This window comes from Papaver somniferum, chromosome 7 (genome assembly GCF_003573695.1).
Source record: "Papaver somniferum cultivar HN1 chromosome 7, ASM357369v1, whole genome shotgun sequence".
Lineage (NCBI taxonomy): Eukaryota > Viridiplantae > Streptophyta > Magnoliopsida > Ranunculales > Papaveraceae > Papaver > Papaver somniferum.
Genome location: NC_039364.1, coordinates 212,559,850 through 212,631,938, shown reverse-complemented (window position 1 = coordinate 212,631,938; position 72,089 = coordinate 212,559,850). Strand labels below are relative to the sequence as shown.

The 72,089-nt window shown below is 36.6% G+C and overlaps 1 protein-coding gene, 7 long non-coding RNA genes and 1 other non-coding gene across 18 annotated transcripts; 3 read left to right on the top strand and 6 right to left on the bottom strand.

Moving 5' to 3' along the window:
* The first annotated feature begins 21,374 nt into the window (after positions 1 to 21,374).
* Positions 21,375 to 22,521, top strand: LOC113295904 (cytochrome P450 71A9-like). The gene is made up of 2 exons (XM_026544237.1): positions 21,375 to 22,283; positions 22,384 to 22,521. The coding sequence occupies exons 1-2, from the start codon at positions 21,375 to 21,377 to the stop codon at positions 22,519 to 22,521; spliced, it is 1,047 nt and encodes a 348-aa protein (XP_026400022.1).
* A 4,217-nt stretch (positions 22,522 to 26,738) lies between these two features.
* Positions 26,739 to 29,044, bottom strand: LOC113293332. Its single transcript, XR_003332225.1, has 3 exons — positions 28,784 to 29,044; positions 28,470 to 28,547; positions 26,739 to 27,568 (listed from the first exon to the last, which is right to left on the bottom strand). It is a non-coding gene; the product is annotated as an uncharacterized LOC113293332 (long non-coding RNA).
* Positions 29,045 to 31,142: 2,098 nt separating this feature from the next.
* On the bottom strand, positions 31,143 to 32,005 carry LOC113296947. Its single transcript, XR_003333213.1, has 3 exons — positions 31,753 to 32,005; positions 31,504 to 31,563; positions 31,143 to 31,283 (listed from the first exon to the last, which is right to left on the bottom strand). It is a non-coding gene; the product is annotated as an uncharacterized LOC113296947 (long non-coding RNA).
* A 392-nt stretch (positions 32,006 to 32,397) lies between these two features.
* On the bottom strand, positions 32,398 to 32,470 carry TRNAE-CUC. The gene has a single exon. It is a non-coding gene; the product is annotated as a tRNA-Glu (tRNA).
* A 422-nt stretch (positions 32,471 to 32,892) lies between these two features.
* On the bottom strand, positions 32,893 to 34,677 carry LOC113293857. The gene is made up of 3 exons (XR_003332620.1): positions 34,316 to 34,677; positions 33,576 to 33,662; positions 32,893 to 32,954 (listed from the first exon to the last, which is right to left on the bottom strand). It is a non-coding gene; the product is annotated as an uncharacterized LOC113293857 (long non-coding RNA).
* A 1,983-nt stretch (positions 34,678 to 36,660) lies between these two features.
* LOC113293331 lies at positions 36,661 to 37,892 on the bottom strand. Its single transcript, XR_003332224.1, has 4 exons — positions 37,775 to 37,892; positions 37,436 to 37,541; positions 37,153 to 37,217; positions 36,661 to 37,042 (listed from the first exon to the last, which is right to left on the bottom strand). It is a non-coding gene; the product is annotated as an uncharacterized LOC113293331 (long non-coding RNA).
* Positions 37,893 to 38,151: 259 nt separating this feature from the next.
* On the top strand, positions 38,152 to 40,483 carry LOC113293330. 2 transcript variants are annotated; one of them, XR_003332223.1, is made up of 4 exons: positions 38,152 to 38,177; positions 38,280 to 38,394; positions 38,791 to 38,895; positions 40,230 to 40,483. It is a non-coding gene; the product is annotated as an uncharacterized LOC113293330 (long non-coding RNA). The 2 variants fall into 2 exon arrangements; XR_003332222.1 differs by having other exon boundaries at positions 40,217 to 40,483.
* Positions 40,484 to 44,733: 4,250 nt separating this feature from the next.
* Positions 44,734 to 46,600, bottom strand: LOC113293758. Its single transcript, XR_003332534.1, has 4 exons — positions 46,413 to 46,600; positions 45,578 to 45,651; positions 45,069 to 45,186; positions 44,734 to 44,803 (listed from the first exon to the last, which is right to left on the bottom strand). It is a non-coding gene; the product is annotated as an uncharacterized LOC113293758 (long non-coding RNA).
* A 152-nt stretch (positions 46,601 to 46,752) lies between these two features.
* Positions 46,753 to 53,246, top strand: LOC113299505. 9 transcript variants are annotated; one of them, XR_003335085.1, is made up of 9 exons: positions 46,753 to 47,803; positions 48,221 to 48,301; positions 49,180 to 49,702; positions 49,853 to 49,949; positions 50,048 to 50,575; positions 51,031 to 51,142; positions 51,540 to 52,333; positions 52,653 to 52,806; positions 52,881 to 53,246. It is a non-coding gene; the product is annotated as an uncharacterized LOC113299505 (long non-coding RNA). The 9 variants fall into 9 exon arrangements; XR_003335079.1 differs by having other exon boundaries at positions 46,754 to 47,803; positions 49,180 to 49,412; positions 49,596 to 49,702; positions 51,540 to 52,806; XR_003335081.1 differs by having other exon boundaries at positions 46,754 to 47,803; positions 50,048 to 50,178; positions 50,292 to 50,575; positions 51,540 to 52,806.
* The last annotated feature ends 18,843 nt before the right edge of the window (positions 53,247 to 72,089 follow it).

Here is a 72,089-nt window from a genome sequence, read left to right as displayed (position 1 = left end):
TTTTTTCACTGCGGTACTGTAGGCATGAATTTTGTTAAGGATTTTTACACAGATTTAATCTATGACATCAGAAGGACGACGGGCTTTGCGGTTTGTCTATGTAATAAATTGAAGATACTGATTTTCTTATCCCACCAGGTTAAGGTTTAAGAGCAGCATTTTCCCCATAATTTCTTTTACAGTGTTTTTTTTTCTTTTATTTTACAATATTAATAGGTCCATTCATGACAAGCTAAAATGTGGATGAGTCCAGGGGAAGTTATGTCAACCTAAAATGCATATTTAAGCAAATGTGAAAGTGCAAGGCATTTTTCATCGCTCATGTCCCTTGCAGACTTCCAGATCACAAACGTTCCGGTGGCAGCTAAAATAAAGTGATAAAGTGAGAGAGAATCAAAAGTCTGTGTTGGAGGTAAACTTTGTACAAGAGGATACGTGGGAAGAAAGCAAAAGTGACGGAGGAAGTTGTGCCGGTAATAACTGGACCAGCAGGAGCTCCATCAGATTTGAATGATTCTAAAGTGGCAGTACTGAGGAGATAGAGCACAAGGGGGCACAATAATTATAAAATTCAAGTTTGATTTTATTTTAGAGAATTTTTTTTTTAATTTTTGGATTTGATAGATGAGTAAAAGGCTAAAGCTTCTTATGCTATTTGAATTTATTGTGTAGTTGAGCATATAGAGATTTAGAAATTCAATCATAGATGTGGGCGAGTAATGTGATTGGGATTGGGTGGAGCACGAATATTTATCATGGATTTGACTGTATTTTAGCTAATATATTGGCGAATTGGCGAGTCTTGAGAAAGACAAATGATTTATTTCTTAGTCCATATTTCATGTATTTCATCTCATATCTATGCAACTTTTAATTTATTGATCAAAAAAATAAAAAATGTTGTCAGTTGGATATTTTTGTTGTTATGCATCTGTGTCTATGGTATCATCCGGTTTAGCAGCACTTTCCTTTGCATATTTCGTTCTGAACATTCTTATACCCTTTCCCATTGTCAAATGCTGTAACATAATGGACAATTCTTTTTTACCTCGGCTGATTTGCAGATGCAGCTTTCTAGGACGGGTTCACTCTACAATTTCCGTTAAAGCGTTCACTCTAAACTTCATTCATATAGAGTTTTTAAGAGTTTCAAGTGCATGAATTCGTTGGATGTCATTGGCATGTAAAAGAGCTGGCTGCCTGGCCTTCCCATTCAAGTGTTACAAGTTCTTTTGGTAGTTATACGACTAAATTAGCTTTCGATGTTATAGAAGAACTCAAGAGACATGCAAGAAATATATGTTCATTCATTGCATTAACATTTACTTGGTATTCAACTAATTTGTTAATTCTTCTATGTTTATGTTTCTTTCTTCGTACACACTATATATTTAGAAGAAGTTTAAGACGCCCGCTGTATGAGTGGTTCTTTCAATGTTCGGTGTTGATACATGGTAGTCACTTTGCCTGCTTTTAGAACTTACCTAGGTATTTTTCTACACCTTAGATTTATAATAAAAAATTCTCCATGTCGGTTTCCCATATTACTAGGTGATTTTATATTGTAGGTGACGAAAGGGTTTGACTCATTATAAGCTATTAGTTGTAGCTCTTTGAAAGGGAAGGTGGTCTACTACTCTGTAACTCATGGAGATATTATTTATCATCGTGAATTGATTCATTAATTAAATAAAGTTTGATGAAAGAAGAACCAAAACAAAGAGATGTAGAGAGAGACAACTCTCGTAGGACCCATTTCAGAAAACAACGTTGTTAGTAGACAGCCCCAGGGAGCCTAAAGCGTCACTCACCCCAATGTGATATGTGATTGCGGCTGCATTGGAGTTTCCAGTATTACACGATTCGATGATTGCTCATGGTGGTTTAGTAGAGGAGCTCATGTAGAGTTTATATTATTTGTCCTTCTTTTCATAAATTTTGTAATGGTAATAGATTTTAGGAAAACGATCTAAGAATTTTGCCAAATCTCTAAGGCTGTGTGCTATGGTCATTCAAGATTCAAGATGGTGCCACGTCACTGTAAACCACCTCCCACCCTTACGGTGGTTCAACATTCCCTCTAAAAGCGACTAATCATTGGGCGTTTCTGACAGAGCCAAATCATTGAGCGCTTGACCAAGTCAACTCGGTCAAAGTGCCAAATGTAGATGTATGAAAGAAATGATGTAATGTGATCTGATTTTATAAGAGGAGTAGTGGATATTAATATTAATAATAATGCGTTGATAAGGATAGTGACATTTCTATTTCCAACGACTAATTCGTCCACAATGGTACCAAAACTAGGAAAGTATTCTTGCCACGGCGAAGATAAATATTCCTTTGCTGTGTAACCTGTTGAAACTTGATTATGCCTAGATACAGAAGAAAAGACAGTCATCGCTTGGCAACGAGGTGATTAAACTTTTTATGAAGGATGAAGAGATCATGGAAGGAAAGACTAACAGTGATACTGAGAAAGAGCACGACGCATTACGCACCAAAAGAAAGAGCAAACACTTCTTGCAGGACTTATGTGGGTCCTTAATCGAGTGCAAGATATTCGGATACTGAAGACGAATTAGAGAACTTCTTGCAGTATCTAAAGCAACAAAACAACAATGATTAAAACCAAATAATAAACTGAAATAAGATTGAAATGGTATTACATTTTTTAAGTTTTTGATGTTGCATGATCATGACCAGCTTAAGAACAACATTAAGTGTCATTACAGCAGTAAAATCGACTATCATATGATAATAAGATGCTTGAGATTTAATTAAGGAATGAAGAGTTCATTGATGATAAGGATGACAAGCACGGTAAAGCACTCAAGTAAATCGACAAGGACGCAGTTACATTTTTAGGAGATCAAGTCATTGAAAATGTGTGTAAACAACGAGCATGCATCGGTCTTTTCCCACGTGTAAATATGAATAAAAAATTTACAGGTAGACATCAGTCCACGAAATAATGGAAAAGTGAAAAACAAAGCAGAAACACGGGCTAAGACAATTCAAACAATGTGTAGAATGGATATTCAAAACTGGCATAGACAAAATCTAGGCTAAAAAATGAATACAACTATGCAAGAATTACGGAATGCCAAAGAGAGAAGCTTGCAATTCATGCATGTGTCTAAGGCATAAATATTCACTTTTGCTAGGTTGCGTGGATACTTATACTAAGTGGATAGGATTCAAGTTTCACCGATGGTCACTTTAATTATCTTGGAATCAATAAATAAAAAAGCCACCAAGGAAAAAAAATTAAGAAACAATCATAAGTGATGCCTGAATATTGACAAAAAGATATTAATGATATTTTTAAAATATTTTCACGGAACATGGCAAGTTAAAAACCCTGAATTATATACCAAAGACTTTGTGACGCATAACTCTAATAACAGGTTGAGCCGGGGCCGTAAGGGTCATTTTCTAACATAACATAGCATACCATCTTCCTGCTCAGTTCTAAACTCAGGTGCGTACTTCTGTTAGTCTTGCATCCCCTTCATGGCCTCGTTGCTACAACGGCCGCGACATAACATAACTGCATTTAGTTAGTGTGCTTTTGTTTAATATTGTTGCCTTTGAGGCTTTTAAGATTAGACAACTACATACTAACCCAATTTCGTTATTATTTTATGAGTATTTCGCATTGCCATAATAATCCAAGCTTCCACGTGAATCTGAAAGACGAAATATTTTCCTGGATGCGATTACACTATCGTGGTTTGCAGAAAGAGCATGTATATGCAAAGGTCAGGCTACTGCGTAAAAGAGTAAAATTATAAATTGCATGATGATTCTTAATACTTGATATTATATTGACTTTTGATGCTTTTGCTGGATGTCTCAATGATCTGTGGCTGCAGTTGCAATTTATAATTTATACTTGGTAGGGGTTTGGTATAGCTTATATCCTACTTCGATGCAATCAGTGTTTATTCATCTTCTTCATTCAATTTTTCTTTTCTTATTGTTTCCCATTATTTTGATGAAACCCTTCCCCTTATAACTATGAATAGTTTTAGCAACTGCTTTATGTATCACAGTGGCACATTGTACCGAGCCTTGCTTATCAGTTTAGTAGTAGTGGTTACAGGCCAGGTTACTTGATTGTGTATTGGGGTGCATAATTTTAGTAATTTTGTAGGTTACCTGTCATGTGCTATGATGTATGGATTGAAAAGAATATTCAAATGAGTAGAACATTTGTGACGTCTGTTAATGCTACTGCAATTGTTACCTATTGACATTTATAGTAGCAAAATTTACCACAGAACTTTATAGGTTTTTATTGCGTTCAAAATTATGGAAGAAAAAGGACTGTGGAAGAAAAGTTGCTTGAGTATTTCTAAAATGGGTTGCTTCGAAGGGTGTATCAATCAAAAGCCTTAAGAACCATTTGTTTCCGTGAAATTAGACCTTTATTCGTAGATGATGTTCCAAAAGGTTCGATTTAAACCTAGGGTGGGTAATTTTTATAATTTTCTTTGTTAATTTTATTGTGTTTACTGTTTTCAGAATTTCAAGATTACTCAACATGGTTATTTGTATAATTGCATTATGTCATTTTTATGGGATTGTTAGATCTTAAGAGTGGATGACATTATACTTTCAAAAACTGTTTGTAGAACTTTCATCCTGCTAATCATTGTTAGTATCTCACTGTTAGAACATAATCATAAATGGGATAATTTCAATGGTGCTTCCTACATAGAATTCTTTTACATTAAAGGTAAAATACTTAATAACGAGTTTTATTTACACGCAATTTGTGGGTTGATTGTGAAGAAATTTTATATTACTATTCATTATTCAATCTGTGTGTCATAGTGAACTCATTTACAGTAGCAAGAAAATTATGTCAAGAACCACAAGGGCATGTTATGGTAAAAAATGGAACATTCGGAGAAGCAGTTAGTTTTTGATTAATTTGATCAATTGTTTATGACTACTTTAAAATGTATTAACCAAAAATTAAAGTTTGATAAGAAAAAGTTAAACATACCTAAATGTGTGCCGCTTCGAATAAATGGCAAAAAGTTGAACATTCACCTGCGAGGCGATGATACAAGGCTTGGTTGAGAACAAAAAGTGGTATTATAGTGCATGCAACAGATGTAGTAAAAAGGTTGAGTACGACGAAGATGAGGAACCTTGGTATAACAAGTGCAAAAATAATTTTGAAGAGGATGGTAAAAATGAATAATGTATATATATATATATGGATGGAAACTACATCAAGACTTACTAATGACTTAGAATATATATAGGTACAAATTGAATTTGACTGTAAAAGATGACAAAGATATTGCAGTACTCACAATGATGGGAAAGACAACAGAAAAGTTGATGAAATGAACTACGAAAGAACATGTAGATAACCTGGAACAATGCAATGGGGTAACGACATATTAGTATGGAAAATTAACTCGATAGATGTGCTGTGAATACATGCTCACCACATTATTTATTTCCAAATTCAGATTAACAAGGAAGAAGAGGCACACGGGTGGTTCAACCGAATCAAGGACCACACCTCTGTTTTCAAATTCGTAATATATAAGTACAATATAATTAACCAGTCTGAAAATTTTACTGTCCAAAAAGTGTTCAAGTCAGAAGGAGAGTCAGAGGATTCAGGATGCGGATACAGAATACCATGTAGCTTTGCAAGCGTTTGTTACTAAAACACTTTTTTTTCAAATATGAAAGATCTCTTTCTCTGTAGGGACCCCTATTACATGTAAAGTTCGCTTTCTTTATAGGGTTCACGACACGAAAGGAATGTTACACATACTACCAAAGATAATGACAAGGAGACATCTAAGACGGATAGAAAACGTGCATTAAGTAATGACAAAGAAGCAATCAAGCAAAACAACCAAAACACACCAGCCAAAAATACTCGGCACATACTGAAAAAGAAAGTAAACTCTGATGATGAAGAGTAGGCGGCCAATAAATTTTTGAAAACTAATCTGGAAAAATAATGGATTGGTTTAGATATAACTATTTCTTATAAAAGTATTACTCTTAGAAGATTTTATTAATCTTTCCAGTACTAGCTTCTACATTAAGATAACAATTGCACTGTTTTAGAGTTGTTTAAAAATTAAGATGTTTTGGGTTATAGTTCTATTGGAAAACTCAATAGATTGTAAATCTATGTTTCTCTTTTTTAAGGATTATTGATGTTATTCCCCGGGACCCTGAAGTGCAGTATTTACAATAATGATGTTTATGAAAAATCACGCATCTTTTTTGTTTTTGTTTTTTGGGTGTTGATTATTACAAATTGCTGGGACAATCAGTTTATTGACAATTTAGTTAGGATAGGAAAATATTCAGATGCTTACCATAGTGTTCGTAGTTCGAACAGAGCTTAGACCACACTGTGGCAGAGTCTTTTGCTTAACAACTACGTCACATTAGTTCAGGTGTGATCCCAAAACTTTGTCTGGATACTCCATATTATATCACATATAATATAAGGTAGGGTTGCAAAGTTAATATCTCAAATTGTTGACGAACTTGGGATGTAGCAAGATATTCATCTCAATTTGCATGAGTGAGATCAAGTTACAGAGTCAATACTTCCAATAACAAATCATACTTACTGAGGTGGAAAAGCAATTTTCACAACAATCGGGTATAGTTTCTCAAGATGCTAGGAAATAGAAGATATGTGGTTGCATTAACCTAAATTCAACCAGGAACATGTGGAAAATCAACAACGAAATAGAGAATAGATGTTTGCAGCGCCAGTACCTATCACATATCTGTGATACTTATTTTATTTTTAAGTTCCAACACTTCCAGAACACAAAAATTGCATAATAAAGGTAAGGAGCTAATTAAGAAGCAACAAAACTTGATCAATTTAAAACTTATTTTTACCCAAAGACACAATTGAATTCCATCTAAAGTTTTTAATTGGGTCACTATTTATATTAATCTCAAGAGTTGCAACACAATATCTTGGTTTCGATGAACAATTGTTTCAGTAATTTGTCGAGTAACTGTTTTACCGTCTGACTTTGTGATCAAAATTTGTTATATTTCGATGATTAAAATCAAGTTACAAGGTTAGTACTTCCTGGTGCAAAACATGCTGAGGTGAAAAAGCAACGTTCACAACAATACACGTACATAACTCAAATATACCTACGGTTTTGTTGAGTTGGTGGCTAAAATATTAACGTTAAAGACCAACCGGACACACTAAATCCAAAATACCTTAAAAATCAAACAAATTATACAGTTTCCTATAACTAGAGGATTTCCAAAATTAGTTTGAATCCCGTATATTCTCAAGCATACGAAGCACAACGCGATATCAAAAATAAGCTATATAAACCAACAGAATAACAAGGTTTATTGTTACATAAACTTGGAAAATAATAGAGTTTTGTATTACAATAGATGATCTTGAGAATATAATAATAGATATGATTTTGGAGAAAGAGAAAAATATCTTTTCACGACAAAACAATTCAAAATTCTGATCAAAATAGTTCAAGAGATGAAGAACATAGCGTTATCAATGAACCAATATTAGGTACAACACAATAAAATAAACCATACATATGGCACCCTTATTTCCTTAATGGAATAAATGGAATCCGATGATAAATATGAATTAGAACAGTATATACATGGAGAACAGTATCAGTACGATCACGTTATAGCAATATTATCCGATCGAGTCTTAGGAATCTAAAAAATATTGGATTAGAGATCATTACAATATGATCATATATATGTACATGTAAAAAAGAAGACAAAAACACGAGCTAAGAAAGTATAGACAATATCAAAAATTATAGAAAGACTGGAACGACATCACGTTTAGCCAATTTTTAGAATGGATGACATTGAAGAATTCAACAATGCAAGAAAAAAATTCTACAACTCATCTGTTGTCATGTGACAGTAAAATGATGAAGCTTATTTACTTGAGAAAACGTTCAGAGAAGATTCGAAGTCTAATGAGGGGCCGAATACAAAAGAACTACAATGACATCTTTGCAACGATAAAAAAAAATAAATAATGTTTTCCATATATTATTTTGACGACGAGAATACTAAAAGAAATTAACGAAGAAGTGATTTCATTCCTATGAAAAAAAGTAACATAACAGATATATAGAGAACATGATGATATGAGTCTTTTCCCAAACCATCAAATACCCTAAAAAGCAACGTTCACAATAATACACATACACAACACAAATATAATTACAGGTTTCTCGAGTTGGTTGCTAAAATGTCAACGTCTAAGACCAGCCGGACACACTAAATCCAGAATACCTAAAAAACTACAAGAACGCAGCAAACAATCTACACAGTTTCCTAAATTAGTTACAATTATGTATATACTCAAGCATACGAATCACAAGCCTGCATAAAAAATAGGCTATATAAACCAACAGAATAACATGGTCATTGTTACATAAACCCGGAAAATAAAATAGTTTTCGTGTTAAAATAGATGAAGTGTGAGAACAATAATAGATATGATTTTGGAGAAAGACAAAAATATCGCTCCACAACAAGATAGTTCAAACTTCGGATCAAAATAGTCCAATAGATGAAGAAATATCGTTACGAGACAACCAATGTTAGGTACTACACAACAAAAAAAGAAACTACAAGTGGCACCCTTATTTCCTTAATAGAAAACTGATATACTCCGATGGAAATATGAGTTGGTCCAACATATACATGGAGACAAATATCTATAGAAGATCACGATTTCGCAGTATTATCCGATTGAGTTTTATGAATCTTGAAAATACTAGATTAAATATTATTACAATAAGATCATACATATGTACAACGAAAAGAGCAGAAAAACAAGAGCTAATTACAAAGTTTAGACAATATAAAAAATTAGACAAAGACTGGAATTGCATCACGTTTAACCAATTTTTAGAAGCGGACGATATTGAGGAAATCAATAATGCAAGAAAATATTATATAACTCTGTTATTTTCACGTGACGATAAAATGCTTGAAGATTATTTACTAGAGAAAACTTTCAGAAAAGATTCAAAGTCTAATGTGGACCGAATGCAAAAGAACTACGGAGACATCTTTGCAACGTTAAAAAAATAGACAATTTTTGTTTTCTAGATTTGTTTTGAGGAAGAAATTACTAAAATAAATAAACGGAGAAGTAGTTTCATTCCTTGGAAAATAAGTAACAAAACAGATATATACAGAGCATGAACACATGGCACAAATATACTTACAGGTTTGTTGAGTTGGTTGCTAAAATATTAAGGTTTAGGACTGAGCACACTAAGTCCAAAACACCTCAAAAATACAAAAATATATCAAACAATCTACACAGTTTCCTAAAAATAGACGATTCCGAAATTAGTTAAGATTTCGTATATACTAAGCATAAGAATCACAAGCCTGCATCTAAAATAGGTTATTCAAACCAATAGAATAACAAGGTTTTACTGTTAAATAAACCCAGAAAAGAACAGAGTTTTTGCATTACAATAGATGAAGTTTGAGATCAATAAACGATATGATTTTGGAGAATAATAGAAAGAGAAAAATATCTCTCCACAACAAGATTTCAAACTTCGGGTCAAAATAGTTCAATAGATGAAGAACATATTCTTATCAATAAACCAATGTTATGTACGACAAAACATAAGAAACTCTACAGACCGGTCCCTTATTTCCTTAATAGAAAACAAATAGATTCCAAAAAAACATATGAGTTGGGACGTCATATACATGGAGAACAATACCAGTACGAGATTACGTTTCATAGTATTATCCTATTGAGTTTTATGAATCTAAAAAAAGTTGGGTTACCTATAATTACAATAGGATCATATATATTTACATCAAAAAGAAGGACAAAAACACGAGATAACAAAGTTTAAACAATATAAAAAGTTAGACAAAGATTGGAATGACATCACGTTTAGCCAATTTTTTGAATTAGATGACACTGATGAAATCAACAATGCAGGAAAAAAATCTACAACTCATCTATCGTCATATGGCAGTAAAATTCTACAACTCATCTATTGTATGTGAAGCATTGTACTGGGGAAAATTTTCAGAGAAAATTCAGAATCTAATGAGGGGATGGATGCAAAACAACTACTAAGAAATCTGCAACTTAAGAAAATAGGAAATTTTTGTTTTCCAGAGTTTTTTTTTAAAGAAATAGATGGAGAAGTGATTTCATCCTTAAAAAAACAAGTAACAGAACAAATACATAGAGGGCATGATATGAGGAATTTTTCCCCAAACCATGTATCTAAAGAACATATCGTAGAATTTGAAAAATATTATTACAAGGATGAACAAAAGTAAAAAAAAAAAAAAGACAAGAATGTTAACATTCACCCACAACAAAGATATAGTGTAAACATGGATAAAATTTTGGATCAAGAAAGAACGAAAATACACAAAGAAGGTCTTATAGTATGTAAAACTGAAAAAATAATATGGAAGTCGAGCGTAATTCAAATACATATAGATTTGGTTTCACGCTAAACGATTAGCAGAATTCAAATATGATTAAAAGGTTATGCGATACTATATTTTACAATAATAAGTATGACTGTTTTCGTATCGTTTTTTAATCAACATATATTACTGTTTTCTTATATCGGTTGAACGTAATATATGTACTAATGAAGAGTACAATAGGTATCAATATGTGCATATCTAGGGCTTTTAATTATAATTTTTGTTTGGAATTATTGAGTTACTCTGTTATGAGAGTTACCTTTTTTCGTTTCCAATTTTGTTAATAGATTCTTCGAATTTTTATATACTCAATGAGTGTTTTTGTTGGTTAGTTTCTCGTATATTTTCGTATCGTTTTCTTAACATCAAGTCTTTTAACACCTGTTTGGTTGTGTTGGTTGAAGGAATATGATTTATTTTTCAAAATCATTTCAAAATGAAGTGTTAACGTATACCAACCTTTTTTTTTCCTTGAAGCATATTTACTAATCTTTGGATGATAAGCAGAAAAAATAGTACATTGTTTTTTCCTATCGGTATGTATTTTATGAAATACTTTTCATGAAATATATAGACCACATCATTATGGTCTTATAACATGCATTTTCATGATTGGGGAGCATCATAAATTTTTAAAGAGTAGTATCTTCAGTGAATTAAAAATAACATGTGAAGATAATGGACAGTCTAAGTAATTTCGTCCTCTATTAAAAATTGATAGTTGGTTATTAATTGGAATACTGTTTAAGTTCCAAATTTAGCATGCTGATATACCAACTACTTTTATCTAATCTGGGAGCTTAGACGTATTGATGCATGAGTGTCATGTTGCTATAATCCTTGCACTGGCCAGATTAGGCTCACAATCACATGTTAAGTAAATCACATTTATTTAGCTAAAAAAAACTAACATATTGTATTTCCCACGTAAAACACCATCAATTTAATTTTTCATGGAGTTGACCCAATTTGAGCACTTCTGTTTTGTATCATTCTCTGAGTATGTTTAAATATGTTTTGTAGAGAAAAAAGGTCATCCCTTTTGTTGTTCTCTCATTGTTATTCACGTTACGTACTAAGCTAAACTAATTTATAGTTGCCAACATGGATTCATCTGTTCTTTTGATTCTCTATTTCGTTGTACAATAATGATGATTGGTTTTGAAACTAATAAGGGATGGAATTAAATATTCATTATTTTGGATTCATTAACTAGGTTGTAATATTTTTTAGTTATATTGTTACAATGAAATAAAGTACGTACATGATAGACGCATATATGTGTCTATTTTGTTCTCAATTCTCTGTATTGTTAGTAATTGTTTTCGTCCTTATTATGGTATTTTGCGTGTTTGTAGGTATTTTTTGGAAATAAATAATTTTGGAAAAATCGGCTCGAAAAATTATGCGGAGCATCCCCGGTGGAAATTTGTTATTCGGACTCTCATTTTGGTTAAGGGGAAACCCAATTACTAAGGGGCCCTCAGTTGGGCATTTGCAACTTTCACTCCACAGACGGTTAGGGGGACACCCTTCTTCACGATTTGAAAATTCAAAATGGCGGGAAAGTTCATGCAGTTCACGGAAGAAATTTGGGTTCGATCTTGTGTGGGCTTTGAGAGAGATTCAATCACTGGATTTTGTTTTGATTGACCTGCTTGGGCTAAACAGGGATTGTATGGTTAATGGATTCGATCCAGTTGGGCTAGAACATCGAGTCTTGGTTAAACAGGGAAGAGAGATTATCACGGGATATTGGATGATACGTAACTGCATGGGAGAATATTTTCTTCTTTATTCAACAAGATTCGACCAATCAAGCCAGGATAAACAAGGAAATCCAGCTCCGAACAAACGTGTGAGAAGAGAACAGGAAAGTAGCTAACAGAAGACGCGTGAAAGGTGAACAGGGAAAGAAAATATTCCCGTGAAAATAAAAATCATTAAGGGAGAATTATTTGCATTTAATTCGGATTATCTCGGTGCTTTTGAGTATAAATATGTCTATGGGGTTGAATAGAATGGTTGTCGAGAGTTGGGAGGAGAGAAGGAACGCTGCAGAATCGAGAACCATGATTTCTCTCTGCTGCTGCTGCTGCCATTGATGAAGATGAAGAACACGAAGAACAGACAGCCAAAGACCGTCGTTCTTCAACAGTGTCTAAGACGCACGTCCGCGGGTCGTAGTTCGTCGTACAACAGCAGTTATCATTTATCGTTCTTCTTGTAACAGCTGAACAGCGCCTTTGCAACAGTTATTTCTGTTGCGATTTTTCTGTTCAATTGTTTTACACCTTTTCATCATTTGTAAACCACTTTTTGAGCAATAAATAATTATTTTGAGAGCATTTTTACTATGATGAGTTAAACCCCAACACTGGGACGACGGAGGAGGTCGAGCTTCATACATGGGTAATTTTATTAATTCTTTTTTAATATTTTTGCATTAAAAATTAATTGAAATATGATTTGACTAAATTGGGTGTTATTTGATTAGATGGGTCATGCTTAGCTTAGGTGATTTGATGTTCCATGCTTAACACTTACAACCAATGTTTTGAGAATCTACTTTGGCAAAATAAGAGTTCATATATGTTTTGAGCGATTATTGTTGAGAATAAATCATTGAACCCTATGTTATGAAGATTGGCCGAATCATTAGTCCCATTACCTCTCTACCAATTTGTCAATATTTTTGTATATATTTGTATTTTTAAATCTTTACAAGTCCGAGCAACGAACTTTTACTACCACTTTCAAAACTACAACAAAATGGCGCCGCTGCCGGGGACTTGTATATATATTGATTTTTTTTTTTAGGTTTATTATTTTCTTTAGAATTGTTTGTTACTTTTTACGTTTCTTTTTGTCTTTGTTTTGCAGGTTCAAAGTGAAAAGTAAGGACTTGGAGAGGAAAAATCTTAAAGCGAAAAGCGAAAAGAGGAGAAAAAAAGGACAATTTTAGGATTTAATTTTTAATTTGTAATTTTTTTAGAGTGTGTGAGGAAAACTGAAATTTTTTTCAACTTATTTATTTTGGACTTTGGACTTTAAACAATTGGACTTTGTTTTTTTTAAACCCTACGGAAGGGTATTATTATTAAAAAAAAAATTATTATATAAACTGTGTGCAGGGAAGGACGACGATTACTATATCGTCTCGGCCCCTCGGGTTCGCACACGGCATAGGAGTCGTGGCTCGAGTCGACGACAATGGTTCATCGCCCGTCTGGTACGGGAGGTAAGTCCAATCGAAACACCCGCGAATCTCCTGCAAGCGGGTTACTGTATGCCTTAAGGTGATAATTGTTTGAGGACGAACCGGACTGTCTTTATTTTCCTAGTAAAGGGCAAGGCCTAGCCTAAACAAGATAAGGGTTCGGATTTAATCACCGCTCCCTTCTTGCCCGCCTTAGGAAAACGAAACCTAACGCGAACCCAAGCTTTAAAATTTGGAATAGAACGAGACCTATAGGGTAACGAGCTTAATAGGAAACTCGTTCGAAAAATATTGGTTGCTCTTTAAGCACACTTCAAAGTTCATGATAGTTTATGTGAGTTGAATGCGTGACTGCGCCGCCTTGTGATAGCGGTGAGGCCTTGGGTATCAAATCTCCACTGAGCTTCCCTCGCCTTAATTCAACTTACTTTGACTCAGATTGATTCCAGAGGGGTTTGCTCAAATTTCAACGAATTCCCTTTCGAAAGATAGAAGTTGGTCTAGAAACAATCTAAGTGGAGCCATCATGCTTTTTGTTTGCTAGAAATCTTTAGGTTTGTTTTGGTGGAGTCGAGTCGGCCTTGTTTGTGGTTGTGTAGAATTCCCTTGCAATTAAGAATGTCGAACTGGTATGATAGAAGCCAATACAATGAGTATCGACCTGAATTTGAATATGGACATCATCAGTTTTATGACCATGGTGGGAATAGTAGTTGGGAACGCCAACCTTTTCAAGGTTATGGTTCATATCATAGTGAGCCCAATTACTATCCACACACGAATTGGTCTTACGAGCAAGAAAATCAGGAATATTATAGTACTAGTCATGCGTTTTTGGAAAATTACTTAAAAACTAGTCCTGATTATGACATTTTAAACCTGTTCAATCTCTAGAAGAAACCTACCAACAAATTCGAAGGGAGTATGAACGTGCAGTTAGTTCAAGAGAAGAGAGTACACAACGGTCTAAGATATTCAATGAGACTTGTGAACGTATAAGTGTTACGCTCAGTGAAATTCAAGCACGTTTAGAGGCAGAAAATGAACAGTTAGCTAATGCTGCTCGAAATAATCTAAATTTCCAAAATAGTGTTTCCAATTCTACCCTTGATATCAATAGTGAATATTTTCCCAATCTAGAGGACGAGGTTAGAATAAAAGACACTACTTATTTAGATAAGGTTCAATCATCTTTGTACTATTATGATGATGAGGATAGTAGTAATGAAGAATCTGAAATATGTAGGCATAGTGATCAGGAATCTATTAATCCAATTGAGCTTTATAATGATTATATTATTTCTAGTTCAAATCCAAATAATTTTTATGATTATTCACCTATTCAAAAGGACGAGGATTTGATTAGGGATACCACCGTTTTAGACGATGTAGTTTTTCCTTTTGATTACGGAGCCGATAGTGGTTTAGAGGAACGGGTTCATTTCGAAAATACTGTTTTAGAGTCTAGCGACTTAGAAACAATAGTCTTGGAAGAAGAAGATAGACCCGTAGAGATGAGTAAAAATGAACTACCTGATAATAAATTAGAAGAATCAATTGACCATTTTCAAGAATCTAATGATCCAGAAATTAGGGAGATTGTTACTAGTCTATCTAGAGACACTAAAAACTCTAAGTTTGGGGGTGATTATCACCTTCATAGTGCGTTACCTTTAACTCTCAGAAAGTCCTTTCACTTAGGACTTGATATCTCTGCCTCGACAATTTTACAAGATTACCTTCATACTCGTTTTCCCGAACCTAATGATATCCAGGAAGAAGTTCAGTCGTTAGAAACCCATCCTCTGGTTGATGTGGTTTGCCCAGGCTATGATCCCCAGATTGACTTTGTTTTCCCACCAAATAGTTTTCTTCCAACTGTGGGAACGCTTATATTCCAAATGTGTCGAATATTAAGTTGTGAGATTAAACCTAAATGCCTTAGGAAATTAGAATCGACACATTTGCTTAAGAATGACCACTATTCTCATTGTGGTCAATTTTGTAAGTCATATCTGATTGACTTAGAGGATCCGCAATTATTTAGGTTATTACTTTGTGATTCCAAGTTCTTATTTGAGTTTTTCCAGACTCTAGGACCTAATAATTTGGATCCAACCTATGAAGAAACGCAGCCAATGAAAATATTCTATTTAGACCCTTTCATAGAACCTGAACCTGAACCGCAATTAGCGATAGTTTTCAGGAAACTAGGTAAGGGCATGCTTTTCTTGTCCATTTTCTTGGTTCACTGCAGTTTCCTATGGTCAGCTCTTTTTGGTTTTGAAGACCCACAGTTATTTCGACTGTTACTTTATGGTTCGAGTTGACCAATCCTTTTCTAAGTCTGGATGAAGACTTTAAACTTAGCACTTCTTGGGAGGTAACCCAATCTCATGCAACATGGTAATATCTTTCCTTAACTCTTTTTATTCAAGTGGTAACAGTTTCTCCTTGTTCATGCTTTTAATTTTATCTTTAGAACATTGAGGACAATGTTAGATTTAAGTTTGGGGGTGGGGAAGAAACTTTTTGTTAGTTTTAAGTTGCAATAAATAAACTCCAGAGCCTAGAAATTTACGCCTATTAAGGATAACACTAACCAATCTAAGTGGATGGAAATATTTTTGTTTTAGGAGCTGAGGAACCAATCTGACTAGATGGAAACATCCATAGAGTCTATTCATAAAAGCACAGAGCTCAGGTGTTAGAAATAACATGATAGTTTCGCCATATCTCGTCGAGTCCTTTTCACTTTCTATTTTTAGTTTTCTTTTATTTCAAGTGATTTGGTGGGGCACACGATTCAAGTTGTTACCTTTGCTAGGGTGAAATAGAGGGACTGAGTTACCTTTTCAAAAAAAAAAGAAAAAAAAAAGAAAAGAAACCGGACCAGTTAGACCAATCGGAATAAGTATTAACACTTGGATAGCAATATGCGTGTGTTCTCCCTGTTTCCGTCGCCTAAGCAAGCGTGGAATGCAGGACCCGTGGGAACTATCGTGTAATCTGCTGACAAGAAGCATGCGCTTGGATCAAAAAGATCTATTCATGCCGTTAAGTTTAAAAAAAAAAAAAGGGTTATTGTTCTGTGTAGTCAACTGCTGGTTCCCTTGTATTTGCTAGTTTGTTGATCTAGATTTAAGTTATTGACCTCTGGTTCCCTTGTATATGCCAGTGCGTTAATATTAGTCAGACCGGTATCTCAGTCATTTAGGTTAGGTTCATCTTGGCAGAGGCCTTCAGACAGATATGGGAAACACCGTTCGCTTTTCAACCATCTACATTTTTCTTTTTCCATCTTCTTAATCTTTTCATGTGATTAGTCTGACTCCGAGTGATGTCCATCGTGAAACTATCTTAGTAAAGATCTATCACTTATATGAATTTTAGTATGCTTGAGTGCAAACTCATATACAGCAATTGGAATTTCGCGTCAGGGTACTTCCTCCTGTAATTAATAAGTATGCCAACCAAGGAGGTTCTTCAGTGCTTTCCAAGATTTTTCGTAGATAGCTAGGGTCTGGAGTATTGGTTTTTGTGGGTACACCTCTGATAAACCCACCCGAGATTAACTCGGTCACTTTTCAAGAATAAATTTTGCTCGAGGACTAGCAAATAATAAGTTTGGGGGTATTTGATAGACGCATATATGTGTCTATTTTGTTCTCAATTCTCTGTATTGTTAGTACTTGTTTTCGTCCTTATTATGGTATTTTGCGTGTTTGTAGGTATTTTTTGGAAATAAATAATTTTGGAAAAATCGGCTCGAAAAATTATGCGGAGCATCCCCGGTGGAAATTTTTTATTCGGACTCTCATTTTGGTTAAGGGGAAACCCAATTACTAAGGGGGCCTCAGTTGGGCATTTGCTACTTTCACTCCACAGACGGTTAGGGGGACACCCTTCTTCACGATTTGAAAATTCAAAATGGCGGGAAAGTTCATGCAGTTCACGGAAGAAATTTGGGTTCGATCTTGTGTGGGCTTTGAGAGAGATTCAATCACTGGATTTTGTTTTGATTGACCTGCTTGGGCTAAACAGGGATTGTATGGTTAATGGATTCGATCCAGTTGGGCTAGAACATCGAGTCTTGGTTAAACAGGGAAGAGAGATTATCACGGGATATTGGATGATACGTAACTGCATGGGAGAATATTTTCTTCTTTATTCAACAAGATTCGACCAATCAAGCCAGGATAAACAAGGAAATCCAGCTCCGAACAAACGTGTGAGAAGAGAACAGGAAAGTAGCTAACAGAAGACGCGTGAAAGGTGAACAGGGAAAGAAAATATTCCCGTGAAAATAAAAATCATTAAGGGAGAATTATTTGCATTTAATTCGGATTATCTCGGTGCTTTTGAGTATAAATATGTCTATGGGGTTGAATAGAATGGTTTTCGAGAGTTGGGAGGAGAGAAGGAACGCTGCAGAATCGAGAACCATGATTTCTCTCTGCTGCTGTTGCTGCCATTGATGAAGATGAAGAACACGAAGAACAGACAGCCAAAGACCGTCGTTCTTCAACAGTGTCTAAGACGCACGTCCGCAGGTCGTAGTTCGTCGTACAACAGCAGTTATCATTTATCGTTCTTCTTGTAACAGCTGAACAGCGCCTTTGCAACAGCTATTTCTGTTGCGATTTTTCTGTTCAATTGTTTTACACCTTTTCATCATTTGTAAACCACTTTTTGAGCAATAAATAATTATTTTGAGAGCATTTTTACTATGATGAGTTAAACCCCAACACTGGGACGACGGAGGAGGTCGAGCTTCATACATGGGTAATTTTATTAATTCTTTTTTAATATTTTTGCATTAAAAATTAATTGAAATATGATTTGATTAAATTGGGTGTTATTTGATTAGATGGGTCATGCTTAGCTTAGGTGATTTGATGTTCCATGCTTAACACTTACAACCAATGTTTTGAGAATCTACTTTGGCAAAATAAGAGTCCATATATGTTTTGAGCGATTATTGTTGAGAATAAATCATTGAACCCTATGTTATGAAGATTGGCCGAATCATTAGTCCCATTACCTCTCTACCAATTTGTCAATATTTTTGTATATATTTGTATTTTTAAATCTTTACAAGTCCGAGCAACGAACTTTTACTACCACTTTCAAAACTACAACAGTACACTTAAGACTATAACGAGAGGTTGAGCCGGGGCCGTAAGTCCCGGATACCTAGTATTTATAACAAAAGTTACAAATGGACCACGATAGTGGGATGTGCTCTGATTGGCAAAGAATGTGCCTTTAGAAATTCGTAGGGTTTAAGTAGTAATTCTACGATAGTAGAAGGCTATCTTAGTCAATTCATTGGACGGATAAGATATATGAGTTCGTAAAACCCTAGGAGTGCACAAGGAAAGCATGAAGGCACATAAGAAGATGAAAGCTGCATCGTCTAATAGTAATATGTATGCCATGATCATCACTGTTATGTTCTGCCTCGTTACAATCATTCAAGGTAATCACATTTCACCTCTTCACAGACTTCACTGCTTAACTATTAGATAGATACACATGATTTAGACTTTACATGTGTTGTTATGGACCAGTACAACACATGATTTAGACATTAGGAAATGTTAGAATGTTACAACTTTGTGTTGACCAATTTATGTGATCCTAATTTCATCTTCTTAAATCTATCTATGCTATTTAAATGACCTATTAAATAGGATTCTTATCAATAATTTTCCTTTTTGTTCTTTAGAGCCACATTTTGTGATGGATTAGATTTCTTTGAGTTTCAGTTTGATGTGAGAAGTGTGACATGATAAATGAAGAACATAGGTGCGATGTGATAATTCCTTACTTTTAATTACTAAGAGGAGCTGACAAGTATCAACTTGTTGGAATTTGGAAAAAGACCAAATAGCACCCAGAGTACGTAACATTCATTCATGTGTAGGGAGGTTTATGACGACATCCCTACTTTAGTATTGACCAAGTTGTTGTCGAACTACTATGGATGACAGTTAGGTGTGTTGGGGCAGGAAAAAAGTGTCTGTTTTACCTATTCTCTTAGATTTCATAACATGTGTCATCCATTTTTGAAGATGTTTTGTGACGTTGAAAGTGCATCTGAATGATATCTTCATCTTCATGTATGCATCTGAATGAAATGTATCCTCCATAACCCGCTCAAATTTTGAAAACTTTCAATAAGATGTTTTGTGACGTTGATTTCTTTTGTCTGAATGTGAGCTCATTTCTGGTCGCCCAGAGGGACCACAGGAAAAAAACAAGAATGTTGTATAGAGGAGGTCGGGACTGATTCTTGTCTCAGATCTAGGAAATGGTCGTTTATGGTAATTAAGGAGTTGTTATTGGAGTGTAGATTGGTTGTAAGGTGAGTGAGCACGGTGTGCCAGACTGCCATGGCGATATATCGGGCTTTGAATGAGCATGTGTTTGGTTGTTTCCGGTTAATTTTTGCATCGGGGACAAAGGTCGGTGTTAGTAAGGTTAATGCGTCTAAGAATTGAGTTGAGGAATTTGGCAATTGTTAAGGGGCTTTGGTGGGAGTGGTTATTTTGTTGTGTTAGGCATTTGGAACTGGTAGTAGTGGTGTAGTGTCCAGATTTTCATCAGCAAAGTTTTTTTTTGATAACTATATTTCACCATTTTCCTTGATCCTTTTAGTTTTTCAATCTTTTTTATTGTGGAAAAATATACGATGGGATTTGCTGAACCATATGTGCTGATGGAATTTGTGGCTCTGGGTCGTGGCCTTACGTGTGTGATAACTATAGCTACTTGAGTCAAACCATTTGACGTGAGTCCTGATGTCCCATCTCGTGGGGTTAAATCCTGTGAAATTTGTAATACCTACAAATTCTCGATTACCGTTGCAAGGTTTTGTCGAGAATTGGCTTGTTGAAACAAATCTCCGTGGGACTTTGGGAGGATTTCATCCCAATTGGCTTCTACGGAGTACGGACTACATTTCTCTTAAAGATAAGGTTGGCAATCATTTACTTATGGACATGGACTCTCTTTGGAAACCTGGCAAGGGGGCCAAGATCTTCTAATTTTAAGATGTCGCTCTTCATTTTGTCCCACATTTTATGTTTAGCCCTGAGCAATGTTCCGAGTCGCAAAAGTTTAATACCTGAAGGGAAAAAAAATCGTCGAATTTGTTTCAGTGAGAGCTAGCAACGGAAGAGGTGTCATGTGATGAAGTGATGATACATGTTGATCAACAGCTGTCCCGCCAATTTCATGCTTCATCATCTAGTCCTTAATAATTTATATGTTTTTATATATTAATTGTTGATGGCAGTTTGCACTAATGAGTCACCATATATGACGGCGGACGCAAACGAAGTCCCACCACCTTTTCTCGTCTTTCCTTGTCTGCCATGTTTAATTGTGATTCAGGTATTTTAAATCAACCCTTTTGGTTTAATTTCTCTCTAGTGATCCTTATTTAGTTTAGTTTTATGGTGTGTTTTAGTTTTAATTATTTTGGTTGATGGGTTTGTATGCTGTTTGAAAAAGGGAAATTTAGTATTCCTTGGGTGAAGTTTGATTGAAAGCTATTTCTGATTTGCCCCGTTCTTCTTCTGTTAGTTAGGTGTTTTGCTAAATGATATTTCAAGTAGAAGAAAACAAAATGGTGAACTACTTCTTATTGTTTCAAGACCAACTACGTAGAGCAAAAGCTTCTTGCACTCTGATCCTCCTGCTTGTTTTATTAACACTACCTTTGCTGGTATTGTTGAGAAGAATGAAGCGTCGAAGTTGGAGATTACCTCCTGGTCCTAATAGGCTTCCTCTCATTGGAAACCTTCACCAGTTTGGCGACATGACAGCTCAATCACTTCAGAAGCTTTCTAATAAATATGAACCTTTGATGTTTATCCAAATAGGCTCACATCCTGCTGTGATGATCTCATCAACAGATGTAGCTAAAGAAGTCTTCAAAACTCATGATATTGTGTTTTCTGGTAGACCTGCGTTCTATGGTCCAAAGATTATCTTTTATGGGTGCACTGATATTGCTTTTTCTCCTTATGGTGAGTACTGGAGAGAGATCAGAAAGATATCAATATCAGAACTGTTGAGTCCAAATAGAGTTGCATCATTTCGAGCTGTGATGGAAGAGGAAGTATCTATTGTCATCGATCTTGTTCGCAAATCTTCTGCATCTATGGTTCCCATAAATTTTACTGAGATCTCATGTTGTGTCATAAACGATGTAATATGTCGAACTGCCTTTGGTAGAAAATTCGAACAGGGAGGTGGTAAGCTTTGTAGAATTCTTCAAGTAACCCAGAAAATGATTGCTGGAGCCATGACCACAGATATCTTCCTGTGGATGGGTAGGATCCACAGGTTTGATGGAGTAAACGCGAAATTAGAGGATAATTTCCAGCAATTAGAGAGCATAATAGATGAACACCTCGAACCCCATAGACCCAGACCTGAATTTGAAGATTTTGTCGATATTCTACTCCGGCTTCAGAAGGACCTTGGTCAGAGTATTTCCTTCGGTAGAGATCAAATTAAGGGAATTCTCACGGTATGTCCCTTTAAACCTATGCCGTATATATATGTTCTTGTGTTGGCTTAGTCTCTATGGGGTTGCTAGTTTATTAATTTTGAATGTGCTTTAATTATAGGACATTTTTATTGCTGGAACCGATGCGTCTTCTTCGACAATTGTGTGGGCAATGACTACATGGCTGTGCCCACAGAATGTTGTCTTTGTATCGTGGATAAAGGTGACCGTGGCCTGGAAAAAAATGGCCGGGGAGTAATTCGTGACCGCACAGATGCGATCCCGTGGCCAGGATCGGTCGTTTCTGTTTTGTCTAATTTAAGCCCGTATATACTGTATCTTTGATAGAGAAACTGAAACCCGATAAAACATAGACCTGCTATTTTTTTCTTCCTCTTTTCTCTTCAACCTTCCCACCAATTTCTTTCCCGTCACCTTCGTCTACTTTCAAGCAGCAATAGTTATTCAGCCAAATACACCAGTATTGTCCAGAAGTAATTAGTGAGAGTCATCATTCGATAAACAAAAGCAGCGGCAGAGATTGAGAGATGAAAGAGAGAGATTAAGAGTGAATCAGAAATTCACTTACAACACTTTCCATCGGTGTTTGGGATGAAGGATCTGCCAAGGGTATTCGAAATCCAGGGTTTCATATATAGTAATTGAGGTACGATTTTGAGTGAATCAGAAATTCAACACTTTCGATTGGTGTTTGGTGACGTAGGGTTTTAGAAGAAATTGCAGATCAGTTTATTTTTTCAAATTGTTTATTTTGGCTGTAAATTGATGTCGAATTCTTGGGTTTTGGCTGTAAATTGAATTATAGGGGTTTTGACTGAAAGGGTTTTAATTGAAAGGGTTTTACAGTCAAAACCCTAGAATCTACGGCCTAATTGGTTATATTATCAACTTCAATCCACAACAGGTAATTATCTTTCTGTTCTTTTCTTCTTTGTTTGCCTAGGGTTTTAGGTTTTTCGGTTAATGCATGTTGTCTAAGTTTCTGATTTTCCATAAATTTTAAGTTTAGTATGATTTATGATGTTTTCATTAACAGAGAGACAATTATATAATTCAAAGCAGCTTTCAGATTGGATTTATCCGCTGCCATTTGTCTAGACTGGACATTGGTGTTGCACTAAAATTTTTGCTGCCAAAGCAGCTGACATATTGCAGCTAAACTCAAACAAGGCAGTGATATAGATGGCGGTACCTGAAGTTAGTGTGATTTCTGTATCACTGAGTTGGTATCGAGAGATCGATTATAAGTTTATGGGCATTTTCATGTTGTTAGGTTTATTACAGCACTGGCACACTTGATTGGCTAATACCTTTTGTAATCCAACTTATCGCAGGCTTTCAGAAACATTGCCGATGCTAATCTTTCTAAGGACTTTGAATCAGCTCTAAACGAGTTTCAGAAAATACAACGTGTTGCTTCTGAAAGGAGGTACACTATGCTACTTTTGTTCTACAGTCAGTTCCTTCACGGTGTCGGTATCGATTACTATCGTGACAGATTTATATCCGTCAGCATGCAGCAGGGTTAGCTGACTCAACCTTGATTTCACTTGCCGATGAATATGATTTCGATTTCATGGGCGTAATAGATATTTATTACACACTTTTGATTTTTTTTTTCTAATGCTATATATTTTATCACAGCAGCTGCACTACGAGTGAGCTAGACAGAAATCCATATAAGAACCCTGAACAATGCATTGCTCTTATAGAATCTAAAAGGTAAATACATGTTTACTTACATCTTTTCTTACTATTGAGTGTATTTTGTCCATTCTTTTCTCAAATCTGCTATGTAGTTATTTTATTTTCCAGTCAAAAAAGGTGTTGTCCATTATATGGTGTTCTTAGTTTTGTTTTATTGTGTGTGTTTTATGCACTGATGAATCAACATATTTCTGTGTGGGATCTCCTTCTCCATGGAAATGATAGTTAGACATAAGTACCGCAGGACTTGATGGTGGAAAAAAAGGAATGGTATTATGCACTCTTTTGAGTGATTACCGTGGGAAAAAAAAAAGAATGGTATTCTGCTCTCTTTTAATGTTTATGTTGTAGATATGATGATGCTGGGGTTCATGTCAGTCTTTTTATGATGCTGGAATTCACTATTGTTCATTTAGCCGAAGTGTTACAATGGTGTATTCTTGCTGCAGTCATTACATAATTAATGCAGTGGACATTATACGATCAGCTTTACTAAATGCAGTGGCTTCCAGTAATGTGGGGAATGTTCGTAGCAGAATCGAGAAGTTACAATATGAGGTTTGTTGATTTTGTCTGATGAAGATGAAGGTAGACATATATGAACCCTAGAATTATGTTCTTAGAGTTTTTTTGCATCTTTTGATTGTTTGCTTGATGTCATATATGAACCCTAGAATAACAGTGGTATCGATTATGAACAAAACTCTTATATTCCTGTCACATGAAGGACACCTCAGTATACTGCTCTGGCTTTGGAGAATTGCAATATCTATTTGCTTTCTGTTTAGTTTCAGTTTTCTTTTGGAGGTTCACATTTTTTTTCTTCAGTTTTCTCTAGATTCAAGAGTTTCTTTTGTTTTGCTGTTAATTAGGACACCCGTCAATCCAAAGTCCTCAGGTTCTCCACTTTATGATATGGATTGAACCTAGCTTGATCTTGGGTTTTCTGGGCCAATGATCTTCTAATCAACAGATCACTAGATCGTGATCTTGACAATTAAGGCTGCTAAATACATATAACGAGCTAATGTTGCTGCTGAAGAGATTTCGGCAATGTATGTATTTTTCTATCATATTTTGGGGTTTTTTTGTCCTAATTTCAAGGTTTGCTTTTCACTAAAGTTTTTGAGCGAACACTAACGGACAAGCATCTGATTGTAAGTCTCTCTTTTAGGCGATTTTTATTATTGTTGGTTATAATGAATTGTCAACTTGAACTAACCTCTTATAATGTGTTTCTCTCCTTAATAAGATTGTAATTGGCTCTCAAGATGATATGCCTGTCAGTTTCAGTTTGTTCTGGCATCATACACTCCCAGTTGTGTCTCAACTCTCCTGGGAGATATATACTACTAAATGCACGGATGAAACTGCAAGTGTAAATGACCATGGTGCTACGGAACTTCATCATCTTGAGAGCCAGTGGCAGCAACCCGAATTGAATTCCTTCACTGAGATGATACAGCCTAGCAGATCACGGGTATTTTACTTTCCTGTTCTTGCTGTGAAACTTGCTGAGTTTCTGGAATGATGCAGGAAATTCTATCTAAAAGGTCAGATTATGTAAATAAGTATTCGTTATCTTCAGTTTTTTTGTTAATTTGCTGTTTGTGAACCTAATGGTTTGGAGATTATGATTACAAATCCTCGACACTCTTAGTGGGGCTTATTATTGGGTTCTTATGTAGGTGATTGGTTTTCGGTGCAGGATACTCAAAATTATGATTACAAATCCTTTCTGTGGGGCTGTTTTTAGGCTCAAATGGTAATCAGACACCAAAGCTCACAATGAGGTAATTCGCCACTCTTCTTCTGCCCTAAAACCCTCCATAAACCTATCTCTCCCTCTCTGTGTTTCCAGGTTTAGACCACAGGCAGGGAAGTTGTTGTTAGTAGCCCATCGTTTGTCCAATAATTCCAATTATCGGCAAATACATCGGTCAGCGTAATATACATATTGTGGTGAATCTAATCTCACCAGTCACGACCTCTTATCTGTATGCCTAACCATTTTTATTTGTCTCTTTCTTCCGGTGGTTATCTTTATTTATGATTTAATCAGTATCTCTTTCCATTAATTTTTCCAGAGTTTTCTTATTGATTCCTTAAAAAAAAAATCTTATATGTTTCAGTTGCATGGTTTAACTAACTTTATATTTGTACATTGCAAAACACGGAAAAAAACAAACTACACCCCCACCTAAAGGTGAAAGTGGTTTACTTTATTGGGATCAGGACCTAAATTGAGCTGTAGCTCTAGCCACATATACTAGAGGTAAAGGGAATCTCACATCACTACTCAATTGTTATTCTCATCCGTTGGCTTTCAAATACCTAAAGGCCGTAAGAGTGCATGTATACCTAAAGGCCATAAGAGTGCATGTATAGTTTTGTTCTCTCATGTAAAACGTCTTAGTTATATATTTTCAGAATGGTTCATAGAAGCTGCATTTGAATACTTGGGGTTTAGGGATTTCTGTTTACATTTAGCGGTTGGAAGTCCAATATATTGAATGCAAACATTTGGAAAGCGTGATGGTCTTACTCCACAGCACGACATAAGACCTTCACTGACACGGTGATTGTATTTTAAATTCAAGTACCCAACAGTTCTACTGACAAGGTTCATGTGAAGTTCTTCTCAATATTCATACAAAGTATGAAATGTGTTTTATTGCTGTATGGATTGTTAACGAACCATCTCATTGCAGGAGTAATCACTAAACAGAAAACCTAAAAAATTTGAGATACGGAACTCCATTTTAATCAGCTAAACATGCGAAGTCTAATTTGGATTTTGAAATGTTCACGTTCTACTGTATATACAAAAGTTTATGCTTATAGTAGACATTTTTTTTTTGCTTACTATCTTAGCTCAACTGGAAGAGCACATGGCCTTCAGCCATGTAGGTGTGGGTTCGACTCCCACAGATGGAATATAAGTTCAAGTCTATGTACAAGGGCTACTAACCCAAATGTAACTGCCATTGATCGATTTCGTTTTGTTCCCATTGTCAATTGTAGTCGATTATTTTAAAAATATCAATGTAGGGAACTTTTCTTGGGTGTTTTAACTACCTGCTCGAGTCGGAAATCAATATTTGCAGGTTCTCTTGAGAAGATTATTTCGGCAAAGTCATTCTCAGCTGGATATTTGCACTCAAGTTCTTGAATTCTACAAATTGGACTGGCAGTTATGAAGAAGGACCCACAGTGTTCCCAGCCAAGACCATGTGATCCCATGAATGGCTCCTTGGTTTGGTTGTACAGTTGAAAACTATATCAAGCTCTTGCGTGGTTACGAAATAACAAGGTACAAACCCTACTTAGCATCACCATCACCATTTTCTTTAAATTGTCATCTGTAGCCATGCAGTTATACGGGCACATTGCAATTTTTATAAAAATAGTTAATGTATCACATGATACTTACTACTGCGGTTTGCACTCCCATGGATGGGGCCAGAAGTAATCAATTAGGGACGTCAGTTCCCTCAAGGTGAGTAATCCTGTGGTTAATGAGATTTGTAAATCGCTGGTTCCTATTTGGGGACAATTATGCAACAATGGTCAGGCGCCTGGAATCACAAAAGCAGACCCACACAAGGTTAATTCTCTTTCTCACTATTCTTTTATCTGTTTAGATCTGTGTTTGTCAATATAGATTTTGAACGATTAAGAGTCTATACTGACTAATTCCAAGCCATATTGACTAATGAAACTACAAATTCTAACACAGTGTGGTACCTTACATAACGATTTCCTAGTCGTCTACTATGATCCAACTAATTAAACACGCTACTATGATCCGACTAACTAACACACTATGATATGATTCGACCAACTAAATATGTGGGCATTATACATCTTCTTTTGAATTTTCTCCACGGCTATCCGGCTACTATGATCCAACTAATTAAACACGCTATTGTGACCCGACTAATTAACACACAATAATATGACACGACCAACTAAATATTGGGACCGTTCTGCTATGATCTGGCTAACTAAATATGCTCCCGACTATTACACACAGGATGAACTAACACACTAATTTGATGTGGGCACTACATCTACCTGTAAATTTTCTCCACGGCCGGGGCCGTGTCCCGGCCTATCCGGCTACTATGATTCAACTAATTAAACATGCTATTGTGACCCCGGCCTATCCGGCTACTACGATCCAACTAATTAAACATGCTACTATGATCCAACTAATTAAACAATTTTAAGGTCTATTGATATATTTTCTATGTACAATTATTGCACCTGGTCTGGTTTGAACTAATATGAAGTAATTGTAAAGACAGAATGAACAATAGCAACAAAGAATATAGACCCAAACTGAACCAGCATTCCCAAACAGAAATCTCCTCAACTGAAAACCTCTAATTAGTATTCCTTTACATAATAATCTATTGCATCTGTATCTGGTCTTATTTGAATTAACATTGCAAGCACCCTACAATGAAAGCTCACCTGCAGAACTCGTTCTGTGTGTCTCGGTTCGTCTCAATTTCCCAAGTTCACGGTTACTGATTAGATCTACCTTTGTGCCTGAAACACAGAATTAAACTAATTTAGAAAATGTAAGAAAGTTTGAATTTGGAGTTGCAATTTACAGTTACAGATGGTGGTGGGGAGGAGGGGTAATACCAAATCCTAGAAAACAAATCGCAATAATCTCTAAATCAAACAGCAGAAAGAAACTCTAACTTCAGTAAAAAATCAAAATCAAAATGAAACTAAATCCTTCCCTTAGTATCGAGACGACATAAAAATCAAAATTGTACCTCAGTTGGTACGAAACCCTGGATTTCAAATACCCTTGGCAGACCTATATAAAAACCCCTTCAAATCTCTTCAAGTTCAATTGAATACGAATAATATAGATGAAGGTATGATATGACTACTGAATCTCCTCAAGTTCAATTGAATACGAATGATATAGATGATATGACTACTGATCCTGGTGGTGGAGGTGGTGGTGTATGAACAAAGCGGAAAAAGAACTGTGGCCGTGGTTTCTTTCGTGAATTTGGGCCAGAACAAAACCAATCATTCCCAGCCGTCCAAGTCAAACGAAATCGGGACGATCCCGACCGCGGGATGACCTCCTCCGGTAGATCCTGACCATCTAATGACTCTTTGATCTCAGAGTCAAACACCACCTTTTTTTTTAGGATATGTAGATATTAATTTTTTTTTCTCAACACGACCTTTAGATTTAAACCAAGCAAACTAAAAGAAACGATGCAAATTCTATTTTAAAGTGCAGTATGCACATTAAGTTAAATGTATAGCACAATAACAGTTAATCAGAGTAGTTTGTAACTAAACATTTTCTTACAAAAAATTGGAGAATGAACCGTGGAAAGATCCGTGGAAGGAACTCTGTGACACTGCATATATGTTGATCCCCATTGTTAAAAAAACCCACATACCCTGATTAGATAAGATCAAAATAAAAGATCTCAACAAACATTTGATAACATTAAAAACTAAACTAAAATAGAGAGAATCAGGAATTAAAGAAACAGATCAAAGAAGAACATGGTTGAGGATTACCTAGAGAATACTTGTTGTTTATTATTTTGAGTAAAAATCGAACCTGCAGAACAAAACACAAACGAAAATAGTTGGAATAAAAAAAACAATCAAAATAAAACATACAATGAACGAAAAATAAATAGATCATTAGAGAATAGGGTTTGGGTTTGAGAACAGAGAGAGGAGAGGAGGCGGTAAAAGAAAAAATAGTCACAAGTAACAGAATCTCCATTGTCATGCTTCCCACTTTAAGCTTCTTATCTAACAAAATAGAAATGTGATCAGATAACCCTGAAATTCTGCTTAGCGATTAATGGTTCCTAAATTCAAATTTCATTGGTGGTGATATCTCATACAAAAGTCCGTTGCTAGCTGAATTTTTAGAATTGTTGGCCGGAGTTCACACCAACTGGGTCCATCCACTGAGCATGGCTAGTCTTCTATGCATGACTGTCATTAGGCAAGTCATCCGTGGTATCAACTGGCACAATTTCCTAGTGAGTGCAGTGGGAGGTACAGAAAGGATAAGGACATGTTGGTGTTTTGGGAGACTCTGAATACAGAATGGATAGGTGTAACCTGTTTCTTCGTATTTACCGTGTGATCTCAAAGTTGCTTTCTAAATTCATGATAGAATGCGGTCTGAATCATGTATTTGTCTTTCTCCTGGTTTTAAAATAAGGAATAACTCAAGTGTACTATACTTAATATACACATCGAACAATGCATGTCTTTCGGAGTTTTTTGTTATCTCTCCAAGCAGCTGCACATCATAGACAGTGGCCCTCATCAATTCTGGATCACACTTTCAAGAGCAGCAAATATGGTGGAACCATTGATATCTATACCTTACTGTAGCATGTACCTATGATTTAGTGAAAGTAACAAAGAATGGTTCAAAGGATGCATTATTAGCATCCGTGGAATAGAAATGACGAACGCGAAACTGGTCAAAGGAACATGAAGTTTACCTAGGTACAATTTTTTCAACTTTGATTTCGCATTTAAACACCAATACTCACTTCAGTGCCCATTATTTTCTTACTACACTCTCAGCATGGCAGGTAGTACCATCCCAGAGGATTCGGGTGGGTAGCGCCTTGTGTGCAATGAGATTGAGTTCCTGATTACATAAATAAATCCAAGGAATAACAGTTAGATGATTATTAAGCAAATATGAAGCAGTGATTTTGTACTCTAAGAAGAGGTAGATGGCAAATCACAATGCAAATTTGATCGATTTACACAGAAGGAGCTCGGAATAACCCAAACTGAAAGTGAAGATATAAATTGGGTCTAAAATGTTAGCCTTTTACATTTCCTGACACAAAAATGATTTAATAAAAAATATGTTACCACTATATGCAATATTTAAGACGAACAGAAAAGATCGAGCAAATGAAACATGCTTAAGAACATCTCATACAAACTGTACATCGTTACTTCTATCCCATAATATTACTCTCTCTAAAAATAGCATTAGTATGACCTGGACATCAGAAAAACCAAGTCACAAAATCTTGACGTTATATCACTGTTAGACCTTGACCAATATATAAAGAACATAAAATGAAATCAATAAAATAGTAATACATACATTTAGCCATTTAGGTAATTATGTAATACTATATAGGAGGAAAAGAACACAATCGATAGATACATTTCCCAAACTTTGTAATTAACTTGATCCAACATCGTAATTAACTGGACCTTGAGAATATCCCTGAAGATGGCAAAACATATCTGTTGCATAGACGAAGTCGGTTCAGTTAACCTTCATTAAGATTAAGAAATTTGCTAGACAAAGCAACCCTACCAAGCAATGACGACAAAATATATTATTGAAGGAATTTGAAGACGCATGAAAACTCTTGTCCAAACAAAGCAATAAGATAAAAACAATCCAGTATCATGAGAAAATAGGCTGTCATAATATCAGTCTTTTCTATGCGAACTCTCCCACCTGAATTTAAAATGAAGCAGCCTTCAGAATAGTCGACAGTCCCTGTGTTAATCCATGCTCCTGAAAAGCTCTCGTGTCAAAGTCTATATGGCAAAAAAAACTTTGATACATATACTGTGTGCACAATGACAGAAATGGAGATAACAAAATTATTAATTATTCACAGACCTGATTCTCACCAAACGCAACATGCTAGAATTGTATAAAGCATTAATCATGTTTAAAATTTTATTAGAATTTAGCCACTACCTATTATCAATTTTTCCACCAGCTCTTTTTCACAAACTACCATCACCATGCACTACCTTTTCCACCATCCCCTGCAAACTCCTACATCACTTGCAAGTGTGCAACATCACAACGTGAGGAACACCATTGAATTTCAGCACCTTCAGCCACTTATGGATTAGCACCAGCAGCTTGGTTAATGCAATGGTTTGATTTCAGGTAGTTTGAATGCCAGCTTCAGAACACAACACCACCACATCTTTCTGATCCTGCCCTCCTCCTAGAGCACAAAGCAAAAACACTGAAAAAAGTCAACAAACTAAAATATTGCAAAACACTTTTTTCAAGGACCAATGGTACTGCATTTTAGGAACTCCAGCACCACCAATACCTACTTGAATCCTATTAGAAGATTTTTAGCTGAAAAATCTGTTGGTGCTTACTTCCAAGTTCCAAGCATTGAGAAATGCTAATCCTGCATCTAAAGGTTCCTAGGTTATAGTTTGTCAACAATTTGGCTCATAGTAAAACTGCTGCAATAGATGATTAAACAACCCCTGCACAACTTGGCATGAAAACCATCATATATGCTTTTCCAGAATTTCAAGCTATGAAGATGTTATTGACTTGTAGAAGGCAGTGATTAGTTAATCCACCAAACATTAACGCCATCTGTAGGAGTCGAACCCACAACTACATGGTTGAGAACCATGTGCTCTTCCATTTGAGCTAAGACGGCAGATACCGTTTCCAATTTAAGTGGAATTTAATATATATGATATAAAGTAGATTGAGCATCTGGTCGTAAACATTTACTATCTTCAGATCCTAGTTTAGACTTGATGATGGCCATTTGCACACCTACCTAATAGCGAATGAATAAATATTACAAATAGAAAATAAGACTGAAACACACCTGTTGTCCAAACTAATTTCCAAGATGTAAACCCTTTTACATGAAAATGAATTCGAAGGCATTAATAGCTACTGGTTGTTCTTATCTCTTTTCAGTCGCATGATACTACTGGAAATCTTAAATAGTGCCAACAAAAAATTATTAATATCATTCATAACAACGATGGTAGAATTTCCACATGAAATGCTATCAATATTACCTTTGACTCGCTTCCCATCACTCGAAAAGAGTATCGACATCATACAAGTTTGTAAGATCTTTCTCCTCAAACACCGGTGGCTGGAAAACTTTCTTGAGCCATGATTCGCTGCAATGGCCAATGACTATTAGCTCTAAAAACCCACTTATATATAATATCATGTGCTCTATAAGAATCATTATACAACCTAGACTATAGACTATAGATGCACAAATACACATATTAGTATGTCTTAAACAATTATGTTACTAACAGTCTCATGGTAAGGAAACAAAAATCTCAATGTCCATATAAAGCCTTTTCATAACCTGAAGATGAGAACATTGGCCATATCCATATTTATTTCTTGTTTAATTAAGAAGCTAGCATTCCTTATCAAGTTGTCTGCAATAACCAACGTAGAATTTAGAGACACCACGAAAGAACATGAAAACATGTGAACAACGTTTTAAGCCAGTTAGACATGTTTGAATATTTTCAAGAGGCCCAAAATTAGCGAAGCATTTCTAAAATAGACTAAACATTAATTGGATCCCTAAAACAGTGCCACACTTTCATTAGAAGGACCAAGGAAGTGCAAAGAGACATCTGTTCAACATTTGTGTAGGTTAGTAAAGACAGAAACTAAATCTATATGTATGGCTTGACATTAGCAACTAAAGATACTTGTGACAGTTGCAAACCAAGTTATAGCACGTTTAAGCCTTCACAACCTGATAAGTTACATACCATGTTGAGTTCAGTAAGTCTCACACCACCCAAAAGTTCTTTTCATTTCAAATTTTCTCACGGGAGATAATTCAGATGATATAGTCCCTGCAGAAGCGAACTCGATATCAGTTTTTTACTAAAGAAAATTGTAGGCACATCCATGTTTCTCTTCACTAACATTTAGTAACTTCCTTCATTGTACTTCAGCTGCTTAGCATAGGCGACAGTCCTGTCTATCCTATCCCGATCACCTTGAGTTCAGTAAGTCTCACACCACCCAAAAAGTTCTTTTCATTTCAAATTCTGTCATGGGAGAAAATTCAGATGCTATAGTCCCTGCAGAAGCGAACTCGATATCAGTTTTTTACCAAAGAAAATTGTAGGCACATCCCTGTTTCTCTTCACTGACATTTAGGGAGGCCATATCATGAAGATCACCAGCTGAAGTAAACAAAAAATATGTCAGCTTAGTTGTTCTTCTGACGATCAGATAGGGAAATATAACATGCGTGCTAGGAAAATTTGAAATTGAACAATAAAACCAAGTTTTTACGAACCCTAACACACTGAATATAACATGATAGAGAAATATAACATGCGTGCTAGGAAAATTTGGAATTGAACAATAAAACCAAGTTTTTACGAACCCTAACACACTGAGTATGGAGGAATGAACAACATTAAAGGTCCCTTTAAATGTGAAGGAATGAACAATGTTTAAGGGATAACTATGAAGTCAATGGAAGAGTACAGACTACCTTGACACTTCTTCAAAAAGGGAGCATACTTCTGCCACCATAGGATAATAGCAATCTTTAATTTGGAACCCTATCAAAAAGAAAGTAAATCACCTGCACTATCAAAAAGAAAGTAAATCACCTGCACTATCAAAAAAGAAAGTAAATCAGTAACAAAAATAGAACATGTATGCAAAAACAAAATTAGACAAAATAAGTTAACTTAAAAAATCAGAGGGAACCCGGAACCAGCCTATTTTTAATCACAAATATCACAAAGTCTCTAAACAATAACCGCAATAATAAAAAAGTACCTATATTCCACAGTTCTGCTCCTATTCTAACCCCTTCTATCAAAAAGATGTGGTAACCCTAATCAAAGATTGAAAGTCGAACAGAGAAGAAAAGAAGAGAAAAATAGATTAGATTCGTTATTATTCCTGGAAATCAGAAATCACAGTAGACAGAAAACCTAATTATTAATCAAATTGTATACACATAAATCTAACACTCCAATTGTAGGTTCCTGCTAACCTTATCTAACTCTCAAGGTTACACAAAATACGAAAAAGGATTATCTCATCCTTTGGTTGGACAGATCTATTAGCTGCAGTTTACCGCCCACATATATATACGATTCATTGTAAGGTATGGGAACATCAAAGGAAACCAATTTAAAATCATCACTGACCAATTCCTCCCTTCTAGTTTTCGAAACTAAAGCGTTTAATGGCAAATCCTGTAGCTTCGCAATTCATATAATGATAAGTACATAATTGCTATGATTGTTAAGGACCTATTGATACTGTACTCCTAATTACCCAAATATATATATAAAGCAAAGAAGATGGAGAGAAATTAAATTCATACTTGGTTGAGAATTCTTGTTTGCATACCTGTTAACAAATCAATAAAATAGTGAGTCAGAATAGATGCGTAAGAAAGATATCAAAAGTGAACTGGGAAATGGAAAAAACTATACTTCTTTCAAATAAATTAGTACAATATGCTTGTGTTTTAATGTTATTAAATAGGAAGTAAAACCATGTCTATATTACATGGGTTCGCCTGTAAGTTCAATCATCCACAGCCTGCTGCTGTTGGAGCTCTGCCACATGTAGCTGGAAATGGCTCTTTTGGATCCATAGGCTCATCAGTAGTGCCACCATCATCAGGTTTACCATATCTTGGTGCACTTCCAGCATGGTCTTTAGCAAAAACTCCATAATTATCTGGTCCTCGGTTCTTAACTGCACCACATGCTGGAATACTTACAATGTCATGTCAGTAGCTAATCTCTTAGAATTAGAATTAAAACAAAATATTGATTTCGACATCCTAGTGCTCTGTCGCCAGGGCTTGAGCCCCTATTTCTTCAGTTCTCAAGTATATGAAGCCTTTCAGAACTAAAAAGAATTTGGTCAACAGTAGATATTTGCTGTTGTTACTTTTTTTTCCTCTCGAGACTAACCCTTACCTGCGAAATCAAAAAGCAAAGAAAGATCAAGTTAAGAAATTACCTTTGCTGACCGGGGTAAAAGATCATTATAAACAGACGGCTTCGCTACAGCTTATGGTGAACAACTCCCAACAATTTCAATTAATGCCGGTTTCTTGAGACTGAAATAAAATTTCGGTTTCTTGAGACTGAAACAAAATTTATCCGTATTGACATCTCTGACTATTCCTGGTGCGAAAACTAAATTAACCTAAACAATTTTTCCAAAATATGTAATAAAGCAAAATAAGTTGAGTTAGTGTAAAATCTTTGATCATAACCATCCACTATTAGCCATGATATTAATTAGGGGTGACCTTGTACATACCTTTGCTAAGTTCCTGCAACCTGAATTGCAATGCAATTAACCCACAATATATCAGTTCCTGTATTAACCTGTACATCGAATGGCTATTTTTCAGAACCTAATTCCAGTCTCATGAATTATATATATCCTTAAAATCAAACCTACAAAAGCCAAAATTCAAACATCACAGCTACCAAACCACCTAACTTTTTTTTGATCGGTACCAAACCGACTAACATAAAAGGGAATCTTTGCCGAAACCACATTCAACTGATAATAGAACCCTAGAAATTTGAATTGAAAAAAGCTAGAATTACCTGATGGTGTAACGATCTATATGACCTTAACTGTGGTTTAACATAGGAGATGTAACGCTCTGTCTCCATCTGTTGCTAAGCAATCAAACCGAAATTTTTCTTAGTAAATTGTATTGAGCTTGTATTGTGAAAGAGGTAAAAATAAAAGTAATATAAATAGAAGCTGACGTCATTATAATCAGCAAAATATAGGTTCCACAGAGGTTAAATACCTTCTCTAATTTTTTTAATGATACCATTGGCATCTAGTAATTACACCATTGAAGGTCTCAGCTGAACAAAGCATGGAAGATACATTGGCCAATGCCTGCCGCGAACATGCCCTAGTAGACCAAGAGTAGAGCATAGAAATCTGCAGAACATTAAGTGTCAGTTGAGTCAATACAGTTAGATTAGGGACTATGTAGAACTCAAAAAAAAATCAAAATGCAACAGTCACAAACAAAAGGCTTTTACTACTAAAAATACTTATCCATCACAGGATTATAAAAATTGTCTACCTCTCACATGTTCCTCCAAGTTCAGGTAGATCAGGATTAAAGTTAATCCTGGTAGCATTCGTGATTCATAGACAATAATGAGACTGGACTAATAAGTATTGTCTACCCAACTCCCTAACATGATGTCTGGCATACATCGCAAAGGAAAGAAAATGACATTAGGTTTTTCTCACGCTATCAAAGCCAGAAAAGAATATGCAAATAGAATAAATAGGGAGAAGAATATGCAAGAATACTTTTGTACGCAGACATGACTTGGTTTGCGCTCGAAACAGACTTCGTGATTCAACATCAATTCCTCCTATGGATAAGATAAGAGGGTGAGGGAGAAATCAAACAAAACAATTAGATTTCCCAGGTAACAGAGAGCCAGGAAACAAACCAAAATCATTGTCATTAACTAATCAACCCTAACTTTGAACTTAATTTACAAAATCAATCAAACCCTAATTTATATCAACTGATAATTAACCTATGATATATGAACCAAAACTGGAATTAAACCTAAACAAAATTTACCTAATTTATAATAGCAGCTCCTCGAATAGCACTAATGGTTGTAACACCTGCCTTCAAGAAAAGAACCGCGAACTCGAGACAACACTTTGTGATTCAACATCAACCCCTGTGATGAAATAATATAAACAATCAAAACAAAAGAAACCAAAATGATATTTGGAATTTCTGATTCAATTCAAGAAAACCCTAACTTAAGATTTCAACTTCCAAAAAAAACTAAAATTGAACCCTATAGAATTCTCTATTATTCAATTAAGAACAAACCCATCACTAATTACTCAGTTTATAATTCAATTCAAGAGTCAATTGACAAATCCTAATTTATGTATTCTGATTTACCTTCCCATGAGTTTGAGTCGACCAAAACAATCAGCACAACCATCATCATCCCTTTCTTAAGCTTTATTCGTATCCCTCGATCTCAAAACTGCTATCGATTCCAAACCCTAACTCTATCTCAAAACACCGCAGCTGTTTCATTCGATTATGATTAACCTAAATAGCAGAAGAAGAAAAAACGCAGCTGTTTTGTTCGATTATGAAGAAAAACGCTTCGAGCAAGCTTCCTGGCCGTCCAAGTCATAGCTCAATCCGGTCAATCCCGACCACCGTATCAGGGTCGCCGTCAAATCCTGTCCGTCTAATGACTCTCACATCTTAGAGTCAAAGACCACCTTTTTTTATTATGGGTTTATCTTTTCAGATTAATAATTGAGCTTGGATACTGAAGTGTTTGGTAGAGGTATCTGAATAATCTTGATTCTTTGTTCATCAATTTTCTCGGATTTATATTTTACATTAATTTTGATTTGGATTAGTGGTTGTTTATTTTGATTTGGATTAGTGGTTGTTTGCAGCAGTGACCTGGATGTATAATGGCTTCATGATAATGGAGTTTGGTTTGTAGCGAGATTATTGTTGTTTGAACCAATCTTTATGCATCAAATGAATCTTATGAGGTATTGTTCTTTTAACTGATTTGTGAAATTGATTTTAAACTAGGTAAAAAGATTGTTTTGTCTAACCATCATTCTTTTCCTCTCCTTATCTCTAAAATTCTAGATGGTGAAGCCTATGCTATAGATGCTTATGATGATGACTAATCAACTTCTTCAGAATCATAAGACACTTTCCTTCGGTTCTATATTCTACTGACTTTAAGATTTTCATGCTGTTTTGCTTAAATTTAATAGAAATTCGGTGGGTTTTTGCTAAATTGCTGAGTTTGTGATTTTACAGGAAAAGAACAAGGAAATATTTTAGTACTGCAATTCTTAAATGTAGGAGTTTGTCGTACTTCTTTGAATGTATTCGTTGTTGTAACTCTAATGCAATTGTTTGGGTGCTCTTTTTAGGCATGTAAATTGAAATTCGGAGATTTTAAAGGAGCATCATTGGACACAGAGTTCGCCATGCGCGACGGGAAGGATGATGTCAAAATTTTGTTTCTTTAAGGACAGGTTGGTACCACTCCCAATAACACAAAATTCTTAGCTGAAATAGCAAGCATCCAGGGCTTTACATAACACAGTAGAAATCGCTCCACGTCATGACACTTATATTTGGTGGTTTAACACAATTAGTACCAAACTGATTTTAGTTTTAGTACAATCATATTTACAATTGGAGTTTAAATGACACTTGAAGTTCTCATCATTGATATTCTTCTCCTCAACTGCAAGTGGTATATCAACCGTATTGTCTAGGCCTTGAGGTTCATATCAAATGCCCATATGTTTTCTTTTGCTACTTTACCCTGCATTCCTACTTTACATATTTGATAGAATTGTAATTTAAGGAGTAATTGTTTGTTGAATTATCAGGCATACATGGCATTTAATGATGTGACGCTGTTGTGGATACCTGATATATCATCCATTAACTAGTACAGCAGAACCTTACCTCCACTAAATTCTTTCCAGAACCCTACTTCTTCTGAAACTCTTTCAGTGTACTTACAGCAAACAAAAAAAAAAACTAGAGAGGAAACCTTAAACCCTATAGAAGAAAAATGTACAGGTTAGCTTCAAAAGTTGCTTCGTCAATCATATCTTTGGATCGAAATAAAGCTCCTTTAAACTGATAAATTGCTTCGAACTTTTCATGGGATTTGGTGGATGGTCATAATTGTTTTCGTGGAAAAAGTTAAAGGGAGACAGTGTAGATCATAAAGCTGCTTCTCCTCTATTACTATGCCTGGTCTCATCGCATTAACCTTAATAGAAGCAAAGACTGTGATATTGTGTTAGATGTTCTCATATTTCACCATATGCTTTCATACTAATTCCAGTGAACATCGCATTTCAAATAGAAATTTACTGTTTTGATTTTACTTTTTTCACTCATAGTATATTTATTAGTATGAATAACAACTTAATCTATTTGATGCTTCTTTTTTCTTTTTAAATTCTTGCAGAAACTAGCAACAACTAGGATTTGAATAAACTATTGGTATAAAATATTGCAGAAATACGTGTTCAAATGGCGAGCTTCAAAACACCCGCACACAATGATGAAGTTACTCGAGTTACAGATAGCCGGTTATGGAATTATTCCTTGATATGGATTAATTCCATAACTGGAATTAATTTAAGTTCATTGATATGGTTTTCTACTGTAGTAGGTATGCCACATATCATTTCAATAAGAAAAATAAATAAAACTATTAGACGACGCCTTTGTATGTATTTTATTTTTCTCTTTAATCCATTGACATTGCCCATGCTTGATTGAAATGTTCAAAGAATTGACTAGCAAGAGAAATGATTAAAGTTTTTGCAGGTTTTTCTTGCAGGTTTTTTCCGGGTAAAGTCAAGTCCGATAGATTCTCGGCCAAGATTATATCTTGGGGTTTTCCATACATGCTTTTATTCAGTGTCGTCTAATATCTGCGTGAATTGTTCTCCTATCAGGGATCTTCCTGCATATTTTCCCATGATGTAACTCCCTTGAAGAAATCCAAGGTACAATTATTTCAGGCTTCTACGAAATACCTTTTAAGCAATCACTGTCTTGATTATAGTTTTTCAGTTCCCGTTTTCAATTAAATTTGTAGAGAGTATGAAAAGGTCCTTCAGTTCCTTTTTTTTGATGGTATTAATTTAAATTTCTATTTTGAACTCTCTTTATGTTATTGATTGAATTAGTATAATATCTGAAGGAGCCTTGAAAGGGTATTCATCCGCATAGTTAACTCAGGAAAGCTATCTTTCATTACACAAAAAAATCATCTATCGTGTTTTGATATCCGACCCTAATCATCCCCTTTTGTCTCGGTGTTATTTTGACACAAAAAAATCCCATATTTATTAAAAGAAATTAGGTTGAGCTTTAATTCATCTCTTCAAAGCAAAGAGATGATGAGTAAAGATGGATGTATCCTTTTACTCTTCCAGAAGAAAGAAATCCTCTGTTATTCTTTTTGCTCTTTGTGCTCTAGGTTTCTAGCCGTTAAAAATTTGTTACGGAAGGAATGTGAACCCTAGGTTTTAAATGTCAATATTATCAAGAATAAGATGGGGTGGGGGAGTGATGGAGATTTTCCGATCAGGTATTTTGATTTCTTCTTCCATATTCTTTCTAAATTTGTGGGATTTTAAATCTTGAATTTTACGTATGGATTTTGAATAATTATTAATATGAAATATGAATTGGGGTTTTGTTTATGTTACTGATGGTACAACTCTGGGGGCTTTGTGTTACCAAACATTGATTGTCCCTCACATCACTTGAGAATGAATCTATGAATGTTGTTGATAGTTAAGTCCATATTATACCTGCATATTTGTATTCAGCAGCGATGATTCACTTGAATAAACCTATATGAAATTATTGAAAATCCAATAAATTTAAGTAAAACATTATTGAATTTGCTTACCTCTATAATGATATCCCCTATGAGTATTTATCTCACCACCAGCTAATGAATCTTGATCATGTGTATATTGTATAATCTCTAATAATCTCTAAATTGTGTGTGTATATTTTTGAACCCGGGCAGTGATTGTAGTGAGGTGTGAAGAAGTTTACGTGCTTATTGTTCTAAAATTTAAATCTTTATTCATAAATGCACGCGAAGTACCCACACGACTCTTATTTTGTGGTGAAGCAATTCTGGAGTTAATGAATATCAAAGAAGTTACTTTTTTTTAAAGCTCAACACTCCTGATTGGGTCTTTAATACCTTGCTGTCTTGCCACAACTTGCACATATCCTTGATACTCTATACTTTCTACCCTCCACATCCAAGAAGTATTTTCGCCAGGAAGATGAGGCGTTTTTCACTGTGAATGACACATATATAGGTAAATATCCATATAATCTATTTTCTTCCTAACGATGTAATTGCTAATAGTGAAATGTTGAGGGGAGTTCTCTTTGTAACTTCTCTGCAATGATTCCCAAGTTATCTGCCATGTATCATTTTCTTACATAATCTATGGATGAGCATGGTAATATGGTGTTCTCTTTGTGCTTTTCTGCATGTATTTAGGACTTGCTTCTTATGTTTTCGCAAAAAAATCAAACATTCTAGGCGTGTATCTGAATCACTTGAATACGGAATAGTTGGGTCAATTAAGGAATTATATTAACAAAGGAGAGTGTTTTCATAGAAATCTATTCCCATTCGAAAGGTCTTAAGTTGACATAATAATCTGCGAATTTGTGAGTTTATATGATGTTCTGTTTAGAGGAGTGAAATTGGATGCTCCTTCAGAAGAATCATTTCTGGATTGGATGAATACTCACTTTGTATAGCATCTATATTTGGTATGATTAATTGTAAAAGCTTATTTGTGGCTTTCATGATTCTATCTCTTTTGTCCTGTCTAAAGAGTTCCTTACAAACTCCAAATGTTGAGTACACACGTAGATGCTGCAATCCTCAGCTTAGATTGGTTTTGACTCTTTTCGTGATTGGTTGCTTGCAACTTTTTTGGGTCTGTTTTGTTCTGTATAGGATTTTTTTGGGTCTGTTTTGTTTTGTATAGATTTATTGAATGAATGTTTGACAAGTTTTTAGGCTCCTAACTTTTTGTCCCTTTGTTTTCGAGTTTGCGCTCCATCTTTTGTTCTGAAGTACTGTAATTAACTTGGACTTTTGATATTTTTTTTGATGAGTGCATTTGTTATTTGTTGTTTCTATTATATCAACGACTCACCCATCTCTGTTACTATTTTCTTTGTAGGTTCAGTCTGGCTTTAAATATCTTGAAAATTAATCATCTATATATGGCTTGCAACTACCAGTCTAGGTAAGGTGTTAGTTTTCTCTTATTATCACTGATTTTCATTTTACTTTAAGTTTGCATGTTCTTATTAAAGTTTTAACATGGAAGGCTCCCTACTACAGTTGTAAGACTTTACTTTTATTTCATACCTCTGAGAATTGATATTATTTGGGTCATTTAAACAGATAATCTGTCTGCCCTCGATGAAGTTTGTTGCATCTATTTTACTGTCATGGGTTATGCACAATAAGTGGATACAAGGTTTTCCCTTAGGGAAAATTATGCTCAGGCCCCACCCATGGGTAACCCATAATATGAGACCCTTAATTAAAAGAAGTTTAAATCTAGGTCCCGAATTATTAAAATATCTTGATACCCTTATGTATATTGTCAAGTCCATAATTAAATAAAATTTAAATATAGGCCCGAAATTATTAAATCTAGGCCCGAAATTATTAAAGTACATTGCGAATGTGTAAATAGAAGTTACACATGCATATGGCAAGTGTAACCAAAAGTTACACATCCTTGTGACATGTGTAATGCAAAGTTACACTTGTATATATACGCAGAAAATAGACATAAAAAAGAAAACACAAAAAAAAAAATACATGTATTACTTTAATATTCATTTACAACAATTTTTTAGCATGTGTAACTAGAATTTACACACATCTGTCTAGTGTAATTGAGAGTTACATATGTGTCTATCTAGTGTAATTGAGAGTTATACATGCATCTGACTTGTGTAATCAACGTCAACTCCAGTTCCAGCGAGATCATTACCACGTTTAAGCAATTAGCTTTTATGAAGTTATCTGAAACCTGAAATATAACAACAAGCAATCAGTATTTATAAGATCAAAATGAACAGTACATACAACAATGTATATTCAGTTTCACAAGCATCTGACTAGAGTAACTAGTAGTTACACATGCATCTGAATTGTGTAACTGAGAGTTACACATGCATATAACATGTGTAACTAGGAGATACACATGCATATGGCTTATGTAACTAGGAGTTACACCTGCATATGGAATATGCCATTTATCATGAACTTGCAAGCCTAAGTTACCTAAATCAAAGTATGTGTAAGTAAAGGTTACACATCTAATTAGCATGTGTAACTAGAAATTACACATCTATTTAACTTGTGTAACTAGAAGTTACACATCTAATTAGCATGTGTAACGGAAATTTACACATCTATTTAGCTTGTGTAACTAAAAATTACACATCCATACCAAAACACCACCACTAAGACAAGCAGAATGTAAAGTAGATCCAACTTACAATGTCTAACACAGCTCTAACATCCATACCAAACCTCTCAGCTTCATACCAAAACACCACCACTAACTCCAAATACAAATTATCTTCCAAATCTGATCAAGTACCACCACTGCCTCCTCATCCTCCTCCAAAACCTGCACCTCCACCATCAACACCACCACAAGTGTTGATTTTCCTGTAAAAGAAACATAAAAATATCAGCCAAACTAATCATTGTATACACAAACTAGTCTAGATGCAAAAGCAATACTGCCAGCCTCCAAAAGTCATAAAACAAGCATGTATAATCAACTAACTAAACAAGCATGTGTAAGTCCCAACATCTACAGATGTTTTAACAATCAGATTTCATCTTATCATCTACAGATACAAGTCAATAACTGAATCCATTGTAATCATGAGAGTTCATCGTTTTTAGATGATTGGATTCAACTAGTATTACCAAGAAATTGAACCTAAAACAACAACATCAACAGTAATAACAACAATCTAAACGTACCTAGATTCAAAATTCATTGATTCCAGAAAAATTATATTTTTCTGCTCTGACCTGAATAGAACAACCAAAACAAGAATCAAAACCTAATCAAACTAAATAAGAAAATAGAACTACTAAATGAGTCAATCATATTGAATCAAAACAAAAACGTTACCTGAAGTAGCTAATACCAGCAGATTAATGAGGATAATCGGGCATACCTGTATGAATTGAACATATCAACATCACCTTGGAGATCAAAAGCCCATGTTTCATGGTCCCCATATTTCATAAGGTTATTGCCAACCCACTGGGAAAGTGATTTGAAGAACCCAAGCTCCATCATGTAATCTACAAGCCACCTGAGTTTTAGAAACATAATATGACATGTTAGATAGTTGATCTACTAACGTCAATTCTCTTACGAAGGTATGATTTTCCATGAAAGAAGAAAACACTTCCAAATGTGTTGTTCACTGGCAGTTCATGAACTCCAAAAGTCGTCCACCTTTACAGTGGATCCATATATATGGTAGTGTAGTTGAATGTATATATCAACTTCCCAATTGCACAAATGAAAACTGTAGTATACATAAGTACAACAAAATGAAGGAGAATAACTCTTACTTTCTTGATGGGATTTCTGAGGGTAAACTTTGCAAGGTCTGGAAAACCTTCTCAACTTCTCCATCACTCTCTTCAGGATTTACATCTCCAGGTACAGATTCCAGTACCCAAAGTTGTTCTACATCAAGGAAGTGTAGAAAACTTCATTACATGGAAGGATGGACATACTGGGTTTATTAGCAATTGAAAGAAGTAAAGATCTCAAAAAAGGTTTTGTGTGTCCTTCTTCACATTTTGTAACAATTTTGTTTAGTAAAAACTGAGAATATGTAAATAAACATACTAAATGCCAGATCCAAATACTTCATCTACATTTTGTATCCTTAAATTACAAAAATTAAACAACATCAATAAAACCAAACAACAAAAGCAATTCATCAAACATTTAGAACTCAAAAACAGAATTTTCAGATGTTGGTGATACCGAATCTCCAGATGAAAATTATTACTATTAACAGCTTCTTCATTAGTTGTTTCCAAAGCAAAAGAAGAATCAGATTTTGAATCACCTGTGAATGACGATTAGTTGTTATCTTCTTTATTTCTGTTGTTGTTGAAGATCTTCATAGTTCCATTGTTGAACCTGCACAATAAGTAAGTCCTAAGGTTTAAAACATCATTACATACATGAAAAACAACAAAGAAGAGGAAATCCCAACTTAAAAAAACCTTGGAAAAAATGAAAGGGATGAAACAATAACTAATTAGATTATAGAAGACTTCTGACTTGAATGGAGACTGAGAAGAGATGATGAAACCTTAACTTGAGATTCACAAGCTTTAATTTCAGATTCAAAATAAAATTGAAATAATATTTGACTGATTCGAATTCATAGATTATTTGATGCTCAACTATTTTATCTATTGAATCAAATCCATTCAAATCTCTAAATAACTACATCATAACCAGGATGAACTCCAAAAATGCACCAAAATTCCAAAACACCGAGAATAAAATTTCGATTTATCATCGTTTCTAACAGATCTTCTTCTTCTAATAACAAACACGCAGATGATTTACTATCATTCTTCCAGATCTAAAAAAGCAAATGAAATCAATGAAAGAAATATAAACCTAGAAACTTTATATGAATCTTCAAACAGAAAACTAAATTAGAACGAAATCTCTGCAGAAAAAATGAAATCAGATTACGAAATCAACCGATTGAATTGAAATTTTTCCTGTTCGATTTGATTTTCTACGAGAATCTTCATATTCAGTTCCTGCTGATGAATTTTTATTGAATCTCCGAAGAATAATTGATGTTGATTTCGAATTTATGTTTAGATAATCAGGATCTTTTTTTGTAAAGGTCAGATCTAAGTTATAAAATAATTACTCACTGGAAATTTCGATTAGAAATCGTGTTCTCGGCCTGTTTCTTCGTCTGAGAGAGAGAGCAAACCCTGAAACTTTTTTCTCTGCAACCTGCAACCGAGCGAGAGAGATGAGAGAGAAAGAAAATGAAGAAATGAATGGATCTTATGATTTTTCTCTTGTATATATTGAAAAGGGTAAATTTGACATTATGAAAATGTCACTTTATTATCAAGCCCTAAAAATTAAAGTTCTGGACCTAGAAATATCAAAATGTGAAAGAATGGAGTTGACAATGAAAGATCCATTTTGTTGGGTTTCTATGTGTTGAACCCATATAGTATTTTTCACTTTCCCTTATGCAGTGAATGCATAATAGTCAGTTCTTAAGAGTGAAATGTCCTCTTTTTTCATATCGAGGAAAAGGAAAAGTTCTTCTGCGTCCGCCATCTCTTCCGTTCTTATGAATTCTCTCTGAAACCTCATGCAATTTTTCATCAACACTATTTCTCTGAGGAATTCCATTGAAGCAAAGCTATTGGGATGATAGTGCTGATACTTTAGGTTTCTTTTCGTAAAGAGAAGTTGTAAATCCATAACAAGAAATTCGATCTCTATTAACCTAAAATTGTTGCTTTTTCTTTGGTACTGCAACAACAACACTAAATTATTCCCGTGAATTATATCAATTTGGAAAGAAATTATGCTTTTTGCCGTAAAGTTATGGCGGAGAAAACGAAGAGAGACTCAAATTGTAGGGCTATCTTTTTTGAAAACATGGCTACAGCAGCAATCGATGATTCTGGGTTGTCGATATATCCCTATGGTTCCTGGCTGTTTGAATTCAACGCGTAAAATAGCCTTTTCACCTGTCTATTTTTTTTTTTGATACAAGAACGATGTTCCGACGAATTTTCACCTGTTCCTCTCCGATCAAATTTTGCTTTTACGCAGGAACCTTGAATTGCTTTACAAAAAAAAAAAAAGGAACCTTGATTTTTTGATTGTCTGTCTCTTTTATTTTGATTCATCCTTACTTCCCTGATGTTTTTAATTAAGGTTTGTTGATTTTTATTCAGATTTTAAACCAGGCCAAAATAAAACGATTAGTTAGTGAAATTTATTAGCTTTAGTAATTTTTTTGGTTTGGAGACTGATAGATTAATGGGAAGCTTATCTTCTTTATCTTATCTAGATTCTAGCAGCTTTCTCGCATAACTCTTCTCAGATTTGTATTTGATTAGGCTTTTTGATTATTTTTCTGGTGTGGTTTGGTTAGGGTTTTTAGTTTTTGATGTTGTTTTCTTCACTACCTTGGTTAGAGAACATGAATAGGAGCTCTCTCTCCATCTCGCAAAAAGTTTTTGATTAGGTTACTCGGCAACAAAGTTTTAAATTCTTGAACCACCCTCTTCAGGTAATTGTGAAATTTTGATTTTGAATATCCTTTATAACTCACAATGGAGTATAATACAATGGTTGTTTTTGTTTTGTACATTTAGAATTGTGTAACAGATCCCGATTAACCTAATATCCAAAACATTATGTTACTACACTCTGATATTCTTCCAGATACATATTTTTCTAGATACACATTAACTTGGACCTTTGTTATGTCCGACAAGGGAAACCCTTGAAGTATTAAGATTCCCCTTTTTCAACTACTAAGTTTAATATCATTCTTGAACTTCTGAACTCTTAAATCTCTCCATGTTAGTGCATATTTAACTGTTAAAGCATAAAATTAACTACAAGAATGTATATCTATTTTTGTCTGTCAAACATCTCCATGTTTTCTACTACTGAAGTGTTTTTGTTTCCTTTTATTCCGTAGGAATTCAATGAAGATTTTGTCTCTTTTGGGTTTCTCAATTAGCTTATGAGTGAATTGCAGTACTGGAATAATGACAAGCAGGTATTACTATAATTGTATAGTATTGGCATTTATATGGTTTGAGGCTGTGTTTATTTTTCCGTGCACTCGATTCTCAATTCTTCCTATACACGTTGGGGACTATGCAGCTGTATGGGACTCGAACAAAAACCACCACAAGATTTAGATTTGTAACCAACTGCCTCATTATTTTCTTCGATATACTAAAAATATCATTAGACTTTGAGTCAACTGCCTAGGTGTCTTGGATCGTTTATTTTCGTATGTCATTTATTAGGATCTACTGTTCAAATAAATTGAATATTTTGAAAGAGAATTCGTAGTTGCTTGAACTGTCAGAACATTTGGTGGTCTTTGTTTTCATGATATTTGTAAATGGATAGGTTACCAGAATTCTGTGACGGCCCCTTCTGCTAATGCTAGCAAACACGAACCCAATTCAACACTGTTAGAACATTTAGGACCATAATCACACTCTGGCTTCGAAGTAACATTTTTGGTACCAAAACCAATAAAAGTTATCATGGTTTATTCTTTTAAGTATTTGGTATAGAATCCAAGTAAAAAAGTTGAATAACAAGGCACCAATTTACATGGCATAGCTGAAGAGTTTCAATATCATTGTCTTTGGGGTCGCATGGAAGTGAAACCTAATGGGTTTTTCTATCTCTTTAGTCAGTATTTCACATTGAAAATGTGACAGTATAACTTCGTGGAACTAAACGAAATACCAAAGACAAGCATACCATACCAAGTATGGTGCACGAATTGATAGATTAATTAAAAAACCATTAAAACAGGCAGAATGATACAGAACGTTTGCCTGTATCAAGAGGTCTCCTTCCCATGGGACATCTGCCCTGTGAAGGAAGCTAATAATTGATTTGTTTCTATTACAGGTTCCCTACCCTAAAATGATATTCAATGAATTTGTGCAAGAGCGCTGTCTCCAAAAGTCCGGTAAGAACCTGAACAAATTATCTTTGTGGACTCTCTCCTCTTCACAGACCGACCTAAGAATAATATAACAAGGAATCCAGTAGTCGCATCCGGCAATGTAATTACCAACATTGGGTTGGATGGAGCCTGCAGATTCAACAGTTGACACTTTTGGTTCAATGTCCATTCCAACGTAACCTCATTACTGAACCATTCTTTGCCTTTTTACTTTCTTATATTCGTCGACCTACACATTTGGCATTAACTGTATGTATCTGCTGTTGTATACATATCCATTCATGCTTAAAATTTTACGTCGTACTATCTAGAAGAATTTTATGGACCGTCTGATGATGATGACGACATGGATACACAGAGTATTGTAAACCAGAAAGCTGATCTAGACCTATCTGGCTAGGAATAAGCAAGTCTCATTAAAACTGCACTGGTTAGGCAATAAGCAGGACTCATTAAAACTGCAGTGTAAGCTTCTTCGATGTTGAAATAATTAGATATCTTCTCCTAAACTATATATATATATATATATATATATATATATATATATATATATATATATATATATATATATGGTACTTATTGTTACTGAAAAGGTTATGTTGCATCTGTAAGCAGAATACGCACCTTTGTTCCATCTACTTATGATGGAACAGCGTGTCCAAAAATCAGCTGTCTCCTACATTGCTAAGAAGTCAACCTTATATGAAATGTGGTAAGCATGAATTCCACAAATCTTGGACAAATAGTCATTTACATACTCTTTAAGTCACTGATCTCCTTCATTATGTTGTTGTTGATGTTATTGTTAAGATGTGGCAGATAGCTATTGAGTGGTGCAGAGCAGATTCGTTGGAGATATCACACTTTGCCTTACAAATGTTGACCTATGAAGTGTATGCAACAATCAGTGAATATGCGAAAAATCAATGAACCACTGAACTGTACAATGCCCTTGATCACTTTTAGCTAAGTTACTTGATTTTTCATTTTCTTTTATCTCGCTGTCGCTGAATAGGATATATCTATATATTATATACGACGTTTCCGATTTCAGGTTCATGCTTGGTGAAAAAGCATATAACATGCTTGGCGAAAAGGCATAGATGGTAGTTAGGAATATGATTACCAGAAAGTAAGGGAATTCAAAACACATGGGTGATGGTGGGTTTAGGACCCTCTCTAGAGAATATGGTTCCTGGGATTGGGATTCCCTTCCCACCATCCAAATATGTTGTACGTGATCACACCTAGAAGATTTACACAAGGCCTTGAAGCTTTATGAAGAAGAACATGTAGCAGCTGGATCCTAAACAATTTTTTTTTTGCAAACACTTAGAGGTAATTCTGATGGCAAGAAAAACCTTTAAATCTGGCCACTCAACTTATTCAAATCTTCATCTGCTTTCAAACTACATAACCTTTAAATATGGAGTGGGTCATATTCTTTGTTATTTGCGGCTGTTCGATGCAAGTTTGTTTTTTTACATAGTTTCTGGATCCTTTTCCTCATCTTTCAGAGCACTTTAAACACGGAAAAGGGTTCTATGTTTTTTTTTTTAAATTCTGTTTGATTTTTCAAATTTAGACTTGTATTATTGTTTATGTAACTGTGTATATTGCAACAATCTCTGATTGGGTGTATGGCGCATCGACTTATCTATTGTACGAGATTGCTGAATTTGGTGATTTATGTTATGTGAAATTAAAGTTTTTCAACTGCTCTGATTTCCCATTCATTGTTGAAAAGCTGTAATCATCTCTTCATACTAAACTTAATTTGGTATATATCTCAGCACCCGATGTAGCTTATTTGGGACGTCTCGCAGCTGATTTATGGGCGATGGACGAAGTGATTTTTCCTCCAAACATATTCATATTCGATTGGATTCTTATCTTGGAATTTAAGTAAGTTGTTAAGCTGATTATGTTTTTGTTTCAAAGATTTGAATATCAATTTTTTAAAAAACTATTTTAAGTTGTTTTACAATCTGGTGATTGAATTGACAGACCCTTGCTATAATAACGTTAACCAACTATATGCCTTCTTTGCTGCCTAGATCCAAAAGGGAAACGTTCTTAATTATAACTTGATACCAAAATAAAATAGATATAAATAGTTTGTTGCGTTTGTATGATAGTTTTAATAACTTTCTCCAAACGCATTGCATATGTATCTGAAATGTGGGTGGCGCACTGTGCAAGAAACCAAAATGCACTTCTCCTTTAATTTTCAATTTTTTTTTGTTTCTCTCTGAATTGGATTTCTTATGTTTTTCTTTCTTCATTATTTGGAATTTTGTAGGGGTTCAGATGTATTCTGGAGAACACCACAACCCTGAGTATTTTATGAAATGGTATCTGCTGTCTTAGCTCAAACGGAAGAGCACGTGGTTCTCAACCATGTAGTTGTGGTCGACTCCTACAGATGGCATTATATGTGAGTAGGCAGCGCTGTATACTGCCAATGGTTTCGTTATTTGATTCTCTCGGAGTGGGACTCCAACATAAGATTTGGATGAATAATAAACTCTTGGCTATGCTCTTGAGGTTTTGTTCTCTCGGAGTGGGACTCCAACATAACATATGGATGAATAATAAACTCTTGGCTATACTCTTTAGGTTTTGTTCTTGAAGAAGCACGATTCTGCCGTCAGCGCATATTCAACCAGATGAAGTTTTGTTACAAAGTTCTTCATTTAATTCTGATAGGTGCACTTTGGTTTCATTCAGTTTTTGAAGGGATAGCCAATGGAATTGCAGGTATTCTACTAACCGTTGCAATATGCAACTGGACAAGACGTTCACCTACTTAGAAACGATCCTGGGCTTGATTGAGGGTGGAGAGTGGTTCTACATGGTACATAAGAAATGCACTAAAAAAGTTGATTATGATGATGAGTCTTCCTACAGCAAGTGCAAAAAAGATTTTGAAGAAGTGCCATGGCAATTGTAATCCACAAATTAAACCTAGCCGCAAGGGATGCCACATCAACTGCGGTATTTACTGTGATGGGAGAGACTGCAGAAAAAAACGGCGGAAAGTAGATTAGATGCACTGCTGATGAACATGTTAATTACAAGGTACACTGCAGCGAGGTATGCACAAATTAACATGGATAATTGTTATGATTGAATGGATGTTGTAAGGTGGAATCATGTTCACCAAGTTATATTGTCTAATTGGAGGTCAACTAAGCAGAGCAGACAGAAAGTTGATTTAACAAGATCAAGATGAAACTCTTATTTTCAAATTGGTCATTAGGGAGTGCAGTATAACCAACCAATCTGGCAAATTCACAGTTCTAAAATTTTTCGAAGTCAGATAATTTTGAATCGAAAGATTCAGATTCGGTTGCAGATAACAAGGTACAACATTAATTAGGTACGGTATGATACGGATTTGTCCTGTCTACAGGATCCAGACGCAGAAAATGTTGTGCCACCTATCAAGGAGAAAGAGGAAAAAGTTAAGAGAGTAAGGAAGAGGAAACCAACAATCAAAGTTGGAGTAACAGCATGAAAGCACCAAGGACACCAGTCAAAACCGGTCAAAGCCGGATAACTATCAGGTAACAGTGTGCTGAGGATTACAATTGTTTTGTGCAACAATTTGTGGGTTAATCTTGGATGATTCCATGTGCAGGGAGACGGGCTTCTAGATATCATCCTCAAGAATCTTCCAAATAAGAGATAAAGATAGTTGATCCATGAATATTCGATCTTTCTGTTTGCCAAGCTCGACCTTGCGGGGGAGAAACCAAGGCCTTCGGACTGCAAATTTAAATTACCTCAGGGAGTTGTAAATTACCATTGGACCAAGTGTTGTTCTATGTATACTTTTAACCTAGGAATCTACGATGGCGTAGGACTGAGTGTGCACAAAAATTCAAAATAGGCTAAATACATTTGGTGAATAAGAATCTTAAATTTCTATGTATACTTTTAACCTACAAAAATTGATGATTTTTCTAAGCTTAAACCGTTATATGCTTCTTAGAATTCTTGATTACTTAAAATGTGAAATTAAGCTTAGAAATTGCCACCAAGATTGCTGGGAGTCCAAAGGTGCAGGCAGGCGGTGATTGAGTTGGTACATTAATTGTCTTTTAAGTACTTCAATCATGGTTGCAATATTCTTCTCATCATAAAAAGGTTTGCTAGATAAACAATCTTATATGGTTTTGGATTTTAGATCAGAGAATTTCGTCTTGGCTTTTATATCAGAAAATTTCTTCTTCTCTTAATAATCTTACATTCTAAATCACATTCTACTAGATGATTTCCATTATCTTAGTTATACCGGTCAGATTGTTGGGTGCTATTTCTTTTCTGAGGCAATTTTGGACAATCATTCATCAACTAAGTTGAGTTCTTTTAGTAAGCAAACACACTTAGTCATGGTCCTGGTGGGATTTTACTTGCCATAAATAAAAGATAACATGCAAAGATAAGATCTTGGACTGAGTTGTATGTAATGAAATTTGTAGTTGGATACATTTTTTGTTACCTTAAGTTTCATTATTCTTGAGTTTAATCTTTATTTGAATGCAAGTAGTATACTTGACATGATTTAATAACTTGAATATATAAATAAAAGGTAACATGCATAGTTAGGGATTGAGCGGGGTTGTATATAGTGATACATTTTTTTGTTATTTATGAGTTGAATTTTTATTTGAATATATATATATATATAATATACTTTTTTTTATGGGATATATAATATACTTGGTTTTCACTAGATTGAATTTTAGAAATTAATACATAATTGAATAATATTGAATAAATAAAAAGAAAAATACAAAGATATTGGGAGATTGACCGGGGTTGGATATAATGTCTTTCGGATATATTTATAAGATACCTTCATTCTTCGTTATGTAAATGTATTTGGTGTTTTTCTACTTCCGCTAGACTCAATTTTATATTTTTTTCCAACCAATTTTTAATTTTATTCACATTAAACATGGTTGCACAACACTTATTCAAGTATGTAAATAAGAGTTTTGGAAAATCAAGTGCTAACATAGAAGAAAACGAGGTTTACTTAAGATCGGAGAAGAAATTCCTAGATACGGTCATCACATGTTCAACATGCATGAAAGTATTGGGGGGTCCACGAAGAAAGGGTTTTTGTAATGTAAACAACTAAAAATGCGTACAAAATCAAGAAACGTGATATCACTTATGCATAAACTAAGTTGGAGAAGGCCAAAAAAGTTGTGCATAAACCGGAACTGATTATATCGAAGACTTACTTAGTCATGTAATGAAGATGCACAATGAAATTTATATGTGGAGTTAATTTGGGGATGCTTCATAAAATCAACCAACGAAAGACGAAATCAAGAACGAGGAAGAAAAAAAAACATGATAGTTAGTTTCTATTTCTTAATATGTCTAAACTATTTTTTTAAATGTAAAAATGAGCGTAATTGGGCATTATTCATGGTTGCATAAGCATGAAAAAGGAGATACACCAAGACGAATTTAAGTAAGTTTTATGTTGGAATGGCTAGCCCTATGAGTTTGCAAGCTGAAAAGATTAACCATGAATTAGCTCCCCAGTAATACTTAAAACTGAACATAGGAAACAAGTTAACTTGCATTTATGAGTGCCCCCATACGTACTCAACTATACATTATTTATTTTTTTGTTTCCTTATTGAAAAATGGTTGGAAACCTTACACAAACCGTCGAGAATTGGATGCAGAACAATATATCAAAGCTTAATTAACTTATATTTTTCTAAATGGTCTTCATGCTTTTGGTAGCTTGAATGAGTATTTTTCTATTTTGAGATTAAGAAGAAGATTTCAAAAATCTCTATAAAAAATAGGCTATATAAACCAACAAAATAAAAAGTTTTGTTGTTATATAAACCAGAAAAATAACAGAGTTTTCGTATTATAATAGATGAAGTTTGAGAACAATAAAAGATATGGTTTTAGAGAAAAATAGAAATAGAAAAACATCTCTCCACAATAAGATAGTTCAAACTTCGGATCAAATTAGTTCAATAAATAAAGAACATAGCGTTATCAATCAAACAATGTTACATGTCACAACAAAAGAAACCTATACATGACGCCCGTATTTCCTTAATAGAAAACCGATGGATTCTGATCATGAAAAATATGAGTTGGAACGATATATACAGGGATAGTCAATACGATATCACGTTTTCGCAGTAATATCTGATTGAGTTTCATGTTTATAAAAATTAATATATTAAAGTCATTATAAAAGGATCGTACATATGTATACAATGAAAAGAAACGACAAAAATACGATCTCACAAAGTTTAGAAAATATCAAAAACTAAGCAAAGACTAGAATGTCATTAACCGAAATTTAAAATTTGATCATACCGACGAAATCAATAATGCAGAAAAAAATTCTACAACTCATCTATTGTCAAGTGACAGTAAAATGCTTGAACCTTATTTACTGGGAAAAAATTTCAAAGAAGATTCAAAGTCTAATGAAACGCCAGATGAAAATAATTACAAAGAAATATTTGCAGCTATATAAAAATGGATGGAGAAGTGATTTCATCCCTAGGGAAACAAGTAGAAGAACACATTTGTAAAAATCTTGATAGTGTTGTTGAATAGTTTTCATCTATGTAGCAGGTACCAGAAGAGGTTCTCTTGGAAAGATGGGTGGTCGCCAAGGACTGACGTGCTTATTATTACTCCCAACAATCTTGCTGATGCTGATGGGCTTATCTTTGGTAGCTGATCCTAACGGTGTTCTTTTATTTTAGTTATTTAGAGATTCAATCATCAAGTATAGCATTCAAAAGCCATGAAAGAAACTAAATTTCTTTCCAAAGAAAGAAGTTTCTCCCCTTTAGTTTTGTAACTGGTAGCTGGAACACTAAATAACATCAAGGTACAATTTTATGAAAAACACTTTATAGAACAATGTATGCATATAATTCGTATTATGGTACTCATGCAATTGCTATTTTTCTTTCTAGTATATTTGATTGAAAATGTCTTGGATGGAGTACAAGAGATTTGAAAACCTCCATCTTGCTTTGTATATAACACAAATCCTTTGCGAGATCACCGGCGGCTTGAAAATCGGGTATACATTTTCTTACTATCTTCCTTTTCTCTGCACCCCTCTTTTATCATTTGCAAGAACAAATCAACACTTGATATTTTTTTTTTGTATCATAATTACGTTGTGAGATGTGTCACATGATATGATTAGTTCATTTCATAACTACATAATGTTAAGCTCTTTGTTTGGAACAAAGCTTGAGATATCTATAGTATACTAATGTTTCTATATACACATCCACCATTTCTTAACTTCGTTTTATTACAAATCTTAAATCATCTTTTATTATTTTTGGTTTATGTCATCATGGATTAATCAGTCGTTAAACTTTGTTTATATTGATAGGTTGTATCTACCATTTGTATGGTAGTCATCATGGCTATATATATAAGATGGTTTTAGATTGATCTACTCTATTCAAGGATTCTCTTTACTTATGATGATGTAATCCTCCTCCCTCACCAAATAGCCTTACCTACTAATGTAATTAAGTATGAAACTTACCAAAAATAATGTTCAACACTTTCGGGTATTTCTTCTGTAATGGATACTGTTGACAGATCCTCAATGGTAGTAACAACCTGACTTCTCAGCAAAGGTTCCTTTATTCGATTTTCTAAAAATAAAGTATGTAACTGTATCTGTTATCATATATATATAGTATTTTTTATTTTGATTCCGCAACATGTATATACTGGATTATAGTTGGATATTGTATGCACTGCCTCATGCATATTTGAAGTTTGAATAACATATGGATGCAGTACAGCGCCAAAGAAAAGGTGATTCTTGGGTTCAAATTGGTATTGAACTTGAATGCAAGCAGAGATAGAAGGAAACTGTACACGATAAGTTACTTCAAGTAGGAAGAGTTGGAAGGAAACCAGTGTCAACTGTAGGCTACTAGAATGTTTTTTTTTCATGTTGAATTACAATTGAATACTTATGTTAAATCAAAGTAAGATAGTTATAAAATTTCTGTGTTGTCTCTATTTTTTAGTCATTTCATTTCAGCATCATCAGTTTATTTTACGATTTTTGCAGGAACACCCTACGACAAAAAAATTGAGTTGTCTATTAATAACCTAAAATGTATACATTAATCTGGACAATCACTAATGTAGTAAAAACATGTACATCGTTTAAGAAAATAAGAAAAACCCCTATATTAAGAAAAGAAAATAAGGTATTTCACTAGGAAAAGAATGAAATCTAGGAATAAAAGTGCTAAAAGGTGACTGAGTAACTAAATTGCTTACTTATCTTTTAAAGTATTTGGATACATTAACTAAGATGTAGTCTGTTTTAATGTATTACACTTGACACCAAATTATAGCAACATCACAAGTTTCTTATTTTCTCTTTCGATTAGAATAGAGTATGTTTTGATGTATGTAAATTGAAGGCTATCACGGGAGGTTGAGCCGGGGCCGTAAGGCAAAGGAGACCTGATCTTGGCTAGTCCAGTTTCTTAAATTTTCCATATTATATTCTTTAAAAAGTTACTTGTTGTGCAAGATGGTAAAATAATATCTCGTTTAACCGTTGACAAAATATGATTCAGTTGCTTCATGTGAAGTAGCCAAGATAGCCACAACCAGATATGTTTAAAGAAACATTTTGATTTCTAAAACTATATGTATTTCGTGTATCTCTGTCAATGTGGTACCCCAAAATCATCGACTCGACTGATGTACAAAATATTCAATAGCCAAGCTATGGTATGCTCGTCCAACCCTTACAATGAATAAGTCAATAATATAAAATTATAAATTAAATTATTCCAAATCTCATAGTACATATTCCTCCGTGACATAATTTTTCATTCCACATAATAAAGATGATATTTGTATTCAAGCGCGAAAAAATGGTCCGTGATTTCCAGCATAGATATTCCTAGCTGTCTTGTGGGATGCCATGTAGCCACTGCAGTAGGAGCAACTCTTGTGAACAGAATTGAGCGATTATCTCAATTATAAAATTAGGTGTATTGTAAGCTAGTCCACTCATAATTCTCAGATATGCCTGTCAAACTTTATGAATTTCTCTATCTCATAAACATTTTAATTCTACAACTATCATACATGTTTAGACACTTATGGTTGTATAAACCGTAATTCTCTCAGGCACCTTATTAATCTATTTTTTTTATTTTATTCCTTTATCCAAAAAATAAATCAAGAGTAAATTCTTTTTATAAACCAATGTAATTTTGAGCAAATAAATGTTATCAATACACTAATGTACGTAGTAAGTTGAATACGAATAAGCCATAAGAGATGAAGCATTTTGAGCATTCTTCTACGTCAAATTCTTAAGTGAACACTTATTACCACAACCAAGAAAGTTTCTAAACTCAACTAAGTATACACAGAAGGTTATGTTGTGCATTTGTTTCTGGCTTTTTAACTGAAACTGGGTTAGTATTTACATCTCTAATCGCATGTGCTCCTGGAGCACTACTGATTATACATAGAAACACTAACACAGTTCATCTAGGATGGCCATATGAATAAATAGCAGCACCCGAGACTGGGAGTTTAGGCAACAAAGGTGCGTAGTAGCAACAAAGAAATGAAAAACAAAAATGCTAAACATCAAGACAAATCAATGTTAGATCCTTCAGCTGGAACTTTTCTTTGGTTATTTTTACAAACATCCTAGCATATATGCTGCCTTCGATTAAACAGAAAAAACAGTAAACACAAACCAAAGAGAAAAGAAATGACGACGAAAGACAATAAATCAAATTAGATGCAGCAAATAAACCCCCTTTTTCGAATCAGACTCTCTTTACCTGCAAAATCAGAAAACCTAACTATTAATCAAGCAATAAAAAAAACGAATTGTATACATAAATCTTATACTTTTAATCAAAATCAACTAACAGTCAAAACCCCATTTTGTTTTATTTAAAAAAAAACCTAAAAAAAAATCTAAAAATTACTGCTCTCTTTTGTATGAGAGATACCTTTGGAAAATATCGAAATAGACTCTGGGGCCAATACAGTTGAAGGAATATCCCTTAAGCAAGCAGATTTCTTAAAAGCTTCTCAAAGACCATGGGGTCGACTCTATATCCTCTGTGGGGTTCCCACTCTGTGAGCATCAAATAAAGAATCACTGTTTCTGCCATCGGAAGCATGTAAGGTTTTAGCACACAAAAATAAGTAACAATTCCATCTATGCGAGTCGAACCCAAAACTACATGGTTGAAAACCATGTGCTCTTCCATTTGAGCTAAGACAACAGATACCATTTCAAATGTACGTGGCTTGATTACAAAGCAAGTAATATGAAGTACATTGAGCATGTAGTCGTAAACATTATCCATCTTGAGACACTACTTCAAATCTCTTGGTACTATTAAATTCACAAAGATTAGAGTAGAGCAAGACATATGGTTACTGATAAATAAGCAAATCAAATTAAAATAATTCAACACCTTAAGTTTCAATTATCCTTGAAGCTTGACTCCTGGATAAGCAATTTTTTGAGCACAAATGAGGTTAAAAACTGCATAAAACTAATTCATAAGAAACAGATATCTGTTTTCTATGTGAGAATTAACCAAATAAGGCAACAAACATTTGTCACTCTGCTTGATAGATCTCCATTTGTTCAGTAATTTTGTGTAGCTACCAAAACCTCTGGAGAAGAAAGTCATGGTAATAGGATTTATCAGTAATATGGAGAATCACAGGCAATATATTTCTTGCTAACATGGCAACGTTTTCCTTCAATATAAACCGGGTACCAAAATTTTGAGAAGAGACAATCTTATTATGACACAACCGTACTATGTAAAATCCAGGAACCGACTGTCAGTAAAATGCATAAGAAATAGCTGTAGACGGAGTTGCAACAAAATCTGTGACAATCATTAAAAGTTTTATATACAATACCGCCTCAAAGCAGAACTTAAAATAACATTGACTAACCGTTGCCTCAAAAATATGATGGGTGTGTACACATATATCTCACTATCGGACACGTGTATACAGAAAGGTACGTGGAAAGCATGCAAGCCAAAACATCAAAACACGATGCGTCACGAAGCACCAAATAAACCCCTAGGAGTTGCTTTATCTCATCCCCAGAAGAGGAGCTAAGATCAACGGTGGAGAGAAAGTCAGCTGACACGGACTGACAGGGGAAGAAGACACTTGTCTGACACGAGCAGACCCCTCAACCACCCGCATTAAACACTCTGAGCAGTGCACGTGTCGACCGACCTATGGAACGAGCGAAGATGCCTCCGCGGGATCGAGGGGGAAACGCAGACCTCCGCGTGATGGACGCAAGGACACGAGAAGATAAGGTTCCAACGGTCTTCAGAGATGGGTCCCACATTCCAACCTTATAAATACCCAATCTCCACAAAGAGGGAAGGGGATCGGAAAAACATCAGGAGAGAGAGAGAGAGAATAGCAAAGGTAAGTTCATCCCATAGTGGAGAGAAATATGTAAACCCAAAGTCATTCAACTATTCGTGTAACCGTGAACAACATATAGTAGAACAACAAACCCCGTGGACGTAGGCCTTAGTGCTGAACCACGTAAACCTTGGTCTTATTTACATTTCAGCACTTTACATTCATTTAGCTCTGCACGTATCTGCTTATATATGTTATTTTCCTTTTATATTTGTACCCCATGCATAATCGCTACGCACGGGGAAGTTGGAGGAGGCCATGATAAACCCGTGGGTTTTGAGCCAATGAATCCACATCAGGGTATCATCATCGTAATCTCTTTAGACTTTAATGTTTGATTGTGGGCATTCGGACCCCGCGTAGTTCGTGTGTCCACAATTTGGCGCTAGAAACAGGGACTTCGTCCCGGTAAAAGATTTATCTTGTCCTGTGATTTCATTCTAATTTGGCATATGATTGCTCCGATTTTATCAGCTCTGACCGTATAGATCATTCGTCAACTGTATTATATTCAAAAACCCACCTTTTGCCTTCGATAAGAGTTAGTGTTCCAAGCATGGGTTATTGTCCTAATCCGTCGGATTTACAATTTTCATAGTTTTTTTTTATATACTAAAGATCGCCTTTAATAAAACTTTAACCCGTATTTTATAGCCTGCGGGTGTTAATCCCCTCTTGAAAAATTGTATTTCGACAACTAACCCGCTTCACGCGGATATTCCTGTTTCTGTTTGAATTAATTTATACAGAGAGAACGTGTTGTGAGTAAAGAAGGCGAGTTTACGCTAGATTTCGTCATCAACAAAAGGGCACGTGATGGAGAAGACGCATGAAGCAGGAAAATCCAAAGCTTTGTCAAAAGAAACACCCCGGACAACCCCGATCATCACCCGAAGCAAGCAGAAAGGAGATAAAACTAAAATGACCAATCGAAGGCAGGATACCACTGAAATCACTTCACCCATGAACGCTAATTCTGTTGCAATGGCGGCTCTCAGAGCAGCAACGATAAAATACGGGGAAGCCGCGGTAGTCCCGAAGGCTGCGGAGGCTAGCAATACCTTCGCCATGAGTCAACTTAACCAACCAAGGGAAAGGGTGGATGAATCCAGAACATTCCAACCCGCGCATCTGCTAACCTTTGGAATGCCGCTAACAAATAACCAGAATCAAACCATACCGGCGGCTCTGGCACCGCAGAGGGGCGCTCACTCCAATTTGGAAACACCAGCAACAGAAGCTGAACCCCTGCCACCTTTAGTACAGACCATGGAGGAGGGCGGCACCACGGCTGTAGCGGCACGTGCGGGGACTCCCAATCAGGGGTCCAACCAATCACACCAACTAATGGCTGAGCTCGAGGAACTGAGAAGGAACCAACAGGTTTACGCAGAAGCTGTAGCTCTTTTGGCCAGAGAAAATCAAGATTTAAAGGAGCGGATTGCTCTAAGCACAAAGACCAGCCAACAACTTGATGAAGCAAGCTCCAAAGCACCAGAGCCAAACCAAGACTGTAGAGTCGTCCTAGCGACTAATGAAGACGCAACAAGGAGACATAGCGTATCCGACCCGGATTATGACGATGGAGAGTCAAACGGAAATGATCTGAAGAATTTAGAGCACCAACGCGCAATGGAGGAACTGCGAGATGAGATGATGGCAGAGATCAGGCAATTGAAAAATAAACAAGGTGGGGGAAGGTTAGAAGAGGTTATGAGAGAAGCTAACTCCACGCCCCTGACGCATCGCTTGGCCAACACCCCTATTCCCCTGAAATGCCCTGTCCCGATGTTCGAATGCTATGATGGGTCCAGCGACCCTGCTGCACATGTTCGGTACTACAACCGTAGCTAGATGGGGACAGAACGACGCCGTACTCTGTAGATACTTCCCGTCAAGCTTGAAGGGATCGGCGTTATCATGGTTTGATAATCTGCCACCAAACTCCATACACTCATACGACCAACTGCAGAGAAATTCTTAAGAACATACATGTACAACAAGACTGTAAACACGGGATGGATAAGCTTTTTCACTAGCAATGGCTACAAGGAAACCACGAGGGAATACACAAACAGATGGCATAGGATCTGCCAAGCCATAGGAAGCGTGGACCCAGTGGTAAGCATCAATTGCTATAATGGGGCTTAGACCGAATGAGTCCCCTATTTGTTGAAATTCACGGGAGCGTGCCCAAGACAGAAGGCGATCTCCGAATAATTATCGAGAAGCACGCTCGACTTGAAGAAATTCAACGGGAAAACCCGAGGGCATATCCGCAGAGGTCTCACCGCACCAATTCAGCAGAACAAACCAATGGGGCCAAAAGGGGTTGCTCAGATGAGAGACCTCACGAAGATAGAAGGAACGGAGGGATGAACGAAGAACAGGCGACCGAAAATTCGAAGATCAAGTTTACACGAAACTCAACGCTAGCTATGCTCGTATCCTACGAGAGATCAAAGGGAGGGAAAACTTAGAATGGCCATGGTCTAAGGGAAAGCAGCCCCCGAGATCCGAGAAGTCTAAAGATTACTGTGAGTATCACTGTTTCAACGGACACCAGACCGAAAAATGCAAGAACCTTAAAATAATGATCCAAAAATTAATTGATGCGGGAGAGCTCAAACATTACATACGGAAGGAGGTTACCGAGGACAGATCCAAACGAACCAAACCAGTCCAACTTCCGGAAGAAAACCGAACAATCAACACCATCTCGTGTTCCGAAGCCACAGGACCCTCGCTCACCACACAGATTGGAAAAAGGTTACGGAAGCAATTCGAAGATCGCTGCGAGTTATATAAGGTCGATGGGATAACAGTGGACGAACATGAAAAATGGATGGAATTCCTGTCATCTTCGATGCCGAGGATATCGAAGAAGATATGGAAGACCATAACGATCCCTTGGTCCTAACATTACCAATAGCGGATGTAACCTCAAAAAGATCCTCATAGACGGGGGAAGCTCTGTGAATGTCCTATTCTATGACGCATTCAAGCGGATGAAGCTCCATGATGAACAGTTGATGACCTCTTATCACACCATCTACGGATTCAATGGAGCGGCCACGAAGCCCTTGGGAGACATTGTGTTACAGGTTAACGCAGGGCCCATGAAACTGGATACCCGATTCAGTGTTGGATACCCCTTCCCCCTACAACGCCATTATTGGACGACAATGGGTACACAAGCTCAAAGGAGTTGCGGCAACATACCACCAGTACCTCAGATTTCCAACACCTGAGGGAATATGGAGATCAAGGGAGATCGAATCGCTACGAGAATGCCAGGCCACTCAGGATCATATCAACAATGAGCAAGAAGAACAGCGAAAAATCCGAAGAGTAAGAAATCAAGAAACCACGAAAGAGAAAGCCGTAGACCTATTCCTTAAGGAAACACAGGAAAAGGCTTGACGAAAGAGGTAATGTCCGAGGCTCGGAAACAAGTACCTCAACAATCAACAAAGAGCAGAAACACGCCAAATAGCAATTAAAGAGCGCCCCAGTCCTCGGAAACCCAAGCCTATGTTCACACCAGTGGAACCCACTAAGGAAATCAACATAGGAACGGAAGAAGACCCGAAGATGGTCAAAATCGGGACCATCATGGGCGAAGGAGAGAACATTCCTTAACCAAATTACTTAAGGAATATGCGGATGTGTTCGCCTGGAAGTTAGGAGATATGCCGGGGATGACCCAAAAGTAATCCAACATGAACTACGCATCAAACAGGGCACCCCCGTTCAGGCAGAAAATACGAAAAGTGGCTCCAGAATATCATGAGGCGGTAGAAACAGAACTTCGGAAGCTACTAGACGCAGGATTTATCAAGGAAGTCAAGTATCCTACCTGGATATCCAACATGGTCATTGTTCCTAAGAAAAATGGAGGGGTTAGAATATGCATCGACTTTACTAATCTCAACAAGGCGTGTCCAAAGGACAGCTATCCCCTGCCGAGCATAGATCAACTGGTTGAAGCAGTTGAAGGTACGAGGAGCTGTCGTTTATGGACGGATACTCTGGTTACAACCAAGTAGCCCTGGCAGAAGAAGATCAGCACACACATTCTATACCCACATGGCCTTTATTGCTATACCAGAATGCCTTTCGGGCTCCGAAACGCAGGGGCAACATACCAAAGGATGGTCGATGCTATCTTCAAACCATGGATTGGAGGAACCCTAGAAGTCTACGTGGACGACATGCTCGTCAAAAGCAAGCTGCGTAAAAATCACCACCAGGACCTGAGGAATATTTCAATGCAATGAGACAGCATCACATGAAAGTAAATCCGGAGAAATGTACTTTCGGTGTCACCTCAGGGAAGTTCCTCGGTTATCTGGTGACGAAAAGGGGCATCGAGGTAGACCCAGCTAAGATTCAAGCCATAGTAGAGATGCCGTCACCAAAGAATCTAAAGGAAGTGCAGAAGCTCAATGGGTCCATAGCAGCGTTGGGCAGATTTATTGCACGGTCTTCGGACAAGTGCAAACATTTCTTCAATATTCTTAAGAAAGGGAGCAGGTTCGAATGGACCGCCGATTGCGAGGAAGCATTCCAAAAGATCAAAGAACATCTAGCTTCGATCCCTATCCTGCAGAAGCCTGACCCTGATGAAGTTTTGGCACTGTACATAGCAGCAACGGAGGACGCAGTCAGCGCGGTATTAGTCAAAACCAATACAAAGATAGAACAGCCTATCTATTACGTCAGCAAGACACTCAATCCCGCGGAAAGAAATTATACTAAGATTGAACAACTCATCCTCGCACTGGTATGGGCTACCCAAAAACTGAGAACCTACTTCCTAACTCACTTCGTCAGGGTACCATGCAAAGCACCATTGGAAGCAGTCCTCAAAAGCACGGGAAAAGTGGGCCGAATAGCCAAATGGAACACCCATCTGGACCAATTCAACATCATTCATGAAATTCAACATTCTCAGAAGTCCCAAGTTCTGGCAGATTTCTTAGCAGACCTCCCTCTAGACAACGACGAAGAGATCAAGGGAATACCAGAAGCCGAGGAAGCATCAAATGGATCCAATGGATATCCTCGACCTGCGAGTCATAGACAATGGGAAGTCTTCGTCGACGGATCTAAAAATAAGGAAGGGGCAGGAATAGGTATTGTCATTATCACCCCAACTGGAGAAAGGATCATACAGGCACTTAGATTGGAATTCAAAGAGCATACCAATAACATTGTTGAATACGAAGCTGTCGTACATGCCCTACGTATAATAATAGAGATGGGGGTAACCGATGTAAGGCTGACAAGTGATTCGCAGCTGGTCATACGGCAAATCGGCTCGAATATAATGTGTACGATGACACCCTTTCAGCTTACATGGCATTGGTCCAAACATTGGCTTCACAAATCCCGAACATTAAGTTCCGGCACTTATGCAGAAGGGACCTCAGGCATGCGGATGCCCTAGCATACATATCATCCATGTTGAGGGATAAAAATGCCGAAGGTATTAAAATAGCAAGGGTATACGAGCCTTCGATTGCATCTCAATTCTCCTTCGCTACCAATCAAGATACGATGGAAGAATATATCGAAGACCAAGTAGGAGAAGACATCCATAACGACTTTGATGAAGAAATCTTGTCAAAAGCAAATCAAGACGAAGATTTCAGCAACGAAGATGACTGGAGGGTGACAATACATGCCTTCCTCGACAAAGGAAGCCTACCTGCGGATCGGAAGCAAGCTAGAAAGACGCTCTCCAAAGTGGGAAGATACGATCTTCGGGACGGGGTCCTGTATAGAAAATCCTTCCTCGGACCATTACTACGCTGCTTGTCCAAAAGAAGGGCATCGAATTCTAAATGATATCCATTATGGTGACGCAGGGAATCATAGCGGTATGAGATCACTAGCTGACAAGGCAAAAACGCAAGGATATTACTGGCCGACCATGATACAAGATGCTGCGAGGATGTCCCGACGATGCGAAGAATGTCAGCGCTTCGCGAAAAAAATCCACGCGCCGGCAACATTGTTAAACTCTGTCGATAGCCCGTGGCCATTTGCAAAATGGGGAGTAGACATCGTCGGGCCTTTCATCGAAGGATCCAGGAAGAGACGATTTTTGATAGTAGCCACGGACTACTTCAGTAAATGGGTGGAGGCTAAGGCCTTGGCCAGGATCAGAGACGCGGATGTGTTCACTTTCATATTCCAGAACATCATTTGCAGATTTGGTATACCTGCTGAAATTGTCTGATAACGGCAAGCAATTACAGGGAAAAAATATAGACATGCTCTTCGACACCTTTAAAATAAGAAAGAACAAGTCCACCCCCTTATACCCTCAAAGCAACGGACAAGCGGAAGCTACCAACAAGACCCTCGCCCTTATACTCAAAAAACAATTAGACGAGCATAAGGGAAGATGGTGCGAACAACTGCACAATGTCTTATGGGCATACAGGACAACACGAAGGTCCGCTACCGGGGAATCCCCGTTTCTTCTTACTTATGGAGCTGAAGCAGTCATACCTACAGAAATCCTCATGCCAACCACGAAGACCGAAGCCTGGGAGAAAAACCTCACAACAGATATGATGTTAGAAAGGTTGGACGACTTGGAGGGAAGAAGGGAAGTAGCATTGCAAAAGATGGAAAATTATCAACGAAGACTAGCAAGGGAGTACAACAAAAAGGTAAAGCTACGAAATTTTGTAGAGGGACAGTATGTGTTGAGAACAATCCCACGATATCAGCAAGAAAAGAAATGGGGAAAGTTAGCACCTACATGGGGAGGACCGTTTATGATCCACGACATTGCGGGTAATGGTTCTTACTACCTTCGTAATCTAAAAGGTGAGGTCCTCCGGCATCCTTGGAATGCTAAATGGCTCAAACCATACTTCCCATAGAAGCAACGCAGATTTGAATCTGCGGAGTGTACCAGAAGAAGAAAGGAGCCTAACCGCCCAACATGTTTCTATCTCTGGAAGAGGAATTGCAGACCTCAACTTATCAATCAAACAAGCTTTCAAATTATCAAGTCTGTGGAATCTACCTACAATATTGGGGAAAGTAGTTAATCTACAATCTCTCAGGGCTCCCCCATCAGTGTCCATAAGTGTAGGACCAGGGGGAAGGCACCCAGCAAGAAAGAGATACCCAACCAATCTTAAGGCAACGGGTCGACGGAATGGGTGCGTACATATTTTACCCCATATCCTAGAACGTTGCCCCGGCCCCCACCGTCTGGGAATCCTCTGGCCCAGGATTTGCCAGCGGGGTGACAGGTCTCAAGACGATCACGAAGGTACCTTCCTTCGTATCGCACTCAAAAACACTTAACAACTTTTGTTTTGATTTTTCACAAACTTAAAATACAAAAACATTGTAGGTATATCAAGAAGAGGATTCATTTCATAAAGGGTGATTACAAGAAGTGAACGGCCAAAGCCAAGGATACACAATCAAAAAACATTCCTTTTACATGTTACAAAAAATACAATTATGCCGCGGACCCTACAGAACGCTGCGATCTCTACCTAGGTGGCGGTCCCGTCAGGATTTTCCGAAGACTTGATGGGACGCTCCCACCAGAAGAGGGGCCCGAGGAGCTGGGCAATGCAGCAGGAACGGGACGACGGGATAGTTCTTCACGAGACCATGTTCATTCCTTAGGCCAAGTTCTATCCTCTCCAGCATCTTGTTCGTCTCCTCAGCCAATTGACAACGAGCCTTATGTTTAATAACTGTTGTCCGCTGTTGGGCTTGGGATAATAACGAAGATAGCCGATTCACTTCTCTGGAAGCAGCACCAACGGCCTCCTCGCGGGTGGCTGCTAAATTCTTGAAGTGATTGGTTTGTTCCTCTTTGCTGTGCTAAGGAAGATTGAGCCTTTTCAAGTTCTTCATTTGTGACGCGAAGGCGTTCCTCGAGCCCTGAAAAAGACAACACCACGGAGTTAGCGTAGAAAACAAACAAGATCACACTCGATGAATTGGGATTATACCTTCGACACAAGCCGAAGCCTCTTCATTCATTAACAACCGCATCTCGCGCTTCATCAAGATGATCATATTCCGCGGATAATTTCTTATAGTCTAGTTGAAGGTTGGTGAGAGTAAATTGACAGGCATCTAATTCTACCTGCTTCATCGAGTCCATATGACGAAGGTGGTCGACCTCTTTATTTATCTTGAGACCCCTTTGCTGAGTCTGTACATGCACACTTCAAGATTCCTCTCAGACTCAGCAAGACGGCTACATCGGCACGAGACGCGGAAAGAGCATTGCTGAGAGCGTAGACTTCAGCACGAGCATCATCTCGTTCCCTGGCAAGACCAAGCATATTATCTTGGACCCCTGAAAGAGGAATGGACCGCGCCGTCTGTAATTCTTCTTCCAATAGCTGAATCCTAGATTCCAACAAGGAAGTACGCTCGCGGGCTTCCCGCAGATTATCACTGGTCCACAGCAGTGTGCCATTAAATAAAGCACGATCATGGTTGTACAGATTTTGCATGTCGACCATCTGAACATGCCGCGCGCGCCATACTTCAGCCCGAGCATCCCATTTCCTAGCCTCACTCTTAATCTTCTCAACCAAATCTCTAATACGAGATTTTTGCCGAGCTCTTTCGTTTCGAAGCCATACCAGCTCGGGGATGCCACCCACTGGACATAGGGTGGGGAGACTCAGACAGAACAACTAAGAGATAAAAGAATGACGACATACGGCGAGGGAAAAGAACCAAACCTGTGAAAGTGGAAACTTGGCTACGAGTTTGCTCTAACTCAGCGCGCACTGCAATAAGTTCTGAACGAAGATCAGCCTCTGCTTCACCCAGTTTTCTTTCTCCTTAAGGCTTTTCTTCAGCTCTTCTATTTCCACCTCGCCGCAGATAATTCCTTTTCCCGATGACGAAGCTTAGCCTCGAGCTTCAGAGATTTTGCTTTAAAGAACTGATACAGCACGTGGTTGCAATGCTCTCCTCATCATCTACACATCAAAATGACAAAACATTATTCAACCGAAGCGTCCTATTCTCAACAAGCATGTACGAAAATTTACCTCCAGCACACGCTTTGCGGGAAGCCATATTGATACCCGTCGGCAATAGCCATCATATCGGCAACAGAAGTAGGAGGCTCCGGCACGAGGGTAGCTTCGGGAACGGTCAACCTTTTTCCCCAGGCTTCAGACACCTGCGCCTTCGAAGACATCTCCATCATGCGACGGGTATACGCGGTTGATTCCTTTTCCCCAACAACCACAGGAGCAGGATGAGAGACAAACAGAAGATTCTTCTCCTTAAACCAACTCATGATGGCATCCTCACCCTCAGACATCGGCGACTGGGGAAGACTATCGGCGGGCGCGTCAACAACAGATTTTCCTTTCTCGACTCGACCCCCTCAGCATGAACGTTGGCATGCTCTCCGCGCCTACATGCACAGCAGGCTCCTCCGCACCAACACCTTCTACAGCAGCATCACCATTACCATCACCACCAAGAACATCCCAATCGTCATTAGGGGAAAGTAAAGAGAAGTCCTCGGGAAAATCGAGGGCTTCGTCAAAGAACTCCCCCGTGGAATACATCCGATCGAAAGAAAATTCTTGAGAAGTGGGAAGGGTATCCATGACATCACCAGCAGGGACGGAAACATCCTCGATGACAACATCATCCGCCACTACACCCTTGTTCCTTCCTCATCACCGCGTGACCAGCGAAGACCTCTTCTTCGACATTGATAGGGGAGGTACCAGTACGTTCCTCCCCATCTGTAATCTCGTCCTCAGCAAACTCTTCGTTCAGGACTAGTAACTTCTTCTTGGGCCTCAACCTCGCCCACCACCATAGTAGAAGACTGCTTCGGCCTAATCTTTTTCTTCTTCAATACCTGAAACCGACACCACAAAGGAATTATTCTTCCCGTCCGATGGAAGTTATAAAAACGAAACACAGCTAGAATCTGCGTACCTGAGCAGCTGAGATATTCTTCGATGGGAGTATAGCACCGGAACCATCCTCCTCGTCTCCCTCTACGACATCCAGGGCATAAGGAAAATTCATGCCCGCAAAGTTCAGACGCCAGGGGCAGAAATCTCCATAGCGAGCGGGAGGAGATTCGCGCGGCTTACTATTCTCGGTTGGCCGCCATCCGCGGGAACCGGGAATCCAACCGTAAGCCCACGGACCAACTATCTCAATGACAGTGGCGTGCCACTCGTAGTCATGACGCGCTTTCTCGCGCGGGGAAGAGTTTCCGACGACTGGACGCCTCCGTGCCAGGAACATACTTCAGCTTGGCATCGCTGACCTCATTTAACAGACGAATCTCGCCTCGAGGAGCAGGAAGATTCCGAAGGCTGACACTCCACGGCTTGCGATTCCTGCTATTGACGTAATCACCGAAGGAGTTATTGAAATTCTCAGGAGTGTACCATTCCTTCTCCAAGGGATTGGGGACGTAGCAAGTCATCGACGTTTCCCCCTTACTCCGCAGATAGCATTCCTTCAGGGCGCGGAGATAATTCCCCGATAGTTGGGATACGGAACGGCTATGAGTATTGTGGAAGAACCCTCACGACTAGCGAGCACGTCGTAGTAGAAGGAATCACCCGATTTGTACAACGGCAGCATCAGACCAGCCTCGAAGGCCCCAACCGTCGTTAACAAGTGAAATTCATCGAATTCGTACTTAGAGATAAGCTCATACGTAATATCATCCTCGGGGGCATAGAAACGAACCCCGAAGGCTTGAGCTCATGCTTCTCTTGAATATTTCAAGATCGATATGCTTGAAGGTTACTTTTTTCCTGCTAACAGAAACACTGCGTATCAAGGGAGCAGCCTCATCCTCCTCGGCGGGGCCGGATGAACTAACAAACGCTTCAGACGCTTTTCTCTTCACGGGGGGATTCTTTGTAGATTCAGCCCTAGGAGCTACGCCCTTTGTATTCTTCCCTTTAAAAGTTGGAGAAGACCGTAGATGATGCTCGGGCACTAACGAACGTAAAGGAGGAACGTCAAAGCAACAGCGCGGGGAGGAGCCTGCGTACTCCGAGTATCTTCACGAGGACGCACCATTGAGTGATTAAAGACTCTCCGTGAACCAGACGGAATTATCGGAGGAATCTCTTCCCGAGAAGACGAGGCTCTCGCTCCGGAAGAAACTCGACTCCGACGAACATCATCTTGAGACTCTCGACGCTGAGGAGATCTCGACAACCTAGAATCAGGAGTCTCATAAGTAGGCCGCGGACGGTCAGACATGGCTGCGGAAAAAATAAAATCAGAACAAGTACACACGATAACCAAAAATCAAAAAAACACATCATAGCAA

What these genes read in the sequence shown, in the direction of transcription:
- LOC113295904 (XM_026544237.1), top strand. Translation starts at nt 21,375, where the DNA reads ATGGTGAACTACTTCTTATTGTTTCAAGACCAACTACGTAGAGCAAAA. An exon ending in AAATTAAGGGAATTCTCACG is followed by an intron (nt 22,284 to 22,383) that starts GTATGTCCCTTT and finishes CTTTAATTATAG; the next exon opens with GACATTTTTATTGCTGGAAC.